The sequence below is a fragment of the Phyllostomus discolor genome, chromosome 11 (genome assembly GCF_004126475.2).
Source record: "Phyllostomus discolor isolate MPI-MPIP mPhyDis1 chromosome 11, mPhyDis1.pri.v3, whole genome shotgun sequence".
In the NCBI taxonomy this organism is placed as follows: Eukaryota; Metazoa; Chordata; class Mammalia; order Chiroptera; family Phyllostomidae; genus Phyllostomus; species Phyllostomus discolor.
Window position 1 is genome coordinate 24,493,422 of NC_040913.2, and position 72,089 is coordinate 24,565,510.

Sequence of the window (72,089 nt, forward strand, 5' to 3'; positions counted from 1 at the left end):
ATTGTTTGTTCTTGTAAACTGTAGTTGATGGAAAGCAAATAATCTTTTTTCCATTGGGCCCTTTGTTAATCTCCAATGTTTCTAAAACGTAGCAGGTAATTCCCATCTCAGGGTTGTGTGCCGAATTTGTGGGAGGAGACCACAAACACCCAGAGCCACCAAGGAAGAAGTAAAAATATTTTCTATTTATAGGCAAACAGCAAAGATATAAAATATGAAATAAGCCAGGCAAGGTCTCCTTGTTATATAGAATTTTTTTAAAAGGGTGGAATAAAAGAGTGACTGATTAAGGTGGTTATTTAAAAATTACTAATAATACAATTTTCAACATTATTTTCAAGAGTTGGATGTGATGCCATGATTGATTGTTTGCACTGTGATTCCAGCCTTAGAGCCCACCCAACGGTGTGGGGCAGTTATCAGACGCCGCCCCCCCCCCCCCGCCCCAGGCAGTGCCATGCTGAGTTCTGAACAGGGAGAGCTGCCTCCATTCTACCTGTCCAAAGTGAGTTTGTTGAAAATACAGCTGGAGAAGTGTAAGTGGATCTAAATAAAGGTTAATTTGTTTGTGCTAAAGAACAAGAATGATTCACAACATTTGTACCCATTTAATTCAGTGATTCCTGATTTTTTTTTTTCTTTCTCATCTTCAAAATTGCTGCACAAGCTGGTCACTGTCCACCCGTCCAGGTGCCTGTCAGCACCCCTGCAATAACCCTCCACAACGGCCGGCTGCAGTGAGCTCCCTGTGCTCTCTTGGACTCACTGTGCTCCTTTCTCTCCATTCCTCCAGGCAACACCTATCTCTCTAGGCCGCCTTTCCTTTTCTTTCTCGTACAGCGGACTCTGCTTCCCTTTCCATTTCAGGTTAGTGTTAGTTCTCTTGGAAAGCCTTTTCTGAACTCCCTCGACTAGTCCAAGAACTCCTGCTGTGTACTCCAATAGCAACTACATTTGCCACCCTAAAACATACCCCAGTTTATTGCAAGGGCTACCCACAACCTAACTTTTTAGATTTTTCTCTCCATTTTATTTTACACCCAATTTTTGTCTCTCTATATCAAATGACTTATTCTTACCTTATATATTGGCACATACTCTACTCAGCCTCACATCCTTGAGATTTGACAGTTAACTCCAGCCTCTGCAGCACCACCCTGCTGTGCTTTGTGCTAAGCTGTTCCCTAGCATCTCACTTCCACTGCACAGCACATCTCCTATCTCCCACCCCAAGCCCTGCCACCTGCACTGGAGACCTTCACAGGAATCCACTCAGCCAAGGGAGGTGGTGCACCTGGGGGCAAACATTGACCACCACAGGCAGTAAATAGACCTATTACGTGTCCTAAGAAGATAAGTCTGGACTGCAATCGATAGATAGGATCACCTGAAGGTCCTGGAGGGGCTGGAGCTCCAGTTGTTCACAATGGTAAATAGCTCAGGGGTGCATTTTTGGAGTGGAGTTTCCTCTTCCCACTTGACACTTCCTTTTCTTCCGCTACAGTTCCTTATAAGTGGTTGATGAAATAAACTAGTTGCAAGCAAATCTTTACCTGGTTTAAAAAAAACAGGATCAAAAATATTAATATGCCACCATGTGTACCTTAACACTTATTGTTCCCTCCTCCTGGGATTCTTCCTTTCCAGTCTACCCCAAGACCTTCATCTTTTGAGATGTCTAGTCATCATCCAAACCCTAAAACAAATGGTATCTTTATGGTGATGCATTCCTTGACTTCCAGACCTAACTACTCTGTCCTCTTAGTTCTGCTTGCAAGTTGCACACATTCCTTGTGTATCTAACATTAGTAATCACACTGAACAAAGCTATAAGACTGTAAAAGTGACATATATTCAGTCGTTTAATTTAGATTCATTTATGAAATATTTTAATAATTACATGTATGTGTAAGTATTTTTAAAATAATCTAAATAAAATATTTTACTATTAATAATCAGAAATTGTTGTGGTTTTAAATAAGCACTATTTATAAAATTTCCTTTGGCTGAAACTGAGCTTAGATGGAGCACCCCTTGCACACTGAGCAATACCCAACGTTATTTTGTTCCTTTAAGGAACAGTTCCTTTAAGGGATCATTTGGTAACTGTTAGTATGTAATTTTTTTCTTCTTGACTGAAGGCAAGAGGGGTGTTCAGAGGTGTTTGTGGGAGCCCCAGTGGCCTTAAGGGAGAGTTGGGAGTGAGGATGGCAGAGCCAGAGGTAGAGAAATTGTCGCCACAAGCACTGGGAACTGCACACCAGACACAAGCTGAGGAATCATTTTTATGTCATTTGAAAATGTTCGGGCAATGTTGTGAGGTCTCGCCATGACCTTGTGTGACAGAGAGAGGGAGAAGATAGCGTCTTCACCTCTTCTGCCTTGCCCTCACTCTCCATGGAACAGGACAGAACCAAAACACAGACGACAGACCTGGCAGAAGAGGCCTGTGCTCGGCAACCTGAAAACCTGAAAGAGCTGCTTCGTTGGGGTGACGGGATCAGTTCCGCTTCAGCAAGGACCCTGCACATGCCCAAGCTGAAGACGCCCAGAGACTCTCTGGGCGCACACTTATTGATGTTTACTACCCAGAGGTCCTACGAGATTAAAATTAGTTTTCCTCAAATTCTTTAACTATGCAAGATATCATGTATATGAATTATGTGTCCTTTTCCTAATTCTAAACTGCATATGACATTTTTTTGGCTTAGGATGAGACATGCTACTTTTAACTTTCAAATGTTAATGTATGATGATTCCTTCTGGGCACATAGTATGAGTATGAGGATGTGTCTTCTTTTACCACTTCTGTTAATTGGTACTTTTTAACTTCTTGTGTAAAACCACTTGTAAGGCTACATTTCATGCAGAAAAATCTGCATGACTCTCTAAATTATGAAAATCTTATTCCTCAAAAGTCAATAATCTCGGGGCCCTATGAATTTATTATAAATATTAAGCTTTGAATAATGTAAGCTGATCCTATCGGATGGGATTTCACTCCTGCCTCCCTCTCACAACATATTAGAACCACTGTGATCCTCTAGGATAAGCCCCAGTGGATGAAAGGGGCTTTGTTGGGGGTGTGGGAGGGGCACAGGTTTCCTTTGGAGCCTTGATGCCTCAGTGCAGTGGGAGTCCTCTCCAGCGAGTCAGCCCATCTACTGAGACACTTTGAGAGTTTAACACGGGGCTCTTCGTCACTCCTGAGCATGCTCATGTTCTGTGAGCCGATGTACTTCAGATTAGAAGCGTGGGTTGTCGAAATGACATTAAATTAATTATTTTGGAATATCACCAACTTAAGGTTTCTATCATAAATGATACTTTTGCTAAGATACTTTGAGTTCTATGAAAACCACAGCGAATATTTTTATTATAACAATACTAAAACATTATCACAATATCAAATAACTCATTATAGAAGCTCAAACATATTTATGTATTATTTAAGATAAGAAAGAATATTTTAATACTTTATTTTTTCCTTTAATGGGCATTTTTTCAAATCTAAAAGGTGTTGATTTTTACAGAATAATAATATGCTCTGAATTCCAGGTTGGGAGCATTTTAAATCTTTGTAAGTGGTACAGTGGAGCATATAAAAGCTCCAGAATAATCCTTTTCATACTCCCAGTGCTTACTGGAGTATAGTACCTAGCTACAGCTTCAAAGCTGTCTGTGGACATTAGGATTCTTAATGTAATATCATAACTGAATAAAGCAACATAAATAGAAATAGTTGGTACGAGTTTGCCTACAAAAGTAAAGGCTCCGAGACAATGATGCCGATTGTCTTTTCCACTACAGAGTACTGTCTGCTACAGACTCTAAAAGGCATGGCCAATGTTCTTTGCACAGCTGTCTAGTCCCAACATAAGTGGTAAAGCACAGAAGCTGACAGCTCTGGAATTCTTCAGCAAGAGAGCTGAACCAGGAATGAGCATTAGAAGCATCTGGTGAACTTTTGTAAGGAAATACATTCAGTGAGAGCAAACCCTGACCTACTGAACTTGAATTGCTTTGTGCAGCCAGAAGAGGGATGGAGGTTTTAAAAACACTCCTTGTGCCCTGGCTGGTGTAGCTCAGTGGATTGAGCACGGGCCGGGAACCAAAGTGTCGCAGGTTCGATTCCCAGTCAGGGCACATGCCTGGGTTGCTAGGCCACAGCCCCCAGCAACTGCACATTGATGTTTCTCTCCCTCTCTTTCTCCCTTCCTTCCCTCTCTAAAAATAAATAAATAAAATCTTAAAAAAATAAAAAAAAAACACTCCTTGTCACTTGGATGAGACCACTTCGTTAATAATTGTTTCTCTAGGGCTGCAGTTTCCAAACGATAGTGGGGAGAGAATTATCTGGGGAACTTCTTTAGAGAGTGGCTCTTCTGCATATTTTGACTCATAAAACTGGGGTAGGGTCCTATCACCTAAATATGAACTTCAGCCGATTCCTCAGTAAGTGCTGAGAAGCCACACTTCAAGGAACAAGGCTGTGTGTCTCACAGAGGAGTGACTTAAGATGACACCCGTGGGGCACATTACCCACCAAATTCATCTTTAAATGGGTTCTGTGCCTCAACTGCAATCCAGCAATTCATTTTTGGACACTCAAGAGGTACTTGTCAAAATTTCGATGGACGTTTTTCATTCTTTCTCCATCCTTTCCATTTTCTTGTTTTGTTTTGATTGAAAGATTTAAAGATTCAAAGAATTCTACAAGATTTGTTACAAAGAGAGAGAAAGAGCACAAAAAGACCGTCTTCCACACACATCTCCATTTGTCTTGCTCCAAAGGCAACCAGTTTCAGCTGTTGGGGCTGGTTTTATATCTACAACAGTGTTATCAAGTAATACTCTTGTAGTTTCATCTGTTGATTTTTAGGCTTTATTTGTTGGCTTTCTCTCCTCCCCAGTTCCTTCCTCATATATGCAGCTTTTCTGCCCTCCTACCTCCATTTTCCAATATAATCATGTCATAATTTAGATTCGATCATTATTCCTGCACAGTTTTTTCTTGAACCTAATAATTGATTTACTTTTTTTGAGTTTCATTTGTTATGTTTTTATCACTGATTCTATTTCACTTTACCTGTTGTCTAAATTTCATCTCAATCTGTTTTAATGTATCTGGGATGTTATCAACTTTATCTTTTTGGAGACCTCTCTTCAGGCGCTTTATGAGCTGCCCACCTTTGAGGGCATATACATTTGACTAGCTCTATTGTCAGTGGTATTCCCAAGAGCAATGAGTGAAAGTGGCTCAACAGTCTTTCTGCTGTCCTACTAGGACAAAAGAACTATGTTTCTAGTTGGCTTTCTTCTTAAATTAAAGTCATATAAATACCATCCCTTGCCTAAAAGAAAATAATAATTCAAGCTGTATTTCAAGAGCGGGCAGAAGCTCATGGGTTGTATGAGTTTCCTAGGAGTGCCAGAACAAAATTCAGACAAACTGGGTGAGATGAACAACAGCAAATGTAGTCTCTCTCAGCTCAGGAGGCCATAGGTCTGAAATTCAGGTGTCAGCGACACCAGTCTCTCTCTGAGGACTCTAGGAGGGGGAACCTTTCCTCCCCCTTTCCAGCTTTGGCATTCTTTGTGTCGACGTCGCTCCAGTCTCAGCTGCCTTCTTTTCGTGAACTTTGCCCCTTTCTGTGCCTTCCCATTTTCTGTCTCTCATGAGAAAAATTGTCCTTGGACTTAAGCCCTACCCAGATAATCCAGGGTGATTTTAGCTTGAGATCTTTCATTATATCCATAAAGACCATTTTCCAAATAAGGTCACATTTCTAGTTTCCTAGTAAACACACCTTTTGGGGCCACCATTCAACCTACTACACTGGCCAAGTGGATGGTAGCCTGAGTAAACAGACTCTAAAACTGTAGTAAATGGCAGGGTGCATTGAAGCATGGTGAAGATTGAGGATAAGGCGGTTGTCCATTAGAATCTGATGAGAGGTGATGGTAAGAGAGAAGGGGTACGTGTGTGCGTAGGTGTGCTTATGTGTTTGGATAAAGACCCTCAGGTAATTCTATTTCTCCAAGTTGAGAAATTCTGTCTTACAGAATGCGTCCCAAACAAACCTTATTTTCCTCAGGGCTTGGTACCAATTATACTTGCTGATGGAGTTCCTTGGAAGCAGAGCACAGTTCTACAATATTGTAAATCTCAAACACGGCAGAGAATGTCTAAAATTAAAGAAGCTTTTCCACCTTGCCACACTAAAATGTGGCCTTTAAACTGCAAAGGACTATAAAGCAAACGTTGTTGTAGGAGACAGAGGCAGTCACACTAAAGAATAGGAGGAAGCCCTAGGGGAGAAACTAGGGAAAATGGTTGAAAGCTGTTTTGGGGAAAATTTAGTTTAACTATAAGAAAGAATTTAGCTCTCAGTAAATGTTCGTTGATTTGAAATGAACTGTTAGTGAAAATTGTCTAATGTGTAAACAATTTCCTTTAAATCAAGGTGGGTTTTCTTCCGACCAGTGTAGCAAAGTTTGCGGTGTTCCCTAAAAAAAAGATAGGAAAGAGATCAAAGCTGGGCTGACCGAGAGCATCAAGGTAACCTAGAAGTTTAAGAGAAGTTCAGAATCTCAGGCCTTTTCAAAGTCCTACTGGATCGAAGCCTGCATTTGCATTTGAACGAGGGTCCCGGTGGATTCTATACACATCAATGTTGGAGTCCTGAACTAAACTAATTTTCTGTCCCTCGGCTTTTATTAAAAAGACAAAACAGGTTTTAAATGGGCCACTCTGAGGCTCATCTAGGTGCCAGTCTGGGCTTAAGCCTGCTCCTTCATGAGGAACTGTCAACATTAATTTATCCCCAGGCCGGCCCAGGATGGTCCTTCTGGGTGTGGCACTGCCGCCAGCTGCTAGAAGGAATGCTGCCCTGGGCAACCAGGAGAACCTTGAAAGGGGAAGCAGTGAGGTTTTCTCCTTTGTGGAGGGTTTCATCAATTAGAAAACAGGAGCCCATTCTCATTAAGAAATGGCAACACAGCTTTTTAGAGAAGCTCCTTTGCATCTTTCGCATGCTGTGTCACACGTCGAAGTTCCTCGGCCATCCACCCCAGGGTGTCCCCTGCGTTTCGGCATGCAGACTGCAGACACCTGGACCCACTGGGTCATGTCACCTCTTCCTTTTACAATGGTTTTAGAACAAAGGCCTCCTCTTTCTCTGAACGATGGCTGTGGAAGAAAGTTATAGGATTTATTCTAGAGTAACTGCACAGAGCAACCTGGCCGGACTTGTTTTGTCTGAGAGCTAATCAAATCTGTATCATCGTATAAAACTTTTCTGCTTGCTTGGCCTTGTTTTAAAAACAATACCTTCTAGCTGCTGGGACTAAATCCAATATTACACAACACGAAGGTGAGCCTTTTAGAAAATATTGCTCGGTATAAACATGAACAGTGGAATTAGGCTTCCAACACTAAGCATTTTCATCCTGAAGAATTGCTCAATAATTTTTCTGTAGTAGTCATAATTTTAATTAAAACATTTTAATCAGCGTGTGCTTAGAGACAGAGGCTGAAAGCAACTCCAAACAAATCCACAGGAGAGAAGAGGTGACAAAGGTCTCTTGAAGATAGGGTTCAAGGATGCTTCATGGTTGCTGAGATGAGAAATACCGCAATAGTGAAAACCAGAAATGCTGTGGGCCTTTTGACTTTGAAAATTTTCTGTATGCCAAGGCTTTACTTATAAGAGAACGATAAGAATTGTGTTTGTTGTCGCCATTTATTGTTCTTTCAATATTTCTGAAAGAAAAATATTAAAAAATGAGTGATCCTTACTGAGAAAGTAGCTAATGATTTTATTTAATGCTGTTGTAGAAATACTAGAAAGAAGCTATGCTCACAAAACACCCTTTAGTCCTCTGATTATGTGATTTAAATATTACAGGAGAAAGATGCATTTTTGAAACGATCTTTAATTACCACCTATTTCATCTTTTAAGGAATCGCTGCAGTTGAAACGGAGCCCAGAAACTGGCGTTGCAGGAGAGCCCAGAGGCTGAGTGCCGGACTCTGCCATCAAAGAGAACTTGTTGGAGTTCTCATTAAACTGTGTGTCAGCTCTGTGGCCCCCTGGAAAATGACCAGACGACTCTGTGCTTCTCGGACCTTGTTTAAAAGAGAGGGAAAGAAAAAATAATATTACAACTTTCATGAGACAATGGAACTGTTTTACAGATTAAATGAGAAAAGGTATACAATGTCCTTAGTAGAATGGCGCTTAGTAAGTGATCAATATTATCTAATTCCTACTATTTTGATCACTCACAGTACTTCATAGATACGGAAAAGCTTGTTTTTAAGTACACAAAAAAGGTAATTAACATGTTTACTTTAATAAATGCTACATTTTAGTTTCGGATGAAGAAGCTATGTAATAAAGTAATTTATTTTAGACCTATGCAAAAAAAAAGTTTTTCATAAAGAAAGAAATGAAAAGAGCTACCTTAAATTTTAATAAATGACTTTAAGCGGAAATAAAATTCAGTAATTTGTTATAGTCAGTGCAGTTATGTTTCATATAATTCTAGAATTTAATTTATCAAAATGAAGTACTTGGTAAATTAAAATAAAAATATATAGGTAGTTGATATATTCTCAATACTTTCTCTATGCCAGATACAGATCACACTCCAGTTAACTCAGTTAATCTTCACAACCACCTTGTGAGACAGGTACTCATCAATGAGCAAACAGCGTGCAGGAAGGTTATATGACTTCCTAAGGTCTCACGGCGAATAGGGGACAAGGCAGTTTTCAAGCCAAGGGGCCCAGCCCTAGAGCTTGGCCTTAGCCTTCACTCTGTGCAACTCAGCTAACACCTGCAGATCCACAATTGGAAATGCTTATTGAGCAATCAGTCAATATCACGATTGACTAAATCCCTAATACATATATATGTATATATGTATATATATACTAATAATCAATGATCTAAGATTGATATATTTATTATAGTTAAAACAAGCCTATTCCTAATTATAGTAGGTCAAATTTGATTTGTCTTTTCCTCCTTTTTTGGTTTCTGATTACAGTTTTCATTGTCATTGGGCAGGGGGAAATTTCCCCACTATATTCCTCTTGAATCCTTATAGCTAGACTAACAATTAAATTGACACAAGACCAGGTGACAGGAGAAAAACCAATTTAACATGTGTTTCCTTAACTCTAGTGATAAGGGTGTCTCTTTTAGCCCCACCCCAACCCCCAGAGCCAGGAGGGCACCTTTTATAAAACACTCATTCCCTGCATTCAAGAAGACAAAGGAGCGTTGACATGCCCTTCTTGCGCCAGCTGCTTGTCAAGTGACTTTAATTCAAGTAATCAAAATGCTGTGGTGTGATATTTTGGAGCAGCCTGCCCTGGGCCCCCACACTTCCTCCAGTTATCCCACTTTCTCTACCCATCCTACTGTTTTGGTAGTGTTTCTCGGTTTCAAACACCAGTGTTAATTTGTTAATGCTTCATTATCCAGGAACTATCACAAGGACTGACACCCGTTTGCCTCCCAAAACCTGACCCTGGCTCCTCAGTCTGGCCTCTGAGGTGGCTGCCCAAAGATGCTGTTACCAGTTGAATTGTATCCTACTCCAAACCTTTTTTTAGAAATAAGGTTCTTGCAGATTCAATTAATTACGATGAAATCTAAAATTCTGTACCCAGTTGTAATAGGTGGGGTAAGGTTTCCCACACCTCCAACAATTCTCCAAACATCAGCTGGGTGACAGACAATTCAACTGAATTCTGATGGTATCTAATCAGAGATAACATCAGACCCCACAGGTTAAGGGCACAGTCCCACAAAACTCCCCTTTACCCTCACTTCGGACGCCAGTCACAAGCCCAGGTGACACATCTCCTGCACTTCTCTCTGACCCACTACAGATCAGCGGTTCCACAGCCTCCTCCTTGGGCTCAGTTAATTTGCTAGAGTGGTCACAGAATTCAAGGAAACATTTTACTTACTAGACCACCAGTGTATTACAAAAGAATAAAACTAAGAACCAGCCAGATGGAAGAGATGCATGGGACAAAGTATGGGGAAAGGTCTTAGAGATTCCCTGCTCTCTGAGCATTCCATTCTCCCCAAAGTTCCCTGTGTACACCAACATGGAAGTTCTCCAAGCTCTGTCCTGTCGGGGTTCTATGGAGGCTTTTTTCACATAGTCATGCTTAATTAAATCATGGGCAAGTGATTCAGCCTCCAGTTCTCCCCTTCCCAGAGGCGGGGAGATGGGCTGCAAGGTTCACCCCTCTAATCACAAGGTTAAAGTCTCATGATGCCCAGCTTCCTTAGGTGCAGTTCAGATTCACCCTGTTAACATAGCAAGACACAGCTTTACCTCTCTCACCAGGAGTTTCCAGGGTTCGGGAGTTCTGTGCCAGAAACTGAGTCAAAGACCAAAAAGATGTATTTCTTATGATAAACCACAGTGTCATCACCCATACTGAATAGAATACAACTGGTGACCTTGTAAGAAGAGGGGGGTTTGGACGCAGATGCGGACACACACACATCACAGCAGGGCCTGGATTACAGTTTTTCTCTACACTTCTTGCCTCAACACCATCTCCGACATACACACAGACAGTGTTTCTGACAGCTGTGCCTCAGTCTTCCTCCGTTCACTTAACTTTAGTCACTCTCACTCCTGTTCTATGGTAGTTGTTGCTAGGCAAGGCCATGGTTTTGGTTTTTCCAAAATCTTTTTTTTAAAGAAAAATGGTGCTATTTTAAATTTTCACATTGAAGCAATGAACACTTTAACACACACAACACAAGACAATCTAATTGTGCTGCTCACAAGATAATTATAGGATTTATTAAATTATGCTTTCATAGTGCATTCAGCAGTGTAGACTAATTAGTTAACATATAGCTAAACAGTGTGGAGATGCACAAAGTTTAGGCATAAAGTTGTAGGAGATGTGTATCTTTCCTCAATCCCATTATTCCACCTCTTGGTTCTCTGAGTGGCCTCCTCCGCTGCACGTCCTTTGTGGAAGTGATGCCCAAAGCACGCCTCTTGCCCACCCCTCCCCATGACAGCACCAGGCTTGACTGAGGATATTAACCTATCCAAAGAAAGAGCCAGGTAGAAGGAGATTCTCTCAGCCTCAGAAAAGGGAGAGACAGGAAGAAAGGTGCTGGCAAACTCTCTCCCACACAGCACTCACCCTGACCTGGGAACAGCCCTGTTGGTGGGCCGTGCACTACAGACGAGTTGAAAGTGTCCAGTGGTCACAGCTCCATGGTCACAGCCGTCAGCTCCTTCAGTTCTGACTGTAGGCTCACCAAACAACAAACGAGTATAGTCTGATTTCTAGTGTTCATAGCACTCTGATCCAGGTAATCCTCCATTAATTCCCCTCACCTCCCACTGAATGTTATTGGAATATTGCTGCGTAAACTATTCGCAACTTTCAGCAATTCTGGGAATATCTGAACTACCAGACAATTTCTCAGTCACAAAAGTATGCTAAGGAGTTTAACAAATATTTAAAAATACACTGTATAAAACATACTCCAAAAATGTAAGCATTGCACATGGACTATGCAAATTCCTGCGTTAACAACAATCTTTACAGGCCATTCACGCCCTGGCTGGCATAGCTCAGTGGATTGACTGCGGGCTGCAAACCAAAGTGTCGCAGGTTCGATTCCCAGCCAGGGTACATGCCTGGGTTGCAGGCCATAACCCCCAGCAACTGCACATTGATGTTTCTCTCTCTCTCTATCTCCCTCCCTTTCCTCTCTAAAAATAAATAAATAAAATCTATTTTAAAAAAGTCATTCACTTCACTCACCCTTTCCTTGTAGAAGAACAAGGAACCTGAATGTGTGCTTGCCTTTGTGGCTTATGTATTGTGTGACTAGGAGCAAATGTATGCAAGTTTGTTCTCAACCTTGTTTGCTCCTGAAGAGAATTCTGAGTCTGGCAACCTCCACCTCCCCTTTCCCTCTGACAGCCGAATAGGACTCTGTCTTTCCCAGGTTGTTTTCTGAGCTTCGTGAGGCTGAATTCAGATAATGGTAGAAAATAGAATATTCAGAAGAGATGGATTGGGGGTATTTTTATGGAAGAAGGCCAGGATGTACTCAAAAGAGAGAAGAAACAGGAAGAATAAAAGGAGGTAGGGAAGAAAGGAGAGGAAAGTCCACAACAGGAGAACGCCATCTTTTTTTAGGAGCTTTATAATTAAAAGGTCAAGGAGAGAGAATATGAACTTGAAGGGTAGTTCTTTTCCATGTGGAGGACATTGAAAGGAGTGGAGGTGAGTGAGGGGATTTTTTAAAAAATAGTGTTGTGTGCCCAGAGGGGAGAGGGGAGGGGATTTCAGGGGAAAAGGGGAAGGGCGTACAGGAACGAGTATAAAGGACACATGGACAATAACAAGGGGGGTGGAAATAGGAGGGAGGTCAGGAGGGCTGGGGATGGGCTGGGATGGGGTAAAAGGCAGAAAACTGTACTTGAACAACAATTAAAATTAAAAAATAGTGTTTTGTTTTGTATTAAATACATATTTCCCTATCCTTGGTGCTTTTTGAGAGACATGATAGGAATGATTTTATTTGGGGGTAGTTTGGTTGCTGGACTGTGGCTTTGGGGTCCAGCCTGCTCTGAGATTGAGCTTCTGGGGATGCCGGTTCTGAATTAGAATTAGATATTATAATAAGGCTGTTGTTTCCTTATTAAATAACCTTTCTTCTTTCCTTAGGCTTTGGATCTTCCCTGATGATTTGGTCAGGTTGTGACCTTTCAGGAAATTGTTGGCCTGAATGTAGCTTCATGTCTTAGCGTGGGTGTTCCCGAAGCAGATCTGGGGCAAGAGTTCAGGGGGATTGTTTGTGAACGCAGTCCCAGGGGAAGGGGAATGGGGAGGAAGCAGCTGCCGCATGGATGTGGCCTCTGCGAGTGGCACTGGTGTCGGTGACTGATGTTCCACTCTGTGGAACCTACTGAGGAGCTTCATGAAATGTGTCTCAAAACTTGTCCCCTCTGATCTTCCCTTGGTCAAAAGTGGCCAAAGGCTTCAGTTGCTCTGAGCTTTTGCCCAGTGCCTCGCTTGCACTGATCTCCAGCGCTGGGGCAGCAGCTCAGAAGGCAGTAGAGGCATTTGGGGAGGAACTGAATTGTCGAGCATCAGGGCAACAGCGGTTGGGGGCAGCTTTCCCCCAGACAGAAGGTCTGGCAGAGGCCATCATTCTGATTGTTTTTTCAAAATCTTAAATTTTAAAATAACACCTCTCTCGAATTTTCCAAATCTCTTCTTTAAAAATAGTGTATGAGGGGTGTGTGTATGTGTGTGTGTGTGTGTGTGTGTGTTCCTGATTTCTTGCCCTATCCTGATAGGGAATCTATCCTGACCTCATAGAACATTTGAGATCATCACACTTCTCCTACACTCTGGTTTTCCTTCCTTGCACTGAGTCACGGTCCATCCTTTATAAGGAGCTTAACCTTCACCCATGATGCCCTCGCTCTCCTAGCCTTCGTACTGGCATCCGTCCTGTTTGACTTCAACACTGTTTTTCCCCCACGAGTTCAGGCAGTTGATTGTTTCTGAAGAAAGCTGATCTACTTTTTTCCTGTATAAACTGATGTTTAACCAGCTAAAACCGGGTCCTCACACTTCATGTTCCCTTATATCATAACTTAATTCTGAGTCATCTCTTATAGGATCCTGAGAAATTTCTAGAATTGTGCTTGAAGTCATAAAAACCGAGTGCACCCTGCATTCATCCATGGCATGGCATGCCTCAGTTGTATTTAAACACCTTCCATTTCCCTATACTTTTTACGTTAAAGACTTCTAAAAATTCGACAAATGTAACATAAATACATGCTGATTCTCTCACAGTGAAACGGAGTCTGTGGGAAAGCATGGGCCCTTGTATTCTAACTCAGAGTTGTTTTTATACACCTGGAAGTAATAAAACTGAAATAAAAATGACTATAATGAATAAGAAAATTTTGAACATCCTTTTCTTAATTCAAAAAGTGCTCTTGAAAGTCCTAAGAGACAATAACAGCAAGAGAAAAGGCAGTGTAACAGCACCTACAGTTCTTCAGACTGCCCTGCCGCAACATGCTCCGCAGACCCGGCCACCTCTCTCGCCCGCACCCGCCGTGCTGCTGGGTGCTAGTTAGGAAACGAAGGGCGGCATTGCATCCGCACTCAAGTGCGGCTTGGCTTGCCTTTCACCAGAACCTGCCTGCTTGGTAATTAAAAGAGCAGCTTTATCTATCTATCTATCTATTTATTTATTTTGCTACAATACTGCTTTACAGAACTGGCAGCCAAAGACAGCACCTGGAATCTTACCTCATTCTCCCCAGGCTCTCAGCCTCCACAGCTGTCCTAAATTTCTCTTAGAGTGAAAAACATTGAATTCTCCCAGTGCTTTTTAAAAATCAATGAATACCATTTCACAAAAAGACGGGCTGGGGGAACCGAGAGTTGGTGTGCTGATTAGAAAAGAGCTCTGGTTTTATTTTTTCTTTCTTATGTATTTACATGCTTGGGAAGAAGGCAGTAAAAACCATTAATTAATGTCCAAACTACCAGAACAGAACTGGTAGGGGAAAACAGGAAATTAGAAAAATAACAAATTACTAATTTTAGAATAAAATGTATAATCACCAAAATTGAAAACTCAAAGGATTTGAGTAGCTTATAGATTACGGGACAATTTGTAAACTGGGAGAAATTATGGCTAATCAGTTAGAAATCATTTCCCCCCATGAGCAGAAAAATTGGAGATGCTTCTGTCGCTTTCCAATGCCTTTCCTAGTGTAGTGCGAATTTCTTCATTCCTAATCTAGGCATTCCATTGGGCCACACCTGAAAAAATACCTAAGTCTGTTTAAGCCATTTTGTAATGTCAAATACATATCTTAAGTGTACACATTTTTAAAACTTATTTTATTTATTTAATGTTTTCATCACCTCCACCCACCCCACCCCGTACTACAATCACCATGCTGTTGTTCATGTCCATGAGTTCTTTCTCTTTGCTATCTTTTTTGCTCGGTCCCTCCACCACCCCATGCCACCTGCCCTGAGCTGAGCTGTCAGTCTGCTATCTATGACACTGCCTCATTTTTCACTTAATTTCCTTTTACATTGGGGGATTTTGTTATATTTGGCTATGAATTAAATTTTGGTTTTGTTGTTTATAATGAGTATAAATAATAGTTTCACTTAAGCATTTAGTTCTACCAGGCCCTCTGTGAAGTACATTGATCATCTAATTCTCCAACAAATCTACGTTAGTGTATTACTCAATAGTTTCCCCTTTAACAGATGGGGATCTGACTATTTGTTTCTTGCAAACCTAGTACATCCTACACACAGAACAATTTCTCTCTCTCTCTGTCCTGCTTTTCTTTTTTCAAATGCTATCTTAGAACATTCACACACTTATTTTTTTAATTCTCTTCAGAATACCTTGACCTAACATGAGTTCTAAAAAACAACATGAAAGTGTAAACGTTAAACCAATATATAACTTGGACTAGAAGATGAACATCAGTCTCTTGGCTTTCCAAATAAACAATGGTTTTCCTCATCCACTTTTATTAGTTTGCCTGTTTGAGATTATGTTGCTGAGAAAGCAGAATCTGAGGGAAACTTTTAGCTTTAAATCATCAATGAAGATGTTTGACTTTTATCACACTGCCCTAGTGCAGGTAGATCTATCTTCAGGTTAATTTTAAGTTTTTAACATTGTGCTGACTCTTCAAAATGGTATACAATTCACATGCGTTTTGTGTTTATGTGAGTGCTTCCGGGGCACAACCATCAGCATCCTGAACTTCCTGCAAGCCTGTTGCAAGATATTTTACGACTTTTATAACCTCTTAGGTAAAGAAGTTTTCTGAAAGGCTGAAAACTCAGCCAAATGGTAGCTTACAGGTTCCCTTTTCACCTAAAACTTGTCTTCTTCGGAAAATAGCTTGAGTGCTGTGTATCTTGCACTGTCAAATGAGGCTTAGCCACATGGCACCAAATCTACTTTGTACCTGTCAGAGAAGATGGTGGTCAACAGCCCAGTATGACTGTCTAAATAAATTAACATTGGGAGATCTTGATGTTTGGTAAATGTAATGTGGTATGTATATTTTTATTAAGTCTTTATTATCCCTAAAATCTAGATTATGTTTTAGTACAGATATTATCCTATAGTATTTGGTGACTTGCTTTTAAAATAATGTGATTTAAGTATGTCTTCAGTCTTCATGGTATAGTAATACTTCAGTACGAATACCTTAATTTTTCCACAAACTTAAAGTAATAATCTCCTAAATGCTTGCTATGTTTGGTTGGTATAATATTTCCCAATTATCAGTAAAATATTTTCTCATGTAATTTAATCATCTTTGCCACAGATACCCCGATGCTTAGAAAAAGTAATTAGTGCTTAATGAAAACAATTGGCTCATTAAGAAAAGAGAGATTTCCTCGAAGGGAGTTTTACAAAACATGGAAAGATTTTTAAATCTATCAAATTTATGCATGTGCCTTAGTTTAGACTTCATTTGCAATACATTTTTGGGAATAAGACATACTTGCTACTACACAGAGGGAAAAGAGTAGGTCTGGGGTGGGGCGGGGGGAAGAGAATGCAAAGGAACAATTTACACATAAAATGTAGAGAAATTTAATAACAAAAGTGGCTGTGTCCCAAGCATACCACTAGATGAAAAATCATGAAAGAGAAAGCATGGGTTTTTTTCTGAGACTTCAAGGCAATATAATATAACATAATATAGTATTATATCACTATGATTATGTCCCCACTATGATTATGTCATCACTATGGCATCATCACTATGGCATCATAATATCATTATGACAGTAACAAAAACTGGCTTTCTTATATTAGAATCATTTTATTCTTTCTGTACTATTATTGTATAACATTAAATCTCTATGACTACCATAATAAATTACCATGGACTGTGTGGTTTCAACAGCAGAATTTTATTTTTCAATAATCCCAAAAGTCTGAGACACAGGTATTAACAGGGTTGGTTAATTCTGAGGTCTTTCTTCTTGACTTGTAGAAGGCCATCATTTCCTTACGCATTGCACAGTCTTCCCTCTGTCTTTCAAGCTTCTTTGTATAAGTATACCAGTCATATTGGATTAATACCAGCTTAACTATTATCCCTTTAACTATTACTATCCTTTTAAAGATGGTATCTATCCTAATACACTTATATTCTGAGATAGTAGGGGCAAGGATTCAACATATAAATGTGAGGGGACATAATTCAGCCTGTAACAGTATTTAAATGGTGTTGTATTCATTTTACATGCAGGTTTTTATTTGTAAAGCCTTTCTGTATTACTTATATTTCCAGTGTATTACATATTTCAGTAAACATGACATGTGGAGTTCCTCTTGGTTTCATAGAAAATCCATTTTATACATAACAGATGTTTGATCATAAGGAGAAATATTTGTTAGATTATAACTTCAGTCATCTATTAGATATTTGACATGTCCTCCCAGATGTATTTCAAGTATTTAATTTACTTTTAGGTATTTAAATCATATGTTCTACTCAAGCCCTCAAAAATATAATGCTAGGCAACAACATATACTTTAGTATATTGGTACCAACTAGCATTTATGTCCTAAATTAAGATGCTTAATAAATAATAAGATAATTTTCAAAATAAAATGATAGAAAACCCCTCCAGCTCTCAAACAACCTGAACATGTTCAAAAAGTAAGTAGAATAGTTGAAACTGAACCTGTGTGTGTGTACATGTGCCTTTCTGTAACTATAAATTGGTGACTGGATTTCTAGGTTTTCATTGAAAAAAATAAGTAGGCCATTTTAACAGTGTTTTAAAATTAATTTTCTATGTACACTAAAAATATTGATTTAAAATAAATGTATTTTTCATGTAACAATAAAATTTTGACATGTAGCAGCATGTCAAATGGTACCATTTTCAACAGTATAATTTAGAAACAGTAAACTTCAATACTCCTTCAAAAAGCACTTTTTTCAATGTAATATTTGAACATATTATTCAATGTTGCATTCAAACAACTTAAACCTCAAAAATATATTTAAAAATTTTTGTGGTAAACTTGCACATCGTACAAATTCTAGAAAGATAAACTATTGCTTCCAGCAAATCCTGAAAAAAATTCTGCACAAATCTTGCTATCCAAAATACCTCTTCTTTTTTTATTAATTTTACCTCTCCCATTAAAAAAAGTGTTTATAAAACATTAATGGGAAATTTAACTTCAGTTTCCAGAGAGAGGTTTCTGCTGTATCAGATCTTATACTTGCAACAATACAATGCTCTCTTTCCTAATACTTGCACTTATTTCCCAGTAGGTCTCGCCATCTGCTATTGATGTTTGTCTGAAGGAGGAAATTCCTCCTCAAGCAATTCTTGTTCCAATATTACTCTTTAATTCTACCACCTTCTCAGGTTACAAACTGTTCCTGTATATTTGTACCCCAAAGTCAAATCTGTAGATAACTATCTTCAAAAGTATTTAATGACCAAGAACCTTTTAATTTGTTGAACCCAAAAGCAAAAAGGAAGAGTATTAGAAGTTTCAAAACTCTGAAGATGAAAGCCACCTAGGATTTTACATATCATACACTAATAATTCTTAAATAGCCAAAATTTTTTTCAATAAGGTCCTCTAGGAATTTTTATTGTTTCTATGCACGTATATGTAATTCGACTTCTTTTAGGAAGTCATGGTACTATATTAGATTCTTAAATCTCTCATTTCTATCTACTGTTCAAGTATATTATACATTTCAAAATGCTCAATTTGAAACATTTTATGTATTTTTCTTATTTTAATGAAAGAGGATTTGTCTGTTAACCTTTATTTTTGCGTATGTATTAAAAAGAAACCTATCATTTCAGGGACTACAAAAAAGGCCAGAATAGGCTCAACCTGTGGGTATTTGCACAGGCAACAGAAAACACATGCATGTAGAGATATGTGTTTACATGCCATTGTGAGAATTCCATAAAAGTGCACATTATTACTTTTGGGTGAGATGAAACTTAAACACAGGTATCAAATCACACCCATTGAAATAACCAAATAAATATTTTATGAAGGACAAGTTTGTTTCATTACTGGAAATACTGCTATGGTCCGAATGTTTGTGTGTGTCCCAAATTCACATGTTGAAATCCTAACCCCAGGTGATAGTTTTAGGAGGTGAAGCCTTATGGAAGTTATTGGGCTGAAGGCAGAGGCACTATGACTGTGACTAGACAGAGAGTCAGCTCATTCCTTCTACCATGTGAGGACACACTGAGAAGTCGGCTGTCTGCAACTGAACAGAGGGTTTTCACCAGGGCCAAGCCATCGTGGCATCCTGATCTTAGAATTCCAGCTGCCAGAACTATGAAGGTGAGTTGCTTCTGCTCATGAACCACGTAGGCTGTGGCATTTTGTTACAGCAGTCCAAACCAACTGAGACAAACACTAACCACGTGTGTCAGTTGTCAATCTCCACAATAAAGTATAATCGCATAGAATCCCCAAGCTTCAGTGACCAAAAAAAAGTGCTTCACGGACATGGACAACAGTATGGGGGGGGACTATAAGGGGAAAATAGTAATGAAAATAATACAATTAAAAAAAATTAGAAAAAAGAGACATGAAATTGCAATTAAAATATGGAACACCATGGGTAATAGGGGAGGTAATAGTAGCATTTTATGCTACTGAACCCTACAGGACACCTACTACATTAGGCTACACTACCAACACAAGTAGTCATAGCAGTTCTACCCAATACACGGAAAGAAACACAGGGAGGCTACCAAAATCAGGAGATAAAGAAATGTAGCCCAAATAAAGGAACAGATCAAAAATCCAGAAAAAGGACTGAATAAAATGGAGATAAGCAGTGTATCAGATGCAGAGTTCGAAACACTGGTTATAAGGCTGCTCAAGGAATTTAGTGAGGATGTCAAGAGCTTAACAAAGACCCAGTCAGAACTGAAGGATACATTGACTGAAATAAAGAACAATTCACAGGGAATTGTGAATTGTAGATTCACAAGAGCAGATGAAGTGGAGCAGATGAAGTGGAGAATTAAATCAATGATTTGGAATAAGGAAGCAAAAAACAACCAATCAGAACAAGAAGAAAAAAAGAATCTAAAAAACAAGAATAGTGTAAAAGGCCTCTGAGACAACTTCAAATATTTCAACATTTGCATCATAGGGGTTCCAGGCAGAAAAGAGAAAGAGCAAGAAATTAGAACTCTATTTGAAAAAATAATGAAAGATGACTTCCCTAATTTGGTGAAGGAAATAGACATGCAAGTCTGGGAAGCACAGAGAGTCCCTAACAAGATGGATGCAAAGAGGCCCTCTCTAAGACACATCATAATTCAAATGCCAAAGGTTAAAGAGAAAGAGAGAATCTTAAAAGCAGCAAGAGGAAAGCAGTTAGTTACCTACAGGGGAGTTACTATAAGACTGGCAGTTTATTTCTCAAAAGGAACTTTGCAGGCTAGAAGGGATTAGCAAGAAATATTCAAAGTCAGAAAAAGCAGACCCCTACAGCCAAGATTGCTCTACCCAACAAAGCTATCATTTATAATCAAAGGGCAGATAAACAGCATAAAGAGCTTCCCGGAAAAGAAAAACTAAAGGAGGTCATCATCATGAAACCATTGTATTATGAAATGTTAAAGGGACTTATTTAAGAAAAAGAAGATTAAAACTATGGACAATAAAATGGCAAAAAATACAAAACTATCAATAATTGAATCTTAAAAAAATTAAACAAACAGGAAGAAGAGAGACAGAATCATGGATCTAAAGAGTGTTTTGATGGTTGCCAAATGAGAGGGTTGTGTGGGGGATGGGTGAAGAGGTGAGGGGATAAAAAAGTACAAATGGTTAGTTACAGGATAGCCATGGGGATGTAAAGTACAGTGTAGGAAATGGAGTAGCCAAAAAACTTAGGTGCATGACCCATGGACATGAACAATGGTATAAGGAATGCTTGAGGGAGGAGGGTTGCTGGGTGGAGGGGACAAAGGAGGAAAAATCAGGACAACTTAAATAGCATAATCAATAAAATATAATTAAAAAAGAAAAAATGCTGCTGTCATGTTGTCAGGAATCAGTTGGGAGTCTATTAGGCTCCCCTGATCTTGGCTGGGTTTTCTCACTTCTTTGGGGATCCCTGGGCCATTGATGTATCCAGGCTGGTCTCAACTCCAGGATTTGAAGGACTAAACTCTGTTCCATATGTGTATCTTCTGTTAGCAGTTTAGCTAGAGCATGTTGTTATGACAGCAGAACCCAAGAGGAGACACAGAAACACAAAAGACTTCAGCCTTGGTTCAGAATTGGCATGCTTTATCTCTGCCTCATTCTACTGCCCCGAGCAGCTGGCCTTGCCCAGAGTCTTAGTGTAAGGGCACAGGAACATTACAATTTAAATATTTAACAGCAAAGCATGTTAGTACGTGGAGGATTGAGGAATTGGTGGGGTTTTTTTCCAATCTAGCAAAGTGTAAAAGAACTTTGAAGAAGATTTTGAAAGCATTTTAGGTTGCATAATCTCTTAATATTTTATCTACAGTAGAACAGGAAACTTGAAACCATGTAAATACAGTATTTCTGAACAATGATGCAAACATGGTCATAAAACAGAGTATGTTATAGAAATAATCAGTTGCCTCCTAACATTCATTCTTTTTCTTTATCCTTAGAAAATAAACCATAGCAATTTTTCCAGTGAAAGGATTTTATCACTTCAAAGAAATTTACACTAAGAAACATCATAGTCAATCTTTTGAAAACTGAAGATAAAGAAAACTATCTTGAAGAACCAAGAGAGAACAGATACTATGTTTAGGGGGGAAATAATTAGAAATTTAACATATTTTTTTCATGGAACCCATGGAGACCAGGAAGGAGTGCACAAAATTTTTAACAAGTAGAATAAAAGAATTATGATTCAGCATCCTATATCCAGAAAGAAAAACATCCTTCAGAAATAAAGGGGAAATAACATGGGCTCTTTTTCTCCTTGCATCTCAAGAGATCTCTATTAGCCCTAAAAATGATAAGTACCTAATTTTTAAATTCTCTAAGTTACCAATTAATTCAATCCTGAAGAAAGCGAGAACACTTCAAGTATGACATATTAAGTATAAACTAAGGGGAGGGGGAAGAAGTCACGCAATAGAGAAAGACTGAGGAAATTTCCAGTCTTGGCCTCAGTTCCAGAGGAGTGTGAGGAAAAAGTAAAGTTGTTGAGTTTACCTGCATTGAGTTTTTGATACTATTTCCTAACCATCCTTTGAATGTTCGGGATATCTGTAGTGATAAACTTTCTTTCATTATAGTATCTTCTCTATTTTTTTGGTTGTAGTCTAGCTATTATTACAGTTTCCTCTTTAAAACTTTCTTCTCACATTAACATATCAGAGGTTTGTGAAATTCTGTGATAAAATCCTTCTTTAACATAGTCCAGCAATTTTGACCTCTGAACTCTTTTTCAATTAACCCTGAGGGCCCAGCTGACCTGTCCAGGGCTGGCCTCTGAAGGGAGGACGTGACAGAGGGTGGTTGAGGCCGTCAGCCCAGCCAAAGGCAAGGATCAGAGTCCAGCTCTCTCTGCTCATCAGATTGGGCGGGGGGGGGGTGTGGGGGTTAGCTGCTTAAAATCATGAAAAGAAACATGACTCCTGCTCATGCCTTGCTGCTTCCTAGAGCTGCAAACACAAGGTTAGACTTCCAGGTGTCTGGTCAAGCCAGGAGAGGGGATGGAGTCCCCTCACGCCCAAACACTGAGCTAGCGGGATGGATCTGGCTAAGGTTGCTCTGTGTCCAATGTCATACCTTAGCTCCTGATTAGGCTAAGGGTGAGCAGAGCTTCCTTAATCAAATCATTTAAAAGGTTGGTTCTGACTCGGATATGTTTCTGGGGCTGACCCAGAATGCTGTGGCTGATGGGAGTGTAAACACGGTTACTTCTCTGTGTCCCTGCAACAGCTCAGATGGACTTACGAAGAAGTTCTTTACCTTTTTCTAGAAAACCTTAATTCCTATGTGAATAAACTCTACTGTGGGACAGAAAATATATAAATCTTAATTCATTAAACAAACAAACAAACAAACCAGGACTTGCCTGGGTTTACTCTTCCAACATCCCCCAAGGGGCTTCCTCCCCTGAAGGAGATGATCTAGCAACTCATTTAGTCAGTTCCTACCTTTTAATCTGATGAACTCCCTTTTCATTCCCTAAGTCACTTTTCTTAAGAAATCTTTTCTGATCTTCAAGATAGGCTTTTTTCCCTTGTTCAATTGATATTCTTCTTTTATACTGGGTACACCTTCAACTGGTGATTAAATGCTATTCTGAGACCTTGCCCTTTCTGACATAATAAATGTTAGTTTAATAAATGAATGTGTAAGTGCATGAAGTAACTTAGTTAATATCCTCTCAGACGCAGGATGCACAGCTTCCAAACACACCTACCATATCAAGAGATTAGACGGACTATGTTTTCCTTACATGGGGAAATTTGATTTTTGGAAAAATGACAATATTAACCAAAACAAGACAATATACATTTGAATTACAAGTGTTTTCTAAAAAGATTATCTTGAAGTTATTAGCAAGTGCCAGGAATTTGATTCTGAAGTTTGAACACCAGCTTCCTGGTGACCACTTAGAACCCACGAAACACTCGTCTGGTTGGAATTTATTTTCTGTGTGCCTGTAGAGAGTGATGAAATAAATACCTGTTTGTCGGAGTCACTTCAGCTTCCTTAGGAAAAAGGCCAGCTAACCCTAGATAAAACCCTTCAGAGAAAGAGATTTCAATATGTTTTTAAAACAGTCATTTTTCTTGATGAACAAAGAGTTATTTTTAAGCCTCATCTAAATCCCATCCACTATGACACCTGTCACTCTATAATTTAAAAAGGCACATGGTGAGTTGGCAACCAGAATTTACAAATTTTATGATATATATAAAACTCAGTAAGCCCTGACTAGGTTGCTCAGCTGGTTAAAGCATCATCCTGATATGCCAGGGTTGTGGGTTCCATCCTGAAGGATCCTGTGGTCAAACATGTACAGATCAACCAATGAATGCATAAATAAGTGGAACAACAAATTGATGTCTCTCTCTCTTTTTCTCATCCATCAATAAACAAAATCTAAGTAAGTAATACTGGGAGGCCAAACGTACAACCTTGTCATTACATGGCCCTTCTGTCTAGTCATAGCCGCCATCAGTAGAAAGTGAAGCAAGCAGGTTGACTTTGGAAGGACTTGAATTCTTGGAGCAATCACCCATCAAAGACTTCTGTACCACCCAGTGATACATTCAGAACCTATTCCACCAGACAAAGCTTGCTCTGTTTTCTCAGCTTGGGGGCAAACCTTTAAGCCCACAGTAAGGAGCGTATCAGTTCACCTCCCACTCACTGTACACCACTGCCATGAAGTCCCTGCACCCGGAGTCTGCCTGAGTGGTTCCAGATCCACCTTGTGTCTCACAAAGTACGCAGTCTCTCCAGGGTGCTCCAGCTGAGATAATCATTCTGCCCACACAGGTCATTCGCAACCACTGTGGAGCTGTGGGCCCCCATAGTATCAGGACTTTGGGTGTTCTGTTGGTAAAAACTTCTGCTCCCAAAAGTGATATATGGGCTATCTGTATTCTGTAGTCAACATATTTTCAGAAAACATAATAAAATAGTTTTTACTTTATGACCCTGAGAATTACTGATAATGTATAATATAAATATGTAGTATATGAAAAATAAGTAAACCAATAAAAGCCACACTTGAGAGATTTATACATGAAATGTTATAATTTTCAGGGCAAAGCCAGCTGATTCAGCAAAAATGTACTCAGAAGAAATACTTTAATCTTATACTCAGAATTGTGGAACGTGACTTTAAAGAAACCCCTGATATACTCTCCAGAAGGTCTTTGTCAACGAGCACGAACTGACTCCATGCAAATGACAAATCTCCCGGACGTAGCTGGTCACTCTAGTCAAATCAAGCTGGTGTTTCATTAAGCAATAAAGTTCTAGGATTTTCTTCAATAGAAACTGATATTCTTCTCACCAAAAAAATTACATGTTAAATTGGAAGTACAAAGGGATGTTTTCAACCTAATAAATTATGTGTTCCTTGAAAGTTTTATTATTTATTGTTTTGAACCTAGAATTTGAAACTCAGTTGCTCTTAATTTGTAAACACTGTTATTTCAAACCCAGCAAACCCAGGTCTTTTTTAGAGGAAAGATTGTTTTGCTTTTTTTTCACCTTATGCCCCCATGTTCTTTGATCATTTCAATAGACTATAACTTATTTACTTTAAAACATCCTAATTGCTATCAGTTGTACATTCAAAGTGACTTTTTAAAAGGCAGTCTGAGGTTATGGGGCTGGCTACCTATAAACAGCTGTTTAAGTACGCCCAAATAATTATTATGCATTTAACAATCTTTTAGTTTTAAGCATTAGACACATATTGAAAGCACTCAAAATAAAGAGTCATACATGTTTTCCTAAGGAATGAAATGCACTGAACCCCTAGCACACGCTCTAGAATAAAGTAGTAGCATAAACTTTAGACTTCCAGCTCACACTGAAAGCAGTTAGAAATCAAGGCTCATGAACTTTAGTTGTTATATGTTCTATAACTATCTATATCTAAATAGACATCTATCTATAGAGAGAAAGACAGGAAAATAATTTTCAGTTATCTGGCTGCTGTATAACAAATTATGTCAACATTTTAATTGGCATAAAACAGCACACATTTTATTGTGTGTGTGGTTTTGTGGGTCTGCAATTAGGGAAAAGCACTGCGGGAATGACTAATTCCCTGCTCCTGGATGACCAAGGCCTCAAATGGGGTGGGGGGCAAACAACTGAGTTGGCTGTGTCAGAGAAAACTTGCATCGGACAGAGCTAAATAGGCAAGGGGACTTCATTTAAGACTATTGCAATAAGGGAGAGGAACTGACCTCAGCTCCATGAAAACAAAAGGTGGGAGGATTTTTAAATGCTGGGTGAGCTAACAAAAATGCTGAATAGCCCTGACTTGTGTGACTAAGTTGGTTGGATGTCATTCCACAAAGCAAAAGACCACCAGTTTGATTCTGGTTAGAGCATATGCCTGGGTTGCAGGTTCGGCACCCGATTGGGGTGCATACGAGAGGCAACTAATTGATGTTCCTTTCCCTCTCATTCTCCCTCCTTTCACCTCAGTCTAAAAATAAATAAGTTTTAAAAAATATTTTTTAAATGTTGGATAACCTTAAAAAGGAGGTTGACCAATACGATTAGGCCTTCTCTGCTTGCTACCTTAGGCAATTCCCTCCTCACAGAGATTGGAAGATAGGAAGTCTACCATTCTTGATGCTTACATTTCTAAAGAATGGCTCCTTGGTTCCAGAGAAAGGAATGCTGGAGTTGGCAAGAAGCTAGGAGATGTACATCTCAACAGAATTTACAGTTGTAAGTTTTGTAAAGTAAGAGCTCAGAGAAAAGGGAGATGAGTGGCTTGTAGTTAGGAAGAAGCCTATCTAAAGTTTAGTCAAGCTGAGGAAACATTAAGGCCGTCTTGGTCAGTTGTGTGACTTGACTGGAGCCATATGTCGAAGGCTTTAATTCTGATGTTGGCTGGTTCTTTTAGTGCTTCTCCCTATCATATGCATGATGCCTTCTTCATTCACATCTTGTTCCTGGTCTGGAATAGCTTGAATGGTTAAGGTATTTGGGCTTCTCTCTGTCCATATGGCTTCTCCCTCTCCAAAAGGGCTTCACCATTTTTCCCCCCATAAATAACAGTCTTTAGGTGGTTACACTTCTTACATGGCATTTAACTTCCCCCAGAGCAAGTATTCTAAGAAGCATGGACAACAATTGCAATACTTCTTATCATAGTAGACAGCTAGACAGGCATGAGCAGAGCAAGGCCACCAGGCCACAGACAAATGGTCACCAGGGTAGAAAGCTTCAGGTGCCTAGCAATGGGCAAAACTAGGAAAACAAAGACTTTGCCCACAAGGTAACCTTTCTTCCCCTAGCATATTGCTGTTCCTGTGGTTTAGACCCCCTGACCTTTCATATCACCAGTCATGTGGTTTGGATCCTCCCCTGACATTTCCTCCCCTGGTATGTTGCTAGTCAGGTGGGTTAGGCCCCTTAAAGGGGGACAAAATATGGGAGCCAAAGAAGAGCCATTAAGCATTAAGCCCTCAGGACAATGAGGTTTTGCCTTGCATCAGAAACATCTAGGCCTCAGTTGTGTTTCAGCTCCACGCCCCGAAAAGCAGCACAACCAGACAAGTAATGCCACGGCTGGCATTAGGACCAGCTGCATTGACTAATGATCCTCTGATCTGGTGCCAACCAATCAGTGGAGACACCCAGTGGAGACTATGGGACACACCCAGAAAGCTGATGAATATTCTACTGAGATCCCCTGAGACCTCCTGACAAAACCCTTCAAGAGTAAAAATCTAGAACATGCTCACTCTCTATAGAGCACACTCACTTGACTTCATTTTGAGTGAACTTTGCTTTCTTTTTCCTAAGCTCCAAGGACCCTTCTTTTGCCTCTGTAGCTTGTTTCCTGAGCCCGTTTCTTCTATGGCACACTTCTTCTACCTCTGCGACTTTCTATATAAGCTTCCTTGTATAGTTTGAGTCTTGGCTATGAACTCTATCCTAGCCAGAAGTCAAGTTCCGAGGTTGTTGAACCAAGTCCAGTCTGACGTCACCAGTCTAACACTTGGTGCCATTTTGCCATCAATTTTATGACCTAGCATTTGATTTCCAGAATGTGACTTGTACCATTTTATTGGTCAAGTCACTGAGTTAGCCTAGATTTAGGGGGTGGGGACTTATACTCCACCTCATTATACTCAATTGATAGGGGACTCAAGATTTGGAAAACTTTAGCTTAAGGTAAAATGCTGTTAAGTCTAGCAAGTAATGTGTATGTTAAGCTTTTGTTTCAGAAACTAGAGATAAGGCCCATCCTGGCTCCTGGGAAAAGCAGCCGACCTCCTGGGGCACTGGCTAGAGATTACAGCCTGGGGACAAGTTGGAGGCATTCAGGCCTTTTGTGTTAACCACCACCCCTTTGGGAACAGCTAACTGCCCAGAACAGGAAGGCTGCAGCTTTGCTCACCTAATCCTCCCCAAATTTCAAAGCCCTCACCGCACCTTGCTAGTCCTCCCCCAACCCCCTTATAAAAGATCTGGCCAGGAAAGAGAAGGCAAGATGGTTTGTTAGGGTATGAACCTGCCATCTTCTCGGATCGCAGGACATCTGAATAAAGCGCCCATAAAAGATTCAATCGCTGTCATTGCTTATTGGATTTGGTAGTGACAGGCAGTCCGAATGCCGGTGTCTTTTCCAGTTACACAATGAGAGAAATAGCAAAGAACCCATGGCCATCTTTAATCTAGTACCACTATGTAGATGGAGCAGCAGAGCTATACTTGCATAGTCAGTTATATGTTGTAGGTTATATGGCATCAGTACATTGCCTGAGTCTTGTATACAAGTATGGAATCAGGTAAAAAGCACAACTGAAAATGAACTATACTTCAGAAGTGACGAATGCAGTAACTGTTGAATGGATAATCCTAGTGCAGTGTTTGTTACAAGTAGCCATCTGACCTTTAAAAATCAGTTAATTTTGAAGGCTCCTTCCTAGTCTAAAATTCAGTGACTTCAATTACTGGTATTGCCTTGATTTGTATTGTTAAGCAGGCTCTGAGAACACATATAAAAGGCCCAATAACCACCCTCATTAATTCACCATTAAAACTTTGATCATGGTAATTTAAGGACTTTGAAACTCTAGGAAGAAAAACAATGCATCACAGATAGATGTGGCTATTGTAAATAGTAATGAAAATACATTTCTTCTTAATGAATCCGTTCCAGATTAGTTTCATCAGTAATCTCCTGTTCCTCCGTGCAGTGGGGAGGTTTCTGTTTGGTTTGGTTTTGACTTTATCTGACTCCCAGGTAGAGCATTCTCACCTTTGTAGAAGTAGGAGTCATCTCATTGATTGTCTTGAGTAAAAGGAAATGGCTCATGCATCTTTTCTGCATTATAACAAATGTCCTCTTGCATTATAATTGAATGGTGATTGTTGTGTTCAATCAATGGGAAAGGTTAAAGGAGTTCCTCTGCCAGCATTTTTAATGGAGAAGTCGATTAAGATTCAGTTTAATCATTCTGGCTGCCTCAGAATTAAAGCAACAAAGACCATCAATGGCACTATAATTACTAGTCTTTCTGTAAGTTTACACTGCTATTTATGCAGCTATAAATTTTATTATAATGCACAATGCATCTAGGTTAACTCGCTTTATTTGCAATGTAAAATATTTGCTTTATTTGTATGAAGGGGGAAAAAGTGCTCTGATAAAATATATAAAATTCAATCCAATGACTTTCTTAAAAGCCTGGGAATCTCAGTGAATTGGTATGATACTCTGTGTTAAATAGTTTAAAGTCATGGCCTTCACCTTGAGACACTTGAGACATATTTCAGTTTATTGAACATGGAGACTAACATCTCTCCCAGGTGACTGTGAAGGGTCAAATGTATTATTCTAATCCCTGTTCCAAACAGAGAAAAGGTCATTATACAGTACCTACTGCATGTTTTAAAGAATGAAAAATTCACACTGGGGGCGTGGGTGCAAATCTATTTTAGACTTGGCCTTTAAAATGTTTTTTAAATTGAATGATTAAGTGGTGATGAACCAGAAAAAATACCTTGAAATTGATCCCATTTATTAATTAGTTTGCACATGTAAAGGTCTTTCTATAAATAGTCAGAAGACTAGAGAAAATTATTCTTCTTGAATGGAGGAATGACTTTCAAATTAACCTTTTTTCAATACAGAAATAATGCTTATAAACGTGCTGATTATCATCTGATACTTCACCTCACTCCATATACATATAGAAGTCTGTAGAGAAGCTTGTATCTTAAAAGTCATACCTGTCTCATGTTTAACAAGCCATCTGTAAAAAAAAATTGGGGGAAAGGAATTAATTGAAGCAATACCATAGATAGAATTTGTATCCTTTTTTAAAAATCAGTTTTGTCAGTCTTTGTAGAAGTATGAAAAACAATGCTTTAGTGAATTTGAGATATTAAAAACTCAGTTAAAGAGCCTGCAGAGCAAATGAGGAGGACATTTGTGGGGTGAGGAGGAAAAGTATCATTTAATTTAAGCCTATTGAAAGAGAAAACACACACCACCTACCAATCTTCTATCATTCTCCAATAAAAAAATTAAACTTTTCCAGTTATTTAGGTCTTCTAGAATTGTCTTGTGACAAAAGGAAAAAAATTATTGCTGAAAAAGGAGCCTCATTCCCAAAACTTTCATTTTATTATGAAAAAGTTTCAATATATGAAATGTTTCATATATTGAAAAAACCCATAGCCTGTGAAAAGTTCCATTTTTCTCTGTTACAAACTACCTCATAGAGACATAAGTCTGGAACCCATCTGTCTGTCCTTCCAGTTTCTCTACTTTGTTATACTGTTACTAGTTTAGATAGTAGGGGTCTTGGTAACCCTTCTGTGGGCACTTGGCCCCAGAAGTATCCTTGGTCCTTCTCAGGGTTGTTTTCTCCACTCAGAGTCTCTGAGCCAAAAACCAAACTGAAGCTGAGCCGTTCAATGGCCAGAGAATGAAGAAGTGGAAATCAGGAGTTAACCTCACAGATCATCTTCTGATTCTAGGGAAGTCTTGGGGAGATTATGAGGGCAACATAATTAGGGGGATACACATGCCTAGTTTTCTGAGAATGGGTGGGTCTCTTCCCAGAACTGGGGCACCATCCCTTTCCTTTCCTTATGGTTCAAGTTGGACCTGTCATGTTGCCAGCCCTGCATCAGTTAGCATGCTGATGTCATGTAATCAGGGTGTGCTGAAGTTCAGGGTCTCCTGCAGGTCAGATTCAGTGCCATCTTGGCTCATGCTAGCTCTGGTCAGTTTTTTTGTTATTCTAGTCCTCTTCCTTCTTTTTGTGGTATTCCAGTAACTGAAGTGGAAAGACAAAGTATTCACAGTTTTAACAACCAGGGGCCTACAGCCATGGTTGGTGTCAGACTACATTCTAGAGTCTATGTTTGATTTTCATATGCACCAAGTTCTAAATCTACTATATTTTGCCTTTGGACATATTCAATTATTAGTCCTTTTAAAAGACAACTACTGCCTTTGATTTTTTTACAGGAAACCAAGGGAAAGGAACTAATGCATTTTTTTTTGTGGAAGTGCTATATGCTTATCAGTATGTCTGGTGTGTTACCCTGGAACTTTAAATCTTTTTAACAGTCCTATCCAGTAAGTATGATTGACTCAGTTTTTGACATAAAAACAGGTTCAGAGGGGTAAATTACTTGTCCAAGTTTATGAATTTTATACTTGCAAGGCCATGGTTTTCTGACTTAAAAATCCATGTTGTTTCCAAGACAACATGGCACATCCTTGGTAACAGTGGTTACTACACCCTCAAATTTAGACAATAAAGTATTTACCCTGGTTGGTGTGGCTCAGCGGATTGAGCACTGGTCTGCAAACCCAAAGGTCACAGGCTCAATTCCCAGTCACAGCACATGCCTGAGCTATGGGCCAGGTCCCTGGTTGTGGAGCATGGGAGAGGCAACCAATTGATGTTTCTCTAACACATTGGTGTTTCTCTCCCTCCCTTCCCCTCTCTCTAAAAAATTAATAAAATCCTAAAACAAAGAAAAAGTAGACAATAACATATTTATGGTATACCTTTGATTGTCAGAGAAAGCCACATAAATTGATTTTTAAAAGTATGCATGTAGTTTTATAAGTTTTTTTCTCTCATTTGTGGACATACAATGAATTTCAATTTCACTAATAAAGTGTGATATCTTTTCCTGTTGAAATTATGAAAATTGGATTTTATTGTAAGGTATATTAGGAAAGATAGATAAAGTCATGGAAAAGCTCTTATAATAACAAATTCTTTGGGAACATATAAACATTTTTCTCCTACATCTAAATAACTTATTTCTAATATCTAAATGGCATTTCAAATGAACAAAATTTGTACTATAAAGCTCTAGAAATTGTACATGATGTATATAATCACAACTAATAGATTTTTAACTTTGTTTAAAATAAGTCTATAAATGCAGAGTTCATGAAAACCAAAAAACATGGAAAAGGAAAACATTTGGCTCATGAATATCAAAAATCATGTATCATTAAGTCTACGCTAATTCAAATTCTTGTCTTCTACAAAATTCAGAATTTGTGTTTTAAATTTGCAAAGCTTGCCTATTACTTTGTTAGAAGTTAATATACAGTATTTACTTGTACCCAAATAAAAGTGATCCTGTTTAATAGTGATCATTTAATGGGCACTCTCTCTAATTAGGGCATTCTAGTGTATAAGTATGGAATTAAATCTAATTTAAAAAGTATATACATTTATATATGTAATCTTTTTTTAGAATGGTTGTTGTCAGAGGCTGGGGAAGAGGCAGTGGAGCATTGTTTAATGTGTATGAGTTTTAGTTTTGCAAGATAAAAAGAATTCTGGAGATTGGTTGTACAACAGTGTGAATGCACATAACACTACTGAAATGTACACTTAAATATGGTTAAGAAGGTAAATTTTATGTGATGTGTACTTGACCATAATTTTTAAAAGTATCTTTTAATAAGAGTATAGATGCTTTCAAAACTATTTCTTGACCTTCTTAGCTTTATACATACATAAAGGCTTATCGCCATATATATGTGGATCAGACATAGAATTCCAGTAGAAATGCATTTTCTATTGTCATTTGTTTACCAGTCGACTTTTTCATCAGTTTTGAATTACACGTAACAGGACCATTATGAGACACTTTCCATCCCAACATGGGTTTAAACATATTCAATAATTTCTCACTTACATGAGGTCATCATTCTGTAAAAACACTCCAAGTTGTGTAGTGACATCAGCCTGACCCGGGGCCAACTCAGGGCACTTGTTTACTAGAAATATTCAACATCGACAGACATCCAAAGCAACCAATTGGCAACAGTTACAAGGTGAATGATACAAATATTCCCTACAGTTGTTTGGGATATTGAGGGGAACGTTTACAAAATGACTGGTCATTACTGGGTTTTGTCCACCACATTAAGACCTGTGTTTAGAAAGGTAACTCTGGTGGCATTATGAAGATTTGTTGACTGAAAGGAGTTACACAGGGCAGAGAACAAGGTGAGAAAGAGAGGGGTAGAAAATACCCCTCAAGGTGGGGGGAGGTGAAGACAGTAGGGACAGGGTAGGGGGCAGCGGAATAGGGTAGGTAGAGAACGGAATAAGCTGGCTGACTGGCAAACAGCTGGATAATAGGGGTTAAGGAGAGATATAGGACTCTAAATTTCATTACTTAGACAAGTAAGTGGATTAAACTGTCATTTCAATGAGCAGTGAGGGCCTAATATATTATTTTTCCCTTTGTTCATAATATTTGAACATATTTACTGCATTCAAACAAAATTACATTTTTTTAAAGATTTTATTTATTTATTTATTTTGAGAGAGAGAGAGAGAGAGAGAGAGAGAGAGAGAGAGAGAGAGAGAGAAACATCAATGTGCGGTTGCTGGGGGTCATGGCCTGCAACCTAGGCATGTGCCCTGACTGGGAATCAAACCTGCAATGCCTGGTTCACAGCCCGCGCCCAATCCACTTAGCTACGCCAGCCAGGGCACAAAATTACAATTTAATAAAATATCAAAAATAAGCTTTAACTTTTGTCACTTTGATTAGGTTGGTAGCCAGGTTAATGAAGAATAATTATCTGATAAAGCTTATCCATTTAGATTTCTCTAGTGGACTGCTTATGCTTTGATGTTTAACTTCAAACTCACTCTACCAAACTCTAATTAATGATAGCCATGATGCAGTGTTTCGAGTGATATATACTGATGTCTGCAACATATTTTAATTGGATCAAAAATAAAATGATATATGGTAAAACAAACAGTAACATGTTAACAATTAAAATTTAGAAGATGGTTATATGAGTGTTCACTGTGTAATTCTTTCAACTTTATGTTTGATAATTATTGTAATATTTTACAGGGGGAAAATCACTCTACCAGACTTCCATCTTCCCAGCTCTAATTTGAGCCCCACCCATTTTCTGAGAATTAGTCACTTCCCCTCACCCAATGCCAGCCATGAGCTTGGGTTCATTACCTTGGCTACATTCATTGACCTGATCAAAGTTGCTGGTCTCTGAGCAGTCAGATATCCTGCCACAAACCAGTTGGAGTCTTTTTCGAATATGTTTTTTCTGGAGAAAGTGGAGAAGAGTCTGTATCCTTCACAGAGAAAGTGCAAGGTTGTAAACCTGAAAGCAGGCAATTCCCAGGTTTCAATGAGAAGCATGAGAGAGTAAATTTAATGCCAAGAGAAAGGCAAAGCTGACACGTAATGAAACTGAGTCTCCTTGCATGCTGAGACAGGATGTCTCCAGAGATAATGACGTCTGTTCAGGTTCCTACGGTCACCAGGGCTCCCCAGATCCCTGCAGTCCTTTCTTGGATCCTGTGAACATTCCAGAATACTTCCAATGAATCTTCCCTTTTGAAATGTTACTTTGTTTAATCTAGTTTAGGTTAGGTTTCTGTGTCTTGTAACAAAGAGTACTGGACTAATACCAGTGTGTGTATTTGTGTGTATATATACACATTTATTGAAAAAGATACAAGAGACAGGAAACAGTATGTGTATGACAATAACACCTCAGTCCCCTTCAAAGTATGCACTTTGGGACCTCACACTGTTCTCCCTGTCTCCATCAACTGTCTTGTCGTATTTTTTGGAATCTCACTGACTGTGTGAAATGTCTTCCCTTTCAAAGGTGATTTTAGTTTTGGGAAAAGCCAGAAGTCACAGGGCACCAAATCTGGGCTGTAGGGGCTGAGTCACCTGAGTGATGTGATGTTTCACCAACACACTCTACATGAGATGTGCTGCATGAGTGGGCACATTGTTATGATGAAGCAGCCAATCACCAGTTGCCCATAGCTGCAGCCTTCTGAATCATCTGAATAGTTTCTGCATAGAAATGTTCAAGTTTAATGCAAAATCTGATGCAGATTCATTGCTCTACTCTCTCAGTAATTTTGAATGCAATAGCCACACAGTACACATGCTCATTCAGTGGTGTCTACTGCCCCCACTGTCTAGTAGAGTGAAATCATCATTGTTCACACATGTGCATTCCAGTCCACTCTCCTTGTGTGCCAGGTTACATCAATGTCACACAAAGCATTCTCGTTATATTAACAATAGCTGGGCTTTTTCTGGACAGACCTTGAAAAAATGTATATCCTGAACTGCAAAATTTGTGGTAATTTGTTATGTGGCAAGAGAAAACTAATACAGATTTGTAAATGCATACCACATGCCAGGTATTATGTTAGAAGGCTTAGTCCACTATCTCATGTTACCTTTGCAACAGTTTTAAATCTTACATCCTAATATTGTAACCATTTCACAGGTGATAAATTGGATAAAAATGGAGATTTGGATAGATTTATTTATAACATTATCATAGAGATAGAAGTTATAGCCCTGACCATACTCCAAAACTCTGGCCCCGAAGCCTGTGGGCCACTCTGCCTCACGGTGTGTTCCTCAGACTCTCTCCTCACTGATGAATCCACATCATACTGTTTTCATACAGGCCTGAACAATTGTCAAAGCCTAGTATTTGCTTTGGAATCACACTCTTTTCACTGTCCTCCCTTCCCCCCAAATTTTCCCCAAATCATGTCACCACATCGTCTTCAGATTCTTTGATAGCTCCAAAATGCCTGTGGGAGAAAGGTTATGCTAGTTGGAAGTATGTTCAAAACTTTCCATAATCTGGCTACTTAGGTTTAGCCAAAGAAAGTTTAGATGTGACGTGAAACCTTTACTCTATTTACCTCAATGGGGTAAAAAAATGTAAGGGGAAGTTGCTTCAGAGCATTGCTTCTTCAGATTTCGTAGATGCAGCTGAACTGTGGCTGTTCTATTCATTGTAAGAGTAAGATTGAGTAATATATCTCAATGCTAACTGGCTTGTAAGCGCTGAGAAGATGAGTGTGCCAGAATGGAAATCATATGGGCTGGGAATTCCCCTTCTGTTGACCACAGAAGGTATAGGCATAATCTATCAAGAACAGAATGCATGCCATACTTTGTTCATTAGCATTTAAAGAGGATGCTTGGCATCAGACAACAAATACAATACTTGCAAGATCTTGGCAGCAGAATATTTTGTCAGTTAATGACAATCCACAGCTTTTAAGAAAAAGACTAATGCCCAATGTTCTGTTGAAGTTGTTTCATTTTCACTAATGAAAATAAAAGGAAATGAAATTAAAACCCTTGCTCTTCCAAACACCACACTTCCACCATGGCAGTCAAACAGTAAGGAAAAACATGAATATTCTCTAAACAGCAGAGAGAAAATATGCTTCAGAAACTCTCAAGAGCTGACAAATCACAACAGTGTACAAATTAGCCAACACAGGCACAACATGGCAGAAGAAGTCTGGTCGGAAGGAGGACGGTCTGGTGACAAGCAGGATAAGAACAGGTATCATGTGGATTCGATCATAATATATACGTAACTTAATTATATCTTGGCCTTTATCTGGTTTGTTAATGATAATGTTCCTATTTACACACATCAGGAACTCAGCAATATTCTTAATACAGTCAGCCTTTTGTATTCACTGGCTCTGTCTCTGGGTTCAACCAACTGTGGGTCAAAAATATTTGGGAAAAAATGTGTTGTTGCTGACGTGTACTATGTACATTCAATTTATTTGTATGTGAGTGTAATGTACAATGGTTATGTCTGTACAGAACATGTACAGACTTACTTTTTTTCTTTATTCTCTAAAGAACATAGTGTAACAATTATTTACATGGTATTTACATTGCATTAGGATAATAAGTAATCTAGAAATTACTTAAAGTATACAGGAGGAGTGCATAGGTTATATACAAATACTACATCCTTTTATGCAAGGTGTTTGAGTATCCACAAGTTTAGGTACTTGCAGGGGTCTTGGAGCCAATACCCCACGGATACCGAGGGACGACTGTAGTATGATATATATACACATACAGGTATGTGCACATACATACATGTATATTTGACTATGTTCAATACTGCTACCTTCAAAACTGATAATGATTTCAAAATAAACACTAGTTTCTAAAATTTAGTAACTTAAATATGCAGTCAAAAAATAAAATTTAAAATAATGTGGTGACTTTATTTAATATGTATGTATATATCATTAAAACATTATATATAAATGTGTATAAATGCATTACATTGTAATCATATTAACATGAATGTGTAAAAATATGTTGCATTATATATTTAAAAATATAAAACAATGTCATCAGGGGCCAGGGGAAACAGCAGCACACCACACATTCCCAAGAGAGCTAAACAAAACAGACTTTTTAGAAAACAATTCTGTTATGGGTAATGTTTATGCCTATTAATCCAGTAATTCCTCTTCTGTGATACATTCAGAAAAAAATGTAGAAAGATGTCAATTCACAAAAAATCTCCTGTCTATGTTATTTATAAAAATAATTTGATATATCATTATTCCAATGAATGGAGAATAATGAATTCTTTGTTAGAGCCAGATGATAAAATATTATCAACCCATTAATATCATGTCTACAAAGAGATATTTATCCAGTGGCTAAAATAATTATTACTGATTCATGTGCTTATTCAGCTTATTTAATCAAAGTCTAAAATGTACCAGACCCTGGGCTAGGTACTTGTATAGAAAATGCTTCCAATATGTAAAAGGAAGACACATGTATAAAAAAAATTGACTAAATTGTTACATATTTCTTGATAGATGAGTGTACAATTGTGGGAGAAGGGTGGTTACAGTGACCCTATGTGGGGCGGAGGTGAGGGGGCCACAGGCTAAGATTTTCAAGAAGACAAGGCTTACAGTAGCCCTTGAAAAAGTAGTTCTGTGATGTTAAGTTGCATGGCAAACAGAAAACCATACATAAAATCAATCTAATCATGTATGTGTATAGCTGTATCTGTGTCATGGAATTATGAGGGGCTGTTAGGTTCTTCATTAGAGTTTTTTCTGTATTTTCCATTATTTTCACAGTGAATAGACATCCTTTTTCACTATAATATTTTAATAAATAAATATAAAGGAACCTGTAGGTACTTGCTTGGCTGTGTGGAGCTGGGGTCAGTGCCGAGAATGCTGGTTCCTGGCACTCCCCACGCTGCAAACACAAGAAGAGGTGCCCTGCTTCCAGCAGCCCCAGCCACCCACAGCACACCATATGGCATCCTGGGCACAAAGCAGCTTTTATGTTATCCTCACGTCTCATGGAGACCCACATGAAATATCTCCTTCTGCCAAGGACCCTCTTCTCTGTGGGGATTACAGGTTAATGTGTAGGTTTTGTGTGGACCAGTATCAGTCAGACCTCACGGTTTCCTCCACAGTCCCTACAACTGTCCTTAGGTGAGTGACAAGACTCCTTTTCATTCTTCTTTGCTAAACACTCCGATGACAAAGGTGTTTCTGAGTGTCCCAGCTACAGTACAGTTAAACTTAAGGTTCAGGCTGGCACCCTGCTTTACAGTTTCAGGTATGGAAAGATTAAAGCCAAGAATGAGGTAAATCATACAGAAACTCAAAAAGACAATCAGTAAAAACAATGAAGCTTTAAGAAACAAAAATTTCAGTAGGAAGAACTATGATGCTGCTCAGGTCTTGTATTCATTATGACAATTTTCATTACACCAACCTGGCTTTATACACCTGTCGCTTCTTGGTTGGAAGCCAGTTTGAAGGGGCATGCGCAGGGGCATGCACTGGCCTGAGAACCAAGAGCCGTGAAACGCTCCTGCCTATGGAAAAGGGCAGCCCTGAGAAGAAACAAACGGAGCTGCAAGATTGAACGTAACAAGGCAGAACTGAAGGATGAAAGACATTTTATCACATCTCAACAGGGACAGGAAAACTTCTCTGGGTCTTGAGGAACAGCAGGGCTGAGGAGAGATGACATTAAGGCCCACCTCACTCTTTGTTATAACACAGTACCTGCTGACCTTATCAATCTAGAAAATTAAATAATCATTCAAAGGGATGAGCAAGGAAGTGGTGAACTTTTTTTCTTTTAACTTATAAACTCTCAGGTGGGCCTGGGTATCTTCGCATCATTACAATGAACTCTGTTGAGATAGAGAAACTGTGATGAACCAGACACTGTACCAGGACGAGACATGCTAAGTTGAATGAGAAATAGTCTCCAGTCAGATCAGGGTGACAAACAGGCAGAAAAACAGTCACACTCCCGTGTGGTAAATGCTATTGGGTAGTAATGCTATTGGGACAAAATGAGTTGGGATCAGAAGGAAAAGAGAGCTCTCAGGAGTGGTAGAGGGGACTTAGACGAGAGGGGACATTTAACCTGTGTCTCAAAAGGTAATTTGAAATTTCCAAAAGAAGGAGGACAGTAAAAGGCCTGTCAGGCAGCAGGAAGATCCCGAACAAAGGCAGAGAGGCATGAAAAAGATGGCACTTTGTGTAAAAGAGTTCAAGCGATTAGATGATACGTCGAGCACAGCACGGGGCCAGACTAGAGTGGAGCTCATTTTAAGAGACAAATGTGGCTGTGTTATCCCAAACTGGACTAGCACAGCACAAGAAAAAGGGAAAAGCTAGAGAGTATTTCTCCTGACGAACACAGATGAAACAACCTGAAAGAGATGTCAGCATATAGATCTCAGCAGGGTACCAAAAAAAAAAATGCAAAAAAGACTAACAGGCCCTCTGTGGAGAAGGCTTCAGAGGTGCGAAAACTGGTTCATGAATCCTTTTAAAGATTAGAGCCCTGTCTTTTTTATTTTCTTACTGATTATAGGATGTTAGATATTATAAAGTTTTAAACATTTCAAGAACATCTAATGTAGGAAACAAATTTCTACCTTCTAGAGATAATCATTTTTCTTTCCATGCCCCACAAAAATATCAAAATCTCCAGTTCTATCTTTGTTTATATTTTATCTCATTATGTAAAATGGAATCAGCATAATTTATTTTTCACTTTTATGAAAATGTGACAAAGATTTAAAAAATCTATATATTTAAAAATGATAAAAATATTTCAATAGGAAAGTTTGTACTATACAAGCAAATTTTTCTGGATCAAAGAAATATTAATGAGCCATAAAAAGTGAATGTAAAATATTTTACATTCCCCACATCTTATCAATGAAGAGTATTATCAGTCTTTAAAATATCAGCTATTGACCTGTAGAAATATATTTCTATTAACCTACCTTACATTTTTTGATTGTTAGTGAAAGTGACTGTATTTTTATATGTTCATTTAATGTCCCTTTCATGGTCTTTGTGCATTTATTTTTGGGTTGGCGTATTTGTGTGTTCCTATTGATTGACAGGAGCACTACATTTATTGTTCATTCACATATACCAAGAGTCTGACATGTGGCTGACACTCTTCTCAGTATTGGGTATAGAGCAGTGAACGAGGATAGTTTTGCCCTTAGAGAACTGACATTGTATGGGGAGAGGTTAGCAAATAGAATGGTTGGAAATGAGTGTTGAGTTTGTCTGTCTGATTAATCTAAAAGACCACAAAAATTCCTGTTTTGGGGAGACTTATAAGGCTGAGTTTACCAGGTAAAAGTATAGGACACTCAGATAAATCTGAATTTCAGATAAATGATGAATAGTTTTTTAGTGTATAAGCATATCCAATGCAATAGTTTTTATATTTTTATCCCCCAAAATATTGCTTTATATCTACTAAATCTGGCAACTCTAATATAAGGTGCTCTGCCTTTGGTACCAGATTGTCTGACAAATTAGCTAAAACTTATGGGCCCTAATTATAAAAGAGATACTGCAATTCAGTTATTGTGTACTAGCTGTAGTTTGGTTGCATGGGCTACACTCATGTAGCCATCCAAAGTCCTGCCGGGCCTCTGCCTCAGACAGCCTGACAGAATAGAATACACACACTCTTTGTCCTCGCTGAAATGCCTGGAGGACCCTTCCTTCCTTCCCAGTCCAGGCAAGCAGACCCAGTGTTCAGTCATCACCCCTCAAAGCACATACACAGGCATGGCCCTCTCTGCCTTCCCCACTAGGCCAAAGAACTGTAGGAGACAGCAGTGCAGCCCGGATTTGTTCAACGGGTAGAAGTTAAGCATGTCTGTGTTCTCAGTTTAGGTCGTTGAACTAGAAAAATCAATCTTTGACTGAACTAAGGAAATCCATAGATGTTACTTCCTCAAATGTATTTTATTTAATTTCGAGTCACTGAAAAATTCACTTGAGTAGTTCCCCCACAACCAAAGAATAATGTGCGCCAAAGGTGAATTCAAGTCCCAACAGCTTCAGGGACCGAGCTCCCTCCGCAAAGCGTGAGACTGCAGTCTCTCCGGCTTCTACCCCCTCTCCTCGTGTGCCACCCTTCAGCAGCAGCCTCCACCAAGAAGCAGTTCCACCTGTGTTAGTCTAGAGATGACGGCTGAACTGGTATTTCCACTCCTTTTTCTGTGCTACATACGAGATCCGGCCACGCAGTTCCCCAGAGGGGAAAAAGGTCAATCACTATGTGACAGGAGATGAGAGAGGGTCTGAGCAGAACAGAGGGAGGATGGAAACTTTGGTGTCCACGCCAAAGACTCTGAAGGAGAAGTGACATGGGGAGCTGAGAAGAGCTATTGGGAGTTATAGTGAGAAACTGTGTCAGGCCATGTAACACCTCAGGGGTTGGAGCATCTTCATTGAACCATCTGTGTATAGCCTAGGAGCAGGGGTTACAGAGTTTACCACAGGACATAAGCCTCCAGTGAATTTGCAACCTGGAAGCCCCGCGGCAGAGACTACCCCTTATTACTGAATCTTGAAAATCTGTTCCTTGGTCTACAGCGGAGCCAGCATTGCCTCCTTATCCCACAATAGTTGATGGAGATGACGCCAAGCTGGCCAGAACCACCAATGTTCATCAGTGATATCATCTGTTGGAGAAAGAAGTAACAGCGGTCAACAATAAGGGGCCTACCAGGACACTGAGAATGTTCTCTAGTCTTCTCCAAGAGAAAATCAGAAACAGGACTGGGACCTTTGGACTGAGGGAGCCCTCTCTGTTCTTTGGACTGTTCATGGATTGGATTGGAAGCCCCCAGAGATACTAAACATTTTGAATATTTTTCACAAATTGTGGTAAGAACAGATTTTTAACTTTGAAAACCAACAGATGGGATCCTTTTTATACCTAAGCAATAGTTCTGGTTATGCCAGTTATACATACAATTATTTATATGTCTATATGATGAAGACTGTGCCTTCATCTGTATAGCCCCAAATGGACCTGAGTATCTGACAGAGTCTATGTGCAATAAATCTTTCTTAAATAAAAATATAGATTAGTTTCTGACTAATTCCTTTTCATTCTCCCAGTGGAAGAGAAGAAAATGTCATCTTCTGACTGATATGGAGAAGTTTGCTTGCTGACACAGACAAATATTTTTGTTAGTCACAGCTGAGGAATCCAGAAGATACTTACACACGTAAAACTACATTTATAGAACTGACAGAAAAAAATTCCAGGTGTCCTAGAAATATAATCAATTATATTTGACCAATATAATTTTTGCCTCCTGGAAGTTAGCAAATGAAACTTGAAGGAACAAGAAATTTTCAATGTAATTTTTAAAAAAGTACTATATATAACATTTTATAATATCTTTCAAATTCTAAATCAAGAATGGAGATTTAATTTTCAATCTTCTCAAGTTGTTCTTTTTTTCACGATGTTAGATGTTATATAAATGTAATAGGCTTCCAAAAAGAGTTTCTTCTGTTTATTTGTAAGGCTATAAAATTGCTAAAAATGCTGCAATATCCAGCCTTCTACATGTATGCCTATGCACACAGGTGATTGTTTTTTCTTTGAATAAATTTCTAAAGGCTAAACTGCTAGATTAAAGTACAACCGAAAGTAGGTCTGGCTGCCTGCCACTGTGAAAGCCGGTACCGGAGAAGCAGGTGCTGATGCAAAGGGAAGTGGTTTGTTTGCAGATGCAGGAAACCTGGAAGACAAGGGACTCATGTCTCAAATCCCATCTCCCCCTCTCAGTGGAGGCAGAGGTATTTATAAGCAGGGAGAGGGGAAGCAGGACAAAGAGATCAAGGGAGGGGGGTGAAAAGTTCTCTACCTGCAGATGGGCACGGTCCATTCCGATAAGGCAAGTGATGGCCCAGATGTATCGTCCTGGTTAAGTCGTCCTGGCTTCACTCATCCAGGCTCCATGGATGAAGGTCAGCAAATCTCCCAATGTGGGATGCTGGAAGCTCAGTGTCTGTATCTTTTGAAGCTAGTTCCCAGGATTGTTCTACAAACATCTTGTTCATGTACAAGCTTCTCCAAGTCAGCATTTACAGAAACAATGTGAAAGGAATGGTGGGGTGGGTTACAATTTCCCACCAATATAATTTTCCACTGTTGCAGACTTATTGTGCTGATCTGTTTGCAATACATACAAATATCAAATCATTATGTTGTATACCTGAAACTTATATGTCCATTATAACTAAATAAAATAAAAATAAACACAGACAAACCATTTCACCACCATACTATTCTGGCACCTCAAAAAGTCAATACTTCCTATCATAAATTACCCATCATGTTCAAATTTCCCCAACTGCCTAATTTTTAAATTCAGGTTTGTTGATTAACTGATTTGTTGACTGTTGTTGACTAACTGATTTGAATTATAATGTAGACAGAAATCCCCACATTGTGTTTGATGGTTATATCCCTTAATCTATGCTTGCTCTTTTTTCTTCTTTGCAATTCTTTAAAATAATTCTTTATTTTTTAATTATAGTTGACATACAATATCATATTAGTTTCAGGTATACAACATAGTAATTAGACATTTACATACCTCACAAAGTGATCTTCCCCATAAGCCTAGTACCCATCTGACACCATATACAGTTATTACATTATTGGCTCTATATGACTTACTTTTTATCTCCTTGTCTGATTTTATAACTGACACTTTCTTAATTACTTCTTAATCCCTTTAACTTTTAAATCCATTTATCTAACCCCTCTTTCATCTGGCAATCATCACTTAGTTTTTTGTATCTATGAGTTGGTTTCTGTTTTGTTCATTTATTTTTTTTTTGTTTTAGATTCCAAAGATAAGTGAATTATATTGTATTTATCTTTCTCTGACTTATGGCACTTAGCATAACAACCTCCAGCTCTATCCATGTGGTGACAAATGGCAATATTGACTTCCTTTTTATGGCTAAGTAATATTCCATTATAAATATGGGACATCTTTTCTTTATCCATTTGTGTATTGCTGGAAACTAGTCTTCTGATTGCAGCATTTAAACCATCTACATTGAAAAAGACATTGATAGGTGTGACAGCTGGGTGGGGGGGAAGCCAACAGAAAATAATTGTTTCTGCCCGCACTTCTGTCTGGGAGAGAGCGGCCCCTCCAGCCCTGCTCTGAAGCCAGACAGAGCAGGTCCTCCCTGTATGTCCCTGGTGCTTTTCAAGCTGCTGCTCCAATAACTGGAGATCAGAGCAAGTGAGTGTGTCGGTGAGTCAATCTGTGCACCATCCCCTCACAGGAACCCCTGGGACTCCAGGAGGCAGCCCTCTCTTTCACTCAGCTACAGTCCCTGCCAGTTTTCATAGCCAGAAGTTACAGGGATTTCTCTTCTGGCACCGGGACCTTGGGCTGAAGAGCATCAAGTGGGGCTGGGGCCCCCTGCTTTTTGAAAAAGGGCCTCTGCATTCCATATATCTCCCCCGCACCAATTTGTAACTGCCACCCTGTGAGTGTAAGGCCTGCTCCTTTTTCATCTTCAACCCTCCTGCCATTATCAACGTGGCTTCTTCTGAATATCCTTCATTCTATAGGACTTCTGTTTAGCTAGTCTTCGGGCTGTTCTCAAGGAAGACTATTGTGTAATTTAGTTGTAATTTCGATATAATGCTGGGGTAGGGAGGTGAGCACAGTGTTTGCTTACTCTGCTCTCTTGACACAAAGTTCTTCCTTGTAATTTATTTGTAAAAAAAAATCACATCATTTGTCCTTTTGTTATGCTTTGGAATTTGCTGATTGCACCCCATGGTTTTATTTCCCATGCTCCCATGTTCCCACATTCCCATGTTCCCATGCTCCCATGCTCCCGCATTCCCATGTTCCCGTCCCTTGTGTTTCCCATAAACTGGTAGCTATGGGAAGGTTTTAAAGTGCAAGTATCTAGACTCCACCTGAAAATGTATTCAGTGGTGATGTGAATGTGGGTGCTGGGAATCTCTTATTTTTCCTAGATCTCTAGGTGAGTCTGAGTCAGTTTGCCTCATGCTTGGTGATCACCAAACTATCTGACTCTCCTGGTGACCACGAGTCAGCCTCAGTCACAGCAAGTGTCAGAGATAAGACACTAAGTTTTCCATCTCCAGCCGTGGACAGTAGGCAGCGGTCGATGCAGGAAGAGGCATTAACTGTTTTTTGTGGGTTAACTGAGACTCACAGTGGAAACTTTCTGGGATCCCCAGGGCATGTGTCTCCTTCCTCTAATCCAGGCTGGGAAACCTCTTAGGAGACCAGGACCTTCCCTGGCCTGGAGGGTGTGTGTATGTTGGGGGAGGATCAATGTGACCCCTGAAGGCAAGTGTGTTGTCTGCGGCTGGGTGATTTCAGCCCAGCCCAAGGGCCACAAGCTGCTGACGCAGGTGGGCTGGGACATAGGCCCAAAGCCTGTGCTCTTTCTTGCCTGCTGTTGCTAATTCCCCTCCCCCATTCTCTTAGGCCAACTGTCCCCTTAACTGCTGAAACAGTCCACTGGCAGCAGCCAGCATCTCAGCCCTGTGGCACACAGCAGTCAGAGGGATCTTTCTATCATCTACATCAGGTCACTCTACTGCCCTGGTCTCAGCCTACCCAGGACCCCTATCACACTTAGAGGGACCCACACTCCTCACCACGGCTGACAAGGACCACTGCAGACTGAGTCGTGCCTACTTCTCCCATTAAGTCTTCATTCTTTTCTCTTTCCTCCCCTTTCTGCTGGTCCTGGAACAGGCTGGCCTCCTTCCTCCCTCAGGGTCTTTACATTTGCCATATTGTCCTCCAGGAATACTCTTCCTCCAGCTCCTCACGAGACCCATGACTCACAGCTCCACTGAAAATCTCCTCCTCTCAGTGGCCTTCCCTGACGTCCTTGTATAACCTAGCCTCCCTCCTCACTCTATCCTCTTATCTTATTGTACTTTCATTTGTAACAGCATTATTTGAAGTTGTATTGACTTGTCTCTCCCTCTCGTTTGTGGATGCTTTGAGGGGAGGGCTGCATTCACCTCAGTCACCACAATATCTGGAGCTACAGGCACAGGTGCTCAATAATATTTGTTGAGTAAATCAATAGTTGGAGGGGTGGATTCACAGATGAAAACAGCACTTTCTCAGTCCCAGCTCTACACACATGTACAAACACATACATACACGTACACACATGTACACACACATGCCCCCCAGGGAAGTGCTCTTTGGTTTCAGCACAAGTTCTGCCCCAGTTTGCACCAATGTCACTGCAGGAGCCACACAGAAGCTGCACCCAAGGGTCCTTTTCAGGGCCAGAAGGTCTCACAGGACCAGGCATCCCACATGGGAAGGTACTTCAACGGGCCAGGGAGGTTTGGGATCTTCACATTGGACAACTGCATTTGAAGTCAAACACTTGCTTTAACAGAAGTTATATTTACTGGTCAGGAAGGGGCCCCATTGAGGACAGGCAGGCTGGGAATAGGTGAGCCTGGGGGGGGCAAAGGGAGTTGCTCGACAACACTTTCCAGGGAGCAGGACGTCCTAAGTCCCCCTGTTCTGTGTTTAGACCCCAGACTAAAGGCTGCCTGGGTTACCACAGAAGCTTCTTTCAGCTTCAAAAACCCTCCTCGTTTGTGTTGGTGCCGCTGGCGATGACTCAGGGCGGGGCCCATCTGGAAGGCTGGGCGGGCCTCTGCTAAGGCCTCGCTGCACCTTCTTTGCTGCTGGATCCTACCTGGCTCCCAGTGTGCAGGCTTTTCTTTCCTCTGTCCTAGAAGGGACTCCAGAGGACTGAGCAGAGGACCCTCGGGTTTTCTGCCAGGTGAACTTCAGCCCGGGGTGTTCACAGCAGCCTCCACTGGAAAGCTCAGGTTCTGAGGCTCCTTGTTGAGGTTGTTTAGTGCAGGAGGAGGCTCCTGGCTGAGGAAGGCTCAGACAGAATGCCTCAGGTTGTAATTGCCCATGGTGGGCAGTGGGGGGGCCAGTGAAGGAAGAGGCATTTTAGCTGTCTTATGTCATTAAACAATTGTCCTCTCTGCAGCGTGTCTCCACCAGCAAGCTTCTAGGTGCTCATCCTCTTTCTACCAAGCTCCAGTTGTTGAATTTTGGGGCTGGGACAGGGAGGTCTTTGTCAGAATTTTCCCCAGGGTGGTGTCCCTTGGGTGCTCATCAGGGGACTGGCTTCTCTGCTTCCACCTTGCCGGGGTGAGACTCTGTGGTGTGAGCCTCGCTCCACCATGCTCTAATCACCGAATTTTGGGGCTGGAGCATCCCCACAGGTGACAATGGCACTGATGAATAACTGAGTCAACACAGATGACTATGCTATTCACTAGGTTTTGTTACTGAATATTCGATCTAAATCCATACTAACCTAATAACAGTAATAATCACTCAGAAGCAATCATCAATAGCATCATACAAGAAAATTGGGGGGATAATGAACCTGAGTCCCAAGGGTTTAGATCAGGTGTGGGTCCTGGGGGCCCCCGTGTCCTGTAAGGCAGAATCAGAGGGGCAGACTCACACTGAAGTTCTTTCTCTCCCGAGGTGAAACGTCTAAGATACCACAAAGTGACCTGCTCTCTGGATGCCTCATCCTAGGTCTGAAGCCGTTTGCTTTTATGCTGCTTTTGGTTTCCGTCGCTCTACTGCACCTGCTCTGAGAGGGTGATGTTGCCTTCAGATGCGCACGTGTTGTCTGCCAGGCTGTACCGGGCGTGCTGCGGGGCTGTGTCATTTCTCTGAGTCACCGCTGCACTGCACATGCGCTGACGCTGCAGAGCTTGATGCTACAGAACGAGTCTTCAGATGTTCTCCATACTCTCCTCCCGAAATCAAAATTTTCCCCAGAATGATGGTCTTTTAAGTATGTGTCTACGGACTGTCGGGGCGACCTTCTTTGGTGTCAGCTTGTCCTCAAGGTCCAGTCGTGGGATTTTCGCGCTGGGACAACCCAGATCTTCCTCGAAATTGTCTTCGGGATGGTATCTCTTGGCTCCTCGACTCAGGATGGGCTCCTCCGCTCCAGCATCAGCTGGGGTGAGTGTCTGGTGTATCGGTATGTTGTCAAAAAGCTCTAATCATGGGATTTTGGTGCTGGGGCAGCCCAGGTCTTCCTCAAAGCTTTCTTCAGGATGATGTCTCTTGGCCCCTCGTCTCCCAACTGGCTTCTCCACTCCAGCCGCTGTTGGAGTGAATGTCTGTGGTATCGACCTATATTTATAACATTCCAGTCGAGGAATTTTCGGTCTGGAGCAGCCATCCGGCTTCCGTCGCCGAATTCTGACAGATTTCTCCTCAGGATGGTGTATTTTATGTGCCCATTTGGGGACAGGCTTCTGTGATTTAGCCTTGGCTGAGATGGTGAAAACAGCATCCCCATAGGGATGATTGCCACCAAGCAGGCAGGGGACCTGGTAGCCACCAGGTGTGAAGGGATAGATGGGAGTCACAGCTGCTGGAAAGAAAATCGGAACTGGTCAGTCACTGACACTGTACATAGTCCTGCCAGGACATTTTCTCTCTCCCAGGTTCTTGTGAAAGCCTTATAATCTGCTTGGCATCAAACACATAACCTTAACCCACCCCTTCTACGAGGGGAATGGGCTGCAAAGGCAATTCTGTGGGCCCCAGGGCAGCAGCAGGAGACCAGAACATCTTCCCCATTCCCTGGGAAACAGAACTCGAAAATAATTGTAATCAGGACTCTCCCCCATCTCTCCCACAATAGGGCCAAGTTTCCTTACAACCTGTCACTTCTGACGCTTTAAGGAAATACCTTCCAGGTTTTGCAAAAAATAATTTTTGATATAAACTGGTTTCAGAACCTCTCTACCTTGGCAACTCCTTTCAACCCTGATTCATGCTGCTTTGTTTCAGTGCACTGAACTCTAGTCCCCTGGTACCTTTATCTTGATTGGAAAAAAGTCCAAATGCTGAGGCAGAGTGACCAGGAGGTTTAGAACTGGATTCTGGGTACCAGGCCTAGGCTTATGTCAGCCCAGCCCTCTGGGGTGCAATTTCCTCAGCCCTCCAGTCTCAGAATCACTCATCACCCCCTTCGGCTCCTTTGTTCTTCCCAGGCACTGAGCCCACCCTTCCCCCAGGACTCAGCAGCTCAGGCTGGATGTGTGTGGGGGGACCCCTGTGAGTGTCTACATGACAGCACCATGAGTGGGACTGGGTTTGAAAGAGAGCTTCATGAGCCGCGCTCAACAATTCTTCCTCACAGTTCTCCATTTATCGTTTGCCAACAGGAATGTACTTGACATTTGCTTAGAGAAAAACCAATAAAGGCTCTAAATGGAAGTATCTTATAGCCCAAAAAGGAAGGCTATATTGATAAAGATGAGAACTTTCTAATCACTTGCCCAGGAATGACATTACACTTGTCCTCAACAGTGAGCAGAAACACTATGGGTCCCTGAGGAGTCCCAGGCCACTGGTATTACGAATAGCTAGAGTAGTTCTCAGGGGTGATGGCCAAGCCCAAAAGGATCATGTGGCAGTCAGGTGAGACTGTGTGTACCCCAGTGCCTCTGTGCAGATGCCCAGCCCAGGTCTACCTGCTCTGCTGCTCTCCAAAGGGACAGTGGACAAATTACAATAGGATTTCATGTACCAATTGCTCATCATCTTTCTCAACCGAACCGACCAGTGTCTGGTAGAGAACTGAGAGGAAGGTGCCCTAGAACACCACATTTATGCAATTACCCTGACATAGAAACCGTGAGGTCATCAATACTCAGTGAGGTCACAGTGGACTCTGTGACTGGATGCTCTCCAGGTTTTGTGGAGAGCAGGCTGGGAGCAGGGAGGCACCCTGCCTGTGCCCTCACATCTGGCCATCCCCACCCATGCCCTTGTCAAATGGCCACTCCCTCTAGAGCACACTGTGGACTGGTACAGCCCTAGGGACCACAGGAACGCAAGAGAAACCCCATTCTTAGATTAGCATGTGCAGCAAGATTTGCCTAAAACAGCTAGGTAAATGGCACTGATCCACAGTATCCAACAGTTGGGCAGGCAGTGATTTGTGTGGCCTGGGGAATCAGGAAAGGTTCCTTCATGGTGGGCAAGTGAGTTTTGGACTCATGAAGAGAATAGGGAAGACAGTTCAATTAGGAGAGTAAAAGCAAAGACAAGCTCTTTTTGACCTTTTTCTACTTCAAATGTCGACTTGTAGAACCCTCAGTTTTTACAACTGAGGATGCAAAGAACCAACAGGTTCAATGGCTAACCGCGGGCTGCAGAGGTAGTAGATAGTTGTTCTGCTCAGAGGTAGGACTTCATGTGGAGGCTATGGGTTTATAGCTGATAGGAATGAAAGAACAAGCTCATCATATTTCAAAGTGACATTGACTGAGATGTTCAAGGTACCCCAAGGCAAAGTGAGGGTCCTGAGTGACTTCACAGAGTGGGAATGATGGGCCCATTTTAATACATCATGGAAAACAGATCCATGACACAATGACATAATGCAAAATGACAACCCAATCGACACCCTCCTCTCCCCCTCCAAAGGGAAAATAATGGCAATGCCACCACCATGAAAGGGCAAGATGTGGCTGCAGAAGTCACCCAGGTGAAAATCATGGTCAACACTGTGAAGAGATGATGGTGAAAGATGATTTGGTTCTCCGCAGAGGAGGGGACAGACACCTCTGCCCTTAGCATGATCAGGGCCACAGAAAAAAGTCGTATTTGAGGCACCCTAAGGTGTGGCCAAGAACTTGCTAGCAATGAGAGATTACCTTCTTTAGGAGGGGTATCTGTGTTGCTGACTTTTCCTAAGCAAAGGTGGGACATTTCTTTGCTGGGGCTGCTGCAGAGATGTGCCCAGAAGGTGTATTGCCTAGGCCACCACTGTAGAAGGTGGGTAACCCTGGTTGAGAAGCACAGCACCTTCTCACACTACGAAGAGGCTTGAATTAGCATGGTGCATGTTCAGACAAAGTTGGGACTAGTTGGAGATGACTCCCTTTGGGGAGTGAGAGGGGAGTAACCTGGGAAGGGGAGGGCTCTGGAGGAGGTCTGTCCTGGCAGGTGGGCTGGCATGAGACCACTCAGAGTCTCCAAGGCTTCAGCGAGAAGTTTCTCACATAACAGGGTACTTGGTTTTGCATTTTATTTTCTTTTAAAGGCACATTTTGTACATTTCTTCTTTTAAACACTATTCATTATAAAGAGTAAAGGAAATGTAGAGTATGTGTGAGCTCTTCCTTATATTCTGTAAAGTATTCGAAAAACTTTGTTTCTATGAAAAGTAGTGTGAATATAAAAGCTTTTCTTCTGAAGTGAAAAGATAAAATAGAAGCAAGCACATAATCTGATTAAAAGTTTCATACCTAATATACAACTCTAAAACTACACTCAACCCTCGATTAAAAAATACTTTTTTTTTTGATGTGTCTATTGGAAGACTTTGTTTAAGTATACTGGGCCCCACCAGGCAACGTGGTTTGTGCAAGGCTGTGTCCCAGTGTTGTCTACACCATGAATTACAAATATGTTTCTATTGTTCAGTATGACTTTTATATTGCTTTTCATAATTTTTGCCTTTGTTTTTATTTAATGTAATAAATATTATTAATTTATAAAATTCAAATTAATATTGTTTTCAACATCTATATATTTATGTACTCTGGGTTTACTTAAAATTTCTAAAGCAGAGATTAATTTCTAATATACTGATTTTATTTTTGATATCTACATGTTTCTAATTATAGCTAAAATTGCAACTTGATGTACTTCCATTTAATCACTTGGAATATACTTTGTGTTCATGTTTCCAGCTTCCTTGTTTATAGTTGCTTGTTTTAAATAACTGTCTACTTTTTCCTTAAGTTGTATTTCTTAAATTTGCTAGATTATGCATTTTTAACCTTTCATATACCATTAACTTGGGCTATACACTTCTAGTTTTGTTTTTTTGTTTTTTTTTTTTGCTTGCATTTATTTTCATTTTATGGAAATAAACATCAAATTTTCTAATTAAAAATGGAATAGCATTTACTCAGAGCCTTATCCAAATTAAAAAGTAATAATCATTGCTAATATTTACTGAGTATTTAATATGATCACAGTCTGTCATAGTACTAGTTCAACTAATCTTATTAGAAACCTTTGAGAAGATTGCTGTTATATCCTCCTATAACAGATGTTGTAACTGTAAACAAAGAGCATTCAAACACTGTTGGGAACCACCCTGTCTGGTTTTAGAAATTGTAACTCCTCACGGCTAAGGCTGAGTAAAAAGACCTTGGGACCAAAAGCCACTAAGGAAAAACAACTTAACTTCCTGGTAGGGACACTGCCTCTGCCCCCTTTTACTTTGCCTTGCTTGGCCCCAGGGTGGATGACTGGTTAGCCAATGATGGGTAAGATTTCTCAAAGGAGGGATGACCTAAGACAGGCATGGTCACAAGGGGGCCCTCAAGGAAGGACTTGGGGGACTATAGAGAAAGGGGATGCTGGACCCTCACCCCTCAGCTTTGACATAGCCTGAGTCCTCATTCTGTCTGCGAGAAGTCTCCTAATCTGTTGGCTGCCTTACTTCCCCTGCCTGATTTAAGCCTGAAACAATTTTGGAGGTGGGTGTGGCCTTGTGCTAGAAAGAGCGGGTTCCCTAGTGGGTGATCAGGCCTAAGAAAGAATGCATAAAATCCTGTGAAACCTGCTTTGCTAATACCCTCAATTTAAATGATAAGTGTCCAAGCATGAAATGAGGTTGTTTCCCCCAAATTTAATGGCCCTTTACCTATCTGACCCTGACTCAGAATAAGCTCTCATAGTTCTTTGAATGTTATGTACTATGTGATCATTACTGCCTGACAGTAATTGATGAGCTTTACCTGTATTCCTATGCAAATTGAACTGAATAAAAGCCCATTGAGGAACAAGCTCCTCACCCTTCTCCTTTGAGAGATCAGCCACCTTTCCTCCCCAAGTAGATCGCGTCTTGGTAAACTTATTCTCATCCATGGCGGTCAGGGAGTCCCTGTAGGTGGAGACCCCCAACAAAACACATTAAAGAGAAATGTATATCCTAACTTTAAAGGTATATTACAGCACATGGGATAAAATACAAAACACTGACCAACATCTCTTTGACTTCATACCACTTGTTCTCTGTTCCAGCCAGGCACAATTTTTCTTACTGCTGTCTCTAGAAAATATGTGCTCATTTTTGCCTTAGACATTTTCCATGTGTCATTCTCTCTGTTTAGAAAGCCTGTACCAGATTTTTTTTTTATTTCATAGATGGCTTCTTGTCATCAGAGAATTAATTCTTCCTTTTTGTCCAAGAAAAAATAAGTCCCTTTTCATCTATCAGTGTGCTGATGGGATTAACTCTGTTTGGTGGCAGGCTGACAAATCCAAATCCTAACTCTGTATTTTGGTATCTGTGAAATCTTAACATAGTAATATATCTTTTAATTTCTCTTTTTATTTACAAGCTGTGGCTAACAATTGAATCAAACTGATTAGCATGTTTTAAAGATTAAGTACACTAAAGCTTAGAAGATAGTCTGGCCAAAGGAAGCCACTTAGAAATGTATTAAAATGTATTAAGATGCGTACATATCAGTGATATATATCCCTTTCTGTGCAAAATGTCTTTTCTTTTCTCCCTGTATTTAAAAGAAAATACTAGAAGGAAGGTGACAAAAATTTGAGGATTATTTTATTTTTTAAGATTTTATGTATTTATTTTTAGGGAAAGGGGAAGGGAGGGAGGAAAAAAAGGAGAGAAACATCAATCAACTGCCTCCCATACACACCTGGACTGGGGACTGAGTGCACAACCCAGTCATATGCCCTGACCAGGTACTGAACTGCCAAACTCTTGCTTTGTAGACAACGCCCAACCAACTGAGCCGCCCCAGCCAGGGCAGAAGACTATTTTAAATTTTATTGAAAAGTAGCATTTTTGTCTATAAACTGGAACTTAGAGATTTCCAGTTTTCTAATCCACTAGGTTATTATAAAACTAAAATTACACTAGATGTGAACCTCATTGTTTTGAAAATAAGAAAGAAGAGAGACATAAAATAGGAATCATATTTTCTTAAGCTTTAATTATGTTTAATGTAGTTCTAATATTTTATGGTTAATTTCTTTGCATTTTTTACTAGTTTGGGAACTAATAAAATAACCTGACAAACTGAAAATACTTCTAAGATGCGTTGGCTTCTTTGGTGTTTAATATGTAGGCTACAGAATGGCTTCTTATATAGTTAATTGTCCCTTCCAAAACTCCTTCTAAAATAAGTTATAATACCTGATGGACTCTTGTCTTGAAGCCCATCTCCCAGGAAGGTGGGGGACTCACATCTGAAAGCCCGTCTCCTGGGCAGATGAAGGACTCACATCTTGAAGCCCATCTTCATATCTCAGTGGAGACAGAGGTTTTTATAAGGAGGGAAAGGGGAACAGAACATAGAGATCAAGGGAGGGGGTTGAAAAGTTCTCTACATGCAGATGAGCACAGTCCATTCCAATAAGGCAAGTGATGGCCTGGTGTGTGTCATCCTGGTTTAGTCATCCTGGTTTCACTCTTCCTGGCTCCATGGATGAAGGTCGGCAAATCTCCCAGAGCTGGGATGCTGGAAGGTCAGTGTCTATATCTTTTGAAGTTAGTTCCTAGGATCATTATACAAACATCTTGTTCATGTACAAGCTTCATATTAGTCCAAGTCAGCATTTACAGAAACAACGTGAAAGGGATGGAGGGGTGAGTTACAATTTCCCACTGTTGTAATTTTCCACTGTTACATGTTCACATTTAAAAATTTTGATCTATAGTGCTGATGAAACGTATGAGAGGGCCTGTGTCCCCTTAGCCTCACCAAATCTGAGTATTTATATTTTTAATTTCTGCTACTCAATGGATCAGCAACTACTATTTCATTATTTTGAATTTCTCAGATTACTAGTGAGACTGAACATTTTCCCAGTGTTTATTATAACTGGTAAATCTGTTCTTATTCTTTGCTTATTTTTCCTTTAGACTGTCTGTCATTTGGGTTCATTTACAGAAGCTCTCTATGTTTTATGGTTATCCATGGTTATTTTAAAAAGTCACCTATGTGGGATATTGAATTGAAGCTATTTAACAGGCATTACTGAATCTTGTCCATATAACGGTCCTGATTTTGACATCCTTCAATATGGTGAGACTATCCAGAACTTGTTAGGAAAAGCCACTACAGTTAATTATATTACCTCATTTTAATATGTTTCTTTTTACCACTTATAAAAGGGAACAGGAAAGTAAGTAAAAGAACACTGAATGGGACAACAAAAAGTATCGGCCTTTGGTCCCTGGCCAGATGGCTTAGCTGGTTGAAGCATCCTCCCATACACCAAAAGATTGTGGGTTCCATGCTTGGTCAGGGCAAACACCTAGGTGGTAGGTTCAGTCTCTGGTCAGAGCTTGTATAGGAGGCAACTGATCTCTCTCTTTCTCTCTCACTCTTTCCCTCTTTCCTTTCTCTCTAAAATTAATCATCATGTCCTCAGGTGAGGATTTTTTTTAAAAAAGGTAGGCCCTCAAATGCATATTATAATCCAGCTCTAATTGACATAAACTAGCATTAAATTTAATCATCTTATGAACTTCAAGCATATTAAAGTATTTTATTACCAAACATAAATTAGGAAGAATTATTCACACCATATCAAATGTACAGATTATTATGGTTTTTTTACAGTAAGATTCGAGGTACTAAAGAGTTAGTTTATCAATAAGGCCACAACTATTATATAAGGTGATATAGAACTGGACTAAACATTAGTTTCATTTTGAATTTGGTGTACGTTTCCACCACAAAATATTGGATAAAGTTAGATATATATTTTGGTATTCTTTCAATAATAGTTCCAAACATCTGGCTAAATTGTGTGTGTCTTTTCTGTGTGACTTCTTGAACTTGAGAAAAATGTTTCATTTTTTTCCCCTAAAATATTCCTGCAGACACTCTGTTTCATGTACTGTTTGTTATGTTTTCATGTACTCTTTATTATTTCTTCTTCACATTTTAGAGCCACCTGGCATGATCCTGATACTTAAATTCTACCATGATGAATGATCTTCTCAATGATTTTCAGTACTCTGCATCATTCTCATACCTGTTTATCACCACCAACTAGTCAAAACCAGGGACTCACAATTTAAAGAAATGTTCTGTTTTGAAAAAAATATTGTTTCTTGTGCATGGGTTGGTTTCCAGGTGATGTGTTTAATCATGGCTCACGAGGGTGTGTCATATCAACGTGACAGTACCATCAGTGTTGTCTGGACTTGTCTTGGAATACTGCCCATGTCAACCGGGCAGCCCGCTCCACTAGGTGTTTTTGCTCATACTGAATAAAAAAAAAAGGCAGATAGGGAAAGCATTAGCATGGCAAAAAGAATTTGAATGAAGATGGAAGATATGAGGATAATAATAATAACCAAGTATTGATCTTACAAGATAGGCTTTAATAGATAACAGTTTTTAAGGTAAAGAAGCTTCAAAAGAAACAATTTGCTAAAGGCCATTGAACTCAGAGATGTCACAGGAAGGATTCAGATCTCTGCCATTTTGAAACTTATGAATTTTGGTTCTCAGAGATTGGCAAGCTAAAAATTTATCTTATTCCTGATCCTCACTTGAATGAAGATATTGCAAATTTTAGGGTAAGAAACTACTAAAATGATCTGTATGCCAAGCTTTAACATATCCAGTTGTGCTAAAAGCTTGAATTAGAAAACAGATTAATCAGGGTTTTTTTGTTTGTTTGTTTTATTTTTGTTGTTTTACATTTTAACAGCCCAGTTAGGGAACCAGAAAAGCTCTGGGGAGGAAATGTTTGAGCAGTGAGTCATCACACCTCAATCACAGAATCTCCACACCATAAGTCAGGAAAAGCAAATCTATAAAGATTAAGTTTTGTGGGCTTCTCTATACATCTGCTGATTTCTGACTTTCAAAATAACTATATTCTTCTATCTATGTTAAAAGACCTAATTGGAATTTTGTGTTCAATATCATTACATTCAGTCATTGACTCTTTCATTCAACTGATATTTACTGAGCAACTACTTGAAGTCAGGCACTTTTCAGATACACATCAGTAAATTAATAACTTAGCAGTAGCAGCTTAATTTGGTATTTTTTATCATATTGAAAACTGAATCAATTCACTTCATGGTAGACACAGAAATATGGGGGAAGTAAACTTACTTTTACTTTTCTAACCCTAAAACTGGGTGTTATAAAAACCAAGATGATCCTTTTCTCTTTTACCAAGCCATTTATAATATGATTTTTAAAATCAGAATTTTTTTTTAGATTTTTTAAAATAAGAAAAAAACAAGGAAGTGAGAATGAAAAGGGAAATCAGAATGAGTTCTATAAACTATTTTCTGCCTCCTTAGATGAATCCAAATGGAACTTAAGTTACACAAACCAAAAATGGTTAGTTACTAGCTTTTCTCCTCCCATGTCTACAGGACCACCAATACTATGCTCAACCAGTAAACATGATCCAAAATAACAGAGGTAGTTTAATTGGAGCCAGCATTTAAAAACATGTATTCAATAAGATGAGAAATAACAAGTGTTGGAGAAGACATTGAGACAAAGGAACACTCATACACTGCTGGTGGGAATATAAACAGGTGCAACCACTACGGAAAAGAGTATGGAGGTTCATAAAAAATTAAGATAGAGCTACCATATGACCTAGAAATCTTTCTCTAAATATCTCATTGAAAAAAATTGAAAACATTAATTTGTAAAGATATATGTACCCCTATGCTTATTGCAGCATTTTATTCACATTGGCCAAGGTGCGGAAACAATCTGCAAGTCCTTCAGTGAATGAGTGAGTAAAGAAGATGTGGCGCCTATATGCAATGGAATACTATTTAGCCATAAGAAAAGATGAAATATTGTCATTTGTGACAACATGGATAGATCTTGAAAGTATGATACTAAGTGAAATAAGCCAGATGGAAAAGGCTAAGAACCATATGAATTCACTCGTAGGTAGGACCTAAAACAGAAAGCAACAAACAAACAAACAAACCCATAGGCACATGAAATAGTATGGTGGTTATCAGAAGAGAAGGAAGGGGATTAAAAGGGGAAAGGGGATCAAATATATGGTGATGGAAGGAGACTAGATTTTCAGTGGTGAGCACACAATGCAATATGCAGATGATGCATCATAGAATTGTACACTTGAAAGTTATGTAATGTTACTAACCAATGTCACCCCAATAAATTTAATTAGAAAAAAACTATATAAATATATAAATGCAGGCCAAAATAAGGTATAAGCAACTGCCTCTCCTCTTTCTTTGTATTATACACTGTGTATCACAGTGGGCTTTTCAGTTCATGGTCCTGCACTGAAGCGGAGTGGTGGTGAAGGAATTGCATTGGAATGCGATTCTTCCACTGTCATGCATCCAAAATGTAAATGAAGAAAGGGAACCTAGCTGGCCACACAAAATTTTTAAATCTCTAACAACCAAGAGAAAATGGAAAAATATTGGCAAAAGCAATGTTTTAACCAATCCAAAATCTCCTACTCGTGGAACCAGGAAGGCCCGGCCTTGAAAATGTTGCTTTCTGTCAGGAAGTTTATTGAATAAGAGGACTGGCAATCCTGGGTGAAAGTAGACTGTCCTTCCAATTAAATCACAGAATATTAAAAAGGTCAAAGCAACACAGAAGTCCTCTAATTCATAGAAAACACTAAAATTCTGATTTCTCATATTTCTGACAAAGATTGTAATTGCAACTTGAAAAGGGTAAAATATTTATCTGGTCCTTTGAGAAAGACTGAAATGAGAATATGGCTGGTCACAAATGGTACCTCACAAATGTAATATAAAACAATTTTTAAAAAATAAAATTGAATCAATATACTTATTTCCTGTTGTCTCTGTAAAGAGGAATACAAAAGTGGTTATAATAAAAACATTTATTTTTTAATCTTTTAATGTAAATTTGAAGTTATCTTCTTATGTATCTAAAGTCTCCATAAGCTTCTGTATCAAATAAGCATTAACTCTTTGTCTATCTGTGGGTCATTTTGTGGTTTTCTGTTCATTTTAATTTAGTTCATACATTGTTAAAGACATTCAAGAATGGGAGACTTGCATGTGTATAAAATCTTTCCAAAGGATATGGAGTATAAACTGCAACATGTGCACAATAATGGTGTGACTTTGTTTGCAGTAAACACTTAAAATGACCGACTTTCTCATAAATACACTAAGTAGGATGATCTATGAGATTTCTAATTTATTCTTGTTTAAAATTTAACCATGCTTTTTTAAAGCATATCAATTTTGTTAATACCATGTAATTAAAACATGTCAGTGCACAGCAAGTTTTAGTCTAAATTAATGACTATGAGAATTATTTTAATTAAATAACCAATTATAGAAAAATCGCAAGCATGAGAGCTGACATTTAAATGAATTTCATTTAAATTGCTTCTTAACATTGTCCCATCTAGGACACTAATGCAAAATGAACTATTGTATCAACTTAGATTATCACTATTTTTGTATGCACATAATGTATTCATATTCAATCACTGGAACAGAGAAGAATATTTGGTATTGATCTAAAACCTCTATTAATAAAAACAACAGAATGAGCTAAAGTAAAAACAAACCATCTTTCTTCTTCCTTCTTTTCTTCTTAAGTATTATTTTTAGTATGAGATTCTAAATGCTATCATAGTTTTCATAGAAAAAATGTGCCTTGGTAATTATAACTAATTAAATCTGGAGACTAGAAATTCACTTTAAGAGGATGCACATATATGACTTCAATACCTTGCATATAACGGAGCTTGATAAATGCTGGTTATCAGTTATAACACATGTATTTCTTTGTCTTTTTTATTATTGTCAAATGTCCTGGTGTGGCATATAGCTTCCTCTTGGAAACTGGGCATTTCAAGACTCTTATCAGTTTAGAAGTTTACCTGTGCTATGAGATCCCAGCTGGATATCTATTAATATGTTTGTTTTTATACAGTTCAAACAATATAGCATCACTTTTCTAGCTAAATAATTGCCATTTTTATATTATATAATTTAGTTTTTACTGTTCATTTTATATTTATCACTCCATAAATAAACATTTTTTAATGCTAAAGAATCTATTATAACCTCTCCCATGAAAAACTTGTATGTTCTAATGGTATTTCTAGTAGAAGAGAAAAATACCTCAACACGAGGCAAATTTATCCCAATTATGCTGCTTCATTTATTACAAAATGTGTGTGTGGAAGGAACTACAAAAAGAACTAAAGTTCTGTTTATATTTGGATGAAGTTTAATACATTTGGGTTCATTGTCAAACTATTGGTAACATTTGAAAGGTATTTTATACATGCACACCTATTACTCCTTTGTTTGACAGCATGTCACGCACAGTTTGCTACACAATTTCTAGTTCTAATTGGACTATTCATGGCCTTTTAATTTATTTTTTAAAATAAATTTTATACATCTCTATGGGGGAAAAATATTTTTTTCAGTAATTTACAACCGATAGTAAAAGGTGCTTCCTCTATGTTTTGCTAGAAAAAAGAAGCAACCATATTTAGATTTGACTAGTTATTTGTTATTTTTCATTGGAATGCCTTGGGGCATATGGTTTAATTATTATGTTCTTATTTGTAGACTTCACTTTTTTAATCACCCAAGATTATTTAATATCATAAGATGAATATTTTCTATTCTTGCTATCACTTTAAAAATAAAGAAGAAAGGAAAAGGCTACTGCATTTGTTGTTCATTGATTAGCCAGTAATGTTATGTATAAATAATGTATCTGACAGTATGGCAGCCCACTTGGGACATTATGCCATTTACTACAAAATAGGCTGCAACACACAACTGAGCAGTGAGAACAAATTAAACATCTTTCCTTGGTAACTTTAGCATTTTTATTAGGTGATAAACCTCACAGTGAGAGGAAAGCAGATGTAGTTATTTCAGTAATATTAACCTTAATCGAAAGTTAACTTGACATATAGCATAATACTTTTGCATTATAAAACTTTGTCCAATAACAAGGGAAACTAAGTTTTCCAAGGTCATTATGAGATGATATCTGTAAAAATTAATGACCATCTTGTGTAAAATTTCACCTATAGTTCCTGAATTGTTTTATTAACATTGATGAAAATTTTAAAAGTAAATCTAGTGTTTTATAATCATGAAAAATGCCCCAGTATTTTCAATGCTGTATTTACCTTTGCCTTAACAAATGTATCCTGTAGTGTTATTTGACTACGTCTAAATTTGATCCCTTCAGGGCTGTGTTAATATAGTCCCCTAATTCTTCTAGAAACATCCAAATAGTGAGTAAAGAACAACTATGTAATTAGCAAAAAACATTCATCTTCCTTCCTTTCTTGTTTTACTCCATCATTTACTCAGGGGAATACAAAGATGAAAACCCATGTCCTTAAAGGAATTAACAACTATGTGATTGAGAACAAGCATTCTACTCTATATATGAAATGGACTTCACATTTCATATATAGAGTAGATTGTTATAACAAATCCTTCTTTCCTTCTTTTTATGCAAAAATAATTATTGTGTGCTTACTACGTGTCAGGCACTTTTCCAAGATCTTTTATACATGGTAGTGAATAAACCAGACAAAGGTTCTGCCACACATCGTGTTTCTATTCAAACAGGGGAAAATAGTCCATAAACAATAAGTGTAATAAGTTCACAATGAATATTGCATGTTATAAGATGAAAAGTACAATTAAAAAAGGAAAAGAAAGTAGATGAAGGCAAAAGGGTGGAGTGGGTAATCATCAAAGTGGTTATCATGATAGGTGTCATTACCAAGGGGATATCTGAGCAAAGTTTGAAAGGAGATGAGAAGTTAATCTTATCTGCGAGAAAAGCAAACCAGGTGGGGAGAACAACCCACTTCTAAACTGAGATGCTTCCTGGCATAACCAAGACCTGCAAGAAAATCAGTGTGACTAGAACAGAGTAAGCAAAGTCAGAAGAGAGTTCAGAGAGTAGCTTCAATGCCAGGCTATATAAGTCTCACTGGCCATTGTGAGGAACTTGGCCTTCGTAGGAAATGGGGAGCCATGGCATGGTTGGAAGCATGAGATTGACATGATCTGACTTGTGTTGGACAAGATAATTTTGCCTTCTGTGTTTGGAATTCACTGTAGGAGCCCTAGGGGAAAAGAAATAAGACCAGGTAGGATATTATTACAGCAAGTCAGGCAAGAAGTAATGTTGGTTCAAATCAGCATGGTGGCAGAGCATGAGTGAAGAGTGACTAAATTCTAGAACTATTGGGAAGATCTGAAAGGATTTCAGATCTGAAAGGAAGGCATGAGTGAGAGAAGGAAAGGAAGGAGATCTTCAAGGTTTGGGGCCTGAACAACTAGAAGAATGGAGGTCATTACTTGAGATTTAGGCTGCTGAAGGAACCAATTTGGGGCAGGAGGCAATCACAAGTTCTGAAGTGGACCTGTGGAGTTACAGATGTCTATTATATGTCCTAGCAGAAATGTCAAGGGGAAGTTGGATTTGCCATTCTGGAGAGAAGTGCAGAATGGAAATAGAAATTTGGAAGCCATTGGTGGCATTTAAAGCCATGAAATTGGAAAGACTAAAAAAGTGGGTGTAGATGGGGAAGTGAAGAATCCAAGTATCAGTGGTCCAGCCTTAAGAGGTCTGGGGAAAAGAACCAGCAAAAGTGACTGAGAAGGCAAAGGACTAGCAGAGTAGAAGGAAAACCTGTACAACGTACAGAAAACCAAGGGAAGGAAGCAGTTTAAGAAGAGGGAGTTATCAATTGTGTCAAATGTCACGAATGGTTCAGAGTGAAGGGAGCTGAGAACTGACCACCAGATTAGTAACATGGCTATTAACTAGAGCAATTTCACTAGATCAGTGTTAGATTGGAGTGAAAGAGAGAACAGGAGGAAAGTGATTGGAGAAAATAAAAACAGACTTTTCCCAAAGACTTTTGCCTTCAGCAGAGCAGAGAAATGGGGCGGCTGCTAAGGGCAGGAAAGATCGAGAGAATGGTATATTTTTATAAGGAGAGAACTTACATCAGGATGTTTACTTGCTGATTGGGAATAATTGAGTAGAAAATGAAACACTGATGAAAAGAGGGTGGGTTCCTATAGTGTCATTGGGGGCAACAGGGGAGGGGTCAGATCTGGGCACAAGCGAGGGGCCTGTCTTTGGACAGAAGCAGAGATGATTCAGTCTGTGGTCACAGCAGGAGGCAGAGTGTGTGGCTGCAGATGCCAGCTGGTGGGCAGCGTGGTAAAGTCTAAGAAATTTTCCTTCCCATGGCTTCATTTTTCTCAGCAAAATTGGAAAGAAAGGGTACAAATCCTAGCCCTAACCATGGATGCTTCCCAAAGCCCTTGGTCTTGGGGTATAGAACAGTCCACTGGTGTTGGCCGGGAGAAGAAAGGATGGGAGAGTGGTCAGTGGTGTTATCAGGTGGAGGAGAGCATATTTGTATAACACTTTATTATATACAAAATGCTTTTACACCCGTTTTCTCATTTATTCTTCACAACAGCCTTTTGAAAAAGCTATCACTGCTCCCATTTCCCAGAAGAGTCTGGTGACTCTCAGAAAAAAAATCATTTGCCAAGAAATAGCAGCTGGAATCAGAACTCATAGAAGAAATTCTTTCTAAAAGATCCATTAAAATATTCAAGTTTCTTAAGATGTTCACCAAACATAGTACTTATTGCTAGTCAATAGTTGCTATTACAGTAAAAACAAAAAGAAATGATACAAATGAGGGGTGGTTATTATTATTAATCCTTATTGTTTTACTGAGAATGGTTTCCTCACCCAATACACTCTGATAGCTCCTGGGAGTTTGCTTCATGGTCAAGGGAAATGACAAATGAAAAGAATGACCGTGGGGAGGCTCCCGGAAGGCTCCTCTGGCAGATGCCGCTGAGCGGTTCATCGCACACATCCCAGCTCTGAGCGCTGAGAGCAGCCGATGACGGGTCACGGACAAATAAAGCCGGAGAGAGTAGCAGTGGTGTGACTCATGTTTCTTCTGACTCTCTTTTCAATTCACTCGTGGTGATAAAACAGACCATTGTCCAATCTTCTGCTTCACCTTTCTACTTTGTGCCATTCTGGAGGGTCTTACTTAAGGAAGAGAGAGAAAGATGACCACAACAGTCTATGATACCATACGATACCATATGCTACCATAACGTTGATAACATAATTCTCAGCACAGGAAACAATGAAATACATTTAGTTAAGAAATTAGCCCTGGCCGGTGTGTCTGGGTTGGAGCATCCTCTCGTAACTGAAAGGTTGCGGTTTGATTCCCTGTCATGGTATATACCTAGGTTGTGGGCTGACCCCCTGTCTGCGCGGGCACGGGCACTTGCAGCTCCTGGTCCCGAAGTGTACGATCGCGGTTGGGTGCCCATGAGGCCTGGCAACCAATGTCTGTCTCTCTCTCCCTCTCTCATATATCTCCCCCGCTTTTCTCTCTCTGAAAGAAATGAAGAATTTCTTTGGGTGAGGATTAAACAAAGAAAGAAATAGAGATATGGCTTCGCTAGTAGTAACGGGTCCCCTTCCTGTACTGAGCTGAGATATTCTTTTCCATAATCAGTCCCTAAACACCTAGCATTTCCGTTAGTGTGATGCTAACAGGCTGTAAAGTGCATTCATGCACATTTTCTCGGTTTGGTCTCGCCTCAGCACAGTAACCGTGAGTGTCCCTGGCTGGGTCCCCAGTTAGGGCAGTTGGGTGCTGGAGACCACGTTGGTCCTGTCCATCCCCGCACCGCCAGCACAGAGTCTGATGCAGACGGGAGGCCCCTGCAGCAGGGAGTAGGATGGCAGTCATCAGGCCGGTATCGTTCCCATCTTACAGAGCACAAAGCTGAATCTCTGAAAGGATTTTTGAGCAGGTAGTGGCAGTTTGAAGTAAAGACTTGTGATTCTTAATTCAGTATTATTTTCACATGTACTGAGCCTCCACCGGAGGTCCTTCCTCTTCTGGCAGAAGACTGAAAGTTTTTAAAGAAACAATGTGTGAACTGGATATGCTTAGTTGAAATTGTATTTATAAATATGCTTATGTGATAGTTTATGGTATCATACTATGCATTAAATGACTGTACTCTCTGTTCTATTTCTTGAACTGTGTTAAGTAAACATTGTACTAGCAAAATATGTGTATATATTAAGGCAAATGTTAGATGACTTATCATCTTTGGAAATCATATGTTTAGCTATGATGCTTTGTGAAATCTGTCTTCTTATACAACTACATAACCTAAAGGAATCTTTTAAAACTTTCAGTTAATAAAATTGCCGCTATTTTAATCCCACAAACAGTTACATCATTTTAAGGTTAAAATACATTATGGTTTTATACTAACAATTCTTTAAATTCTTTTAAAAGTATGGTTATAATTTTATATTTTATCAGAGAATAAAAAGATAGCTCGTACTTAAAAAAGAATAAAATATATGAATTATACTTATATTTGCACTTCTATTGAATACCTGTTACTATTCTCTACTGGAATTGCAGCTTTGGGAAAATTAAAATCCCAGTTTGGATTAAACACGAAGGTATACTAGAATCATGAAATTGAAATGAAATCACAGAAATCTTTGTTAGATTAGTCAAAGATTTTTAGATTAGAGTTATTAATATAAGCATAGTGCAATATTCTTTTTCAGTAACAACCAAAATTAGGTATTTCATCATCATTCTTTCAGAATTCCAACTCACATTCCATCGATCACTTATGATCATTGACATCTAATAGACATGGACTCTACATATGTGTTTCACCCACATGCCCACTGTGACTTCCCCATGTCGTGTTGTAGTTTCAGATCCTACCACTTGAGGGCAGATACGCTAAAAGTCCATCAGGAAAGGGGGAGAGCAAATCCCCAAGTGCACAGAACCCTGTTGAAACGACGAGCCTCCAGAACTGTGGATCTCTCAGGGTCTGCCACTGCAGGGACTCAGAATTAAGATGCCACCCAGAACAGTGTGGAGCTGATAGGGTAGGGACGCGTGCTAGGTGGGGAGCAATGCAATGTCTGGAGGACCAGGAGAGAAGTGGAGAAGGAAGGAAGGAAGGAAGGAAGGAAGGAAGAAAGGTGATTGTATGGGAAGACAAGATCTTGAATTCAGCTACACATTTTGATATGACATTTCTAGTGAAATAATCAGCATTAGACATTCTGTGTCTTAGTTTTATGATGGATCCTCTAAACACAGAAGGCAGAAACAAGTTGGCTTCCAATAATATCTGTCTATATAGGGCTTTCTCTCTCTCTCTCTCTCACATCTATGGAAGTTTATCAGGGCTGCTATAACAAATTACTACTAACTGGGTGGCTTAAAATAATAGAAATGTATTCTATTCTCTCACAGTTCTGGAAGCCAGAAACCAAAATCAAGGTATTGAAGGGTTGGTTTCTTCTGGGTGCACCGAGGGAGAATCGGTTCCATGTCTCCCGGCTTCTGGTGGCTGCCAGCAGTCCTTGGTGATCTTGGACTTGCACCATTCTGATCTTCCAGTCTGTCTTTATGTGGCCTTCTTGCCATGTCTGTGTCTCAAATTTTCGTCTGCTCTCCTCTTATAAAGATATATGTCATTGGATTTAGGGCTTACCCCAAACTCTGGATGATTTCTCCTAAGATTTTTAACTTAATTATATCATCAAAGACCTTTTCCCCAAATTTAGAATCTGGTCCCACACAGATTTAGAGTGTGGGACCACAATTCAATCCCCCCCCACCCCCCCGTCAGAGAGAGAGAGAGAAAGAGAGAGACAGAGAGAGAGAGATAGAATAGTGTATATACCACTACATAATACACATAGATATTACGCACATAAGCTTATATATGCCAAAAGAGGGTGTTATCTGTCTTTATAAAGAAGTACTATTAGTATCTTTTCTATTTTTAGAACAGTTACAATTTTATAATATGTCACATCATAAAATTTTTATGTCGATATTTATTTACAGCATTGTTTTATAAGTGAGAAAGTTTCCATTCTTTGAGGAGTTTGGTAGATATTATTTGTTGGTTTTGTTTCCTATACCCATTAGAATAACTTTGGCCTGGGGAGATAAGAGAGAGAGAAAAAAAATGAAAAGGAAATATAAACATTTGAACTTGAGGTTTTCTTATTTATTTAAGAGTCTTAAAAATCTTTTCTTCATCTAGTCATGGAAGGCAGCTTCTAAGATGACTGCCAACCGCTCCTGCTTCCTGATACTCATACCCTTGGATAATCCCCTTCCCTTGCCTGCGGGCTGGGCCTTGTGGTTCTTTTGTAATGAATAGAATGCAGTGAAACGATGGGATGTCACTTCTGAGATTAAGTTTCACAGAGAATGTGATTTTTGTCTTGCTGGCCTCCGTTGCCTCTCACTTGTTTGTTCTGATGAAGGCAACTGCTCCTCAGAGAACCCCAGCCAGCCAGGAGCTGAGGGAGGCCTCCCACCAACAACCAGCCAGTAGTGGAGGCCTCTGTCCAGCAGTCCAGAGGCCCCGGGGCTGCCAACCTGCACAAGCGAGCTTAGAAGCAGAGCTTCCCCACGTGGAGCCTTTAAACAGGTGATGAAATGGACGTTAATCACAGCTCTGTGACCGACACCGAGCCAGAAACAGCTAGCTAAGCCACCCACACCTGACACCCAACCCACAGAAATCGTAAAAGTATAAATATTTGCAGTTTTAAGCTAAATTTTTCACATTGTGAACTGTCTCATAAGGTTAAGTATTTTAACACTGAAAGTCATTTGATCACACCATTGTACTTTACCCCAAACTGTCTATAAAATTGAAATAAATACTACTTTTTAATTTCTGTGACCATAGCACTCCGTGTTTAAACATCTTCTGGACTGAAATGTCATTACCTTTCATATAGTCTTCAAAACTTTACAAATGTATTGTCTATTTCCATAGGGAATTATTAAATACAATAAGGTGAATTTCTAATGGAAAATGCAATTGTTAAAGAGCAATGTGGTTCAATTTCTTACACCCATGTATAACTTTTATTTTTAGAATGTAATGATATTCAGAAGTAACTTCATTCTAGTCTTTCATTTTTGTACATAAAGTATGGTGAATTTTGCTTACTCATCTACATAAGGAAGTACGTCTAAAAGGATGTCATGTTGTATTAATGTAGCTAAATAATATGTTGGGCCCACTGAGAAATAAAAATGTGGACCTACTGTTCAGAAAGCAGGAAAAAAAGTGATATTGAAGTTATTATAATATAAAGCTTCTCCCTTATTCCTGTCTCTCTCTCTCTTGACTTCTCATGTCTTTTTACTTCCTATTTAATGTCATTCTCAGTAGAGACAAATTAAAAATTTTAATTATTAGCATGCCTTTTACTATTCAAGTTTATTTGCACAATGACAATTTAATATGAAAATATAAAAGCATTTAACTGGTATGCTGAATCATCAATATGATACAATTTTTGTTTTGCAGCTCATACATACATAGAAATTCTGTCCTTACCAGAATAGAGAAAAACTGCAAAAATTAATCCAACTGTTTTTATTTCAAGCTTTTGTTTTGATGTGCACACATTTTCTACCTTTGGCTTACAGGTGAGTAAGGAAAGATTCAAAGGAAGAAGAACTATGGGTTGCCTTATCTGTCCCTGTTCCTTTGATGTCATCATCTTCGGCATGTGGTTGGTGAAGTTAGAGAAGTAACACAAATAAGAACAGATATGGTAAACCCCCTTCATTGTTTGCATTTGTTAGAATGTCCCTTCCTTATCTTCTTTCTGCATTTGAAGCAAGTTCTGATTCAAATGGGTCACGTGGTCTCCTGGAGCCAGCAACGCCCCTAGCAATGCAGTTGTGCATGTAACACACTTGCCTTGTAGTTGCGTTGAGCCCCACTGAACTCCCACACAAGGTCCACCGGAATTCGAAGTTCGTTGGACACTGCAAACACTCTATGAAAAAGGGGTCACCATAAATGGAAGACACGCGTGTTGTGCCCGATCGCCTCTGCTATGTTACATGCTTTGTTGTCCCGTTGGACTTGGCTTATAAAACACAAGTTCAAAAGTAAAATTATTAAAACTTTCAAGACATTAACAGCAAAGGCATTAAACCAAGCATGGGGCCCTTCTGAGCATGGAGTCCTGTGTAAATGCATAGGTTTTACAGCCATGAAGCTGACCTTGGTAATCATTACTCAGTGTTTTGAAATCCTCCTGAGGTATATTGCAAACAAACAAACAAACAAACAAACAAACAAATCCGGTAGCTATCACTCATCAATAAATATTTCAAATAATTTTTTACTACACTATAAAATCTTCCTTAGATTTTGTGCAAAGTCAACAATTCAAATCCGCCTGGCTTGTGAAGCTCTAGCACAACAGTTGTTAGAGCCTTTTTACTTCTGGAAGCGCACACCCAAATACGGGTCTTCCAGTTTCCTGCTTGCTGGGCTCCCTGAGGGTTTCACACCTGCAGACAACGCACCTTCGTAAGAATCGCGACCCATCCTTGTAAAGCTTGCTGCAGGTAACGGTGGAAGGAAAGATGGAAAAGAAGAACCTGCCCTCTTTCGTGGGCATTTTTCAGGCAAGTCAGTGTGGAAAAGAGTATGAGAGGAAGCTGGAGGTCTGGACATTGATTCCCTTAGAACTATCTTCATCTCCACGCCTTGAGAATCTACATGGTGCAGTAAAATGCAGTTCCTCGGAGGTTTAGTTAGGGCAGTGAAAACGAATTCATAATGCATTAAAACAAAGCCATAAAACTTGAACAGAATTTAAGTTGTACGAAAAGCTTCAGATTTTACCAGGAAGTTTGAGTACAATAAATCCTTGCTAGCAGAGCTAGATCTGTTCATTCAAATGAGCAACAGTACAGATTCTGGCATTGTGTTGTCTGCAACGTAATTCCAGTGAATGTGGTTGATGGAGTTAAATATGCATTAAATTCTCAGAAACAAAATTTCAATCTTCCTCTCTCTCTTGGCATAATAGTGTAAATGTGATTCCTTTATCTTTTAGATTCAGGTTGTTTGTTCATTGAGCACATTTTTTAATGTAAATCATCTATGTTACAAATGTAAATTAGAAAAGTTTCTAGATAAAGTCTTCTTGCTTTTAGAATTATTAAAGATCTATATTCACTGAGAGCTGGTTATCCTTAACATTTATCTGCTTGCCTCCCACCCCCACCTCATGTCTAAGATCGCATGCAGCTGGACTTAATGTACAAATATATCTTGTACTTTAAAGAACTATTATTTACCATTTTTCCAAAATTAAAAAAAAACTCATGTTAAATTCCTTCTACATTTTGCTCCAATATTCTCTTTGATGACAAACTACAGATCTAAGTTTCTCAAGATAATGTTGTGTATAACAATAAATGAACTTCAGACTGGGTAATCCACAATTTATCACAGAGCTCATCTTTTAATCAGCTAAGTAAGACTGACACCCACCATGTGCCAGGCGCTTCACAAAGCACTAGCAGTGTCGTCCCGCAGTGGCAGGACCCCCTGGTTTTGTAGCCTGGGATGTAGAGAGCTGGGAAGACCTAAGAATGTTTGCAGCTTTCACAGACCGCTCTTTGTTCTTTGAGTGTCAGTGAGCCAGTTAAGCTGCAGAAGCACATAGTATACAAACTTGGGTTTTTTTGTTGCTCATACAGATTTTCCATTGTAATGTCTTGAGAAAGAAGGAAAAAGATTTTCAATGAGATGAAAACAACCACATAATTTAGATTTTTTCCCTTTATTTTTTAGTGACTTGAATATGTTTTTGGATGAGATGTCTAGATATTGAAAATGGGGGGGGTGGGGGAGTGTTCTTTTCTACATTGATGAAATGGCTTGATTGTCATGTACTAGAAATGACCTCAACACATAATTGATCTTGCCTTTTAATTATTGTCAGAAATAGTGGCGTAGGATCAACTATTCAAAACTCAAATCATAAGTTTTGGCAGATGTCCTCCAGCAGCTATTGGCTTATATCCAACACTTCCATGTAACGGGTCAAATCATTCAGTTATCTATGGATACATTTTGCCAATTAATCTATCTTGAAGGTTCACCAGAAGTTACATTGTTTAAAATGAGATATGTTCAATAGACACTTTGTGTGAGATGTTTCATGGCCATGGTGGGAGAGGGTGGGTGTGGAGAACTAGTAACTATGTCCTGGGAAATTTTCTAGGCTCTATGTCTATTTGTTGAAGCAGAAATAGAAACATTTTTTAAGAAAATCTCAGCCCTTCTCATAGTCACTCCTTTGGCCTACCTCCAAGCAAAGGTGGCGCAGCTAGTTTTCAAAAAATATATCTCAAACCTATTCTCTGTTAGTCAAGTGTCAAGCATATAAATCCACTTCAAAATGGCAACAAAGAATTCTCATATTTTTTCTTTTTTTCTTTGTTCTCTTTGTCAGACAATATTAACCTTGAACTCTCTAGTGTCCAAA

The 72,089-nt window shown here is 39.3% G+C and overlaps 1 long non-coding RNA gene across 1 annotated transcript; it reads left to right on the top strand.

The window, feature by feature from the left end:
- The first annotated feature begins 27,048 nt into the window (after positions 1–27,048).
- LOC118497243 lies at positions 27,049–45,830 on the top strand. The gene is made up of 3 exons (XR_004899773.1): positions 27,049–27,177; positions 35,268–35,274; positions 45,820–45,830. It is a non-coding gene; the product is annotated as an uncharacterized LOC118497243 (long non-coding RNA).
- Positions 45,831–72,089: the final 26,259 nt, after the last annotated feature.